Below are 72,089 nucleotides of genomic sequence, written 5' to 3' on the forward strand. Positions count from 1 at the left end.
TAACTTGAGTCCCAATACTGCGTAGTCTCTTCCATCCTTGAGAACCCTAGCCTTCCGCCGCACCTTTCTCAACGCATCTCACCTTCCCTGCATCTCTAAACACTCCACATTCTTTTGACTGTAATTTCAATCACGTTCTCCTCCCAGACCGGGAACTCATCTCTGAAATCTACCCTTCTTTCCAACCATAACCTACCCTACCAAGGCCAATTGAAGGCTCCAAGGCACCCTTTCCTTGCCCAGCTATCGTTCCTCTGACACGGCCACATCTACAGCCTAGATGCAGAAGAGAAAGTTGGTGACTGAAATTTCGTAAATAGATCTCGCCGCGACGAAAAACGTCTTTGCTTTAATTACTTCCATCCCAACTCGCGTATCATATCTGCCATACTCTCTCGCCTATTACGTGATAATACAAAACGAGCTGTCCTTTTTTGCACCCTTTCGATGTCCTCCGTCGATCCCACCTTGTAAGGATCCCACACCGCGCAACAATGTTCTAACAGAGGACGAACGAGTGTAGTGTAAGCTGTCTCTTTAGTGGACTTGTTGCATCTTCTAAGTGTCCTGCCAATGAAACGCAACCTTTGGATCGCCTTCCCCACAATATTATCTATGTGGTCTTTCCAACTGAAGTTGTTCGTAATTTTAACACCCAGGTACTTAGTTGAATTGAGAGCCTTGAGAATTGTACTATTTATCGAGTAATCGAATTCCAACGGATTTCTTCTGGAACTCATGTGGATCACCTCACACTTTTCGTTATTTAGCGTCAACTGCCACCTGCCACACCATACAGCAATCTTTTCTAAATCGCTTTGCAACTGATACTGGTCTTCGGATGACCTTACTAGACGGTAATTACAGCACCATCTGCGAACAACCTAAGAGACCTGCTCAGATTGTCACCCAGGTCATTTATACAGATCAGGAACAGCAGAGGTCCCAGGACGCTTCCCTGGGGAACACCTGATATCACTTCAGTTTTACTTGATGATTTGCCGTCTATTACTGCGAACTGCGACCTTCCTGACAGGAAATCACGAATCCAGTCGCACAACTGAGACGATACCCCATAGGCCCGCAGCTTGATTAGAAGTCGCTTGTGAGGAACGGTGTCAAAAGCTTTCCGGAAATCTAGAAATGCGGAATCAACTTGAGATCCCCTGTCGATAGCAGCCATTACTTCGTGCGAATAAAGAGCAAGCTGCGTTGCACAAGAACGATGTTTTCTGAAACCATGCTGATTACGTATCAATAGATCGTTCCCTTATAGGTGATTCATAATGTTTGAATACAGTATATGCTCCAAAACCCTACTGCAGACCGACGTCAATGATATAGATCTGTAGTTCGATGGATTACTCCTACTACCCTTCTTAAACACTGGTGCGACCTGCGCAATTTTCCAATCTGCAGGTACAGATCTATCGGTGAGCGAGCGGTTGTATATGATTGCTAAGTAGGGAGCTATCGTATCAGCGTAATCTGAAAGGAACCTAATCGGTATACAATCTGGACCTGAAGACTTGCCCGTATCAAGCGATTTGAGTTGTTTCGCAACCCCTAAGGTATCTCTTCTAAGAAACTCATGCTAGCATCTGTTCGTGTTTCAAATTCTGGAATATTCCATCCGTCTTCCCTGGTGAAGGAATTTCGGAAAACTTCGTTCAATAACCCCGCTTTAGCGGCACAGTCGTCGGTAACAGTACCATCGGCACTGCGCAGAGAAGGTATTGACTGCGTCTTGCCGCTTGTGTACTTTACATAAGACCAGAATTTCTTCGGATTTTCTACCAAATTTCAAGACAATGTTTCGTTGTGGAGCCTATTAAAGGCATCTCGGATTGAAGTCCGTGCCAAATTTCGCGCGTCTGTAAATTTTAGCAAATTTTCGGGATTTCGCGTTCTTCTGAACTTCGCATGCTTTTTCCGTTGCCTCTGCAACAGCGTTCGGACCTGTTTTGTGTACTATGGGGGATGAGTTCCAACTCTTACCAATTTATGAGGTATGAATCTCTCAATAGTGACACTTTATCCGCTTTTTTAAATAAAATAATTTTGCTTTTGTTTCTGGTGGATTTGGAAGAAACGGTATTGAGCCTAGCTACAACGATCTTGTGATCACTGTATCAGTCATGATGCTCTCTATTAGCTCTGGATAGTTTGTGGCTAAGAGGTCAAGTGAGTTTTCGGAACCATTTACAATTCGTGTGGGTTCGTGGACTAACTGCTCGAAATAATTTTCGGAGAAAGCATTTAGGACAATCTCGGAAGATGTTTTTTGCCTACCACCGGTTTTGAACAAGTATTTTTTCCAACATGTCGAGGGAAGGTTGAAGTCCCCACCAACTATAACCGTATGAGTGGGGTATTTATTTGTTACGAGACTCAAATTTTCTCTGAACTGTTCAGCAACTATATCATCGAAGTGTGGGGGTCGGTAGAAGGAGCCAATTATTAACTTAGTTCGGCTGTTAAGTTTAACCTCCACCCATACCAATTCGCACGGAGTATCTACTTCGACTTCACTACGAGATAAACCACTACTGACAGACACAAACAGTCCACCACTAATTCTGCCTAATCTACCTTTCCTGAACACCGTCTGAGACTTCGCAAAAATTTCTGCAGAACTTATTTCAGGCTTTCGCCAGCTTTCTGTACCTATAACGATTTCAGCTTCTGTGCTTTCTATTAGCGCTTGAAGCTAAGGGACTTTCCCAGCACAACTACAACAATTCACAACTACAATTCCGACTGTTCCTTGATCCAAGCACGTCCTGTATTTGCCATGCACCCTTTGAGATTGCAGCCCACCCCGTACTTTCCCGAGGCCTTCTAACCTAAACAACCGCCCAGTCCACGCCACACAGCCTCCGCTACCCGTGTAGCCGCCAGCTGAGTGTAGTGAACTCCTGACCTATTCAGCGGAACCCGAAACCCCACCAACCTATGGCGCAAGTCAAGGAATCTGCAGCCAACACGGTCGCAAAACCGTCTGAGCCTCTGATACAGACCCTCCACCCGGCTCTGCACCAAAGGTCCGCAGTCGGTTCTGTCAACGATGCTGCAGATGGTGAGCTCTGGCTTCATCTCGTAAGCAAGACCGGCAGCCTTCCCCAAACAAGATAGCCGCTGGAATCCAGAGAGAATTTCCTCAGATCCAAAGCGACACACGTCATTAGTGCCGACATGTGCCACCACCTGCAGCTGGCTGCACACTGTGCTCTTCATGGCATCCGGAAGGACCCTTTCCACATCAAGAATGACTCCACCCGGAATGCACACGGAGTGCACACTGGATTTCTTCCTCACTGCGCCGGATGAGATACAGACTGGCAAGCTGGGGACGAGTGACTGACCCTAGACTGACTCCAGACTCACCCAGACTGACCGACTGGCGAGCTCATAGCGCCCCTTAAATGCAAGTGAAAAGCAACCTTTCCCCTTTCCCAACAGAGGGAGACACCAAAGCTGCTGTTTGTACCCCGTTCCTGTTTGTGGAATCTCCATGCTCGTCTTCGGCATGGAATCTCACTAACTGGAGCAGAATTGTCCTCCGTGATGAGTCCTGCTTCGAAGTGAGGCTCGATGACCAACGAAGAACCTTTCACCCGCCATACTGCCGGACAACCCGGAGTGATGGTCTGGGGTGCCATTTCATTTCATACTAAGACCACTTTAGTTGTCATCGGAGGCAGCCTTAGAGCACAGCGGTACGTCCACGATATCGTACTCCCCATTCTGTTGCGCTTCATCGCCAGCCGCCATTGCCTTGCATTTCAGCATGATAATATCCGCCTGAACACGGCGAGAGCTCCTACTGCTTGTCTTCGTGTTTCGCAAAACCTACCTTGGCCATCAAGGTAGCAGAAACTCTTTCAAACTGAGAATGTTTTGAGCACAAACGGAAGGGCCATCCAACCGTCTCGGGATTTTCACGATCTAAAGCTCCATTTGGAAAGAATGTGGCACGTTATCCCTGAGAAGGACATCCAAAAACTCGTTCAATCAATGTCAAGCCGGATAACTGGTTGCTTACGGGCTTACGCTGGACTAACGTTCTATTGACTTGCTCAGTTTGTGAAGCTGTTTCTCTAGAATAAATCATACAAATTTTTCTGAAATTGTAATCATTTGTTTTTCTGTACATGTACTTCCCATTTATAAACGTCCGTCCCTTTCGGACAATTCCTTCGTGGCGCGTCGGCTTTTTGGCTTATTTTGTCGTAGAGTATCTTAAGGTGAATTATCAAGACTGCGTACTTCAAGTTTTTATATCATCACTTACTGTAATCTCTTAAATCATTTTACGTTATGTTTATGAAGTATGTAATGAAATGGCATTGAAATTTCTTAATAAAATATTTGCTGAACCTGCTGAGTGAAACTGAATGCAAGTGTCACTTTGCTAGACCTTATCCTTAAAGCACTGACCTACTGAATTTGCCCTGGCTAACAAAACTCAAACTTTTCGTATTCATTAATTACTCTCAATATACTGGGTGATCAAAAAGTCAGTATAAATTTGAAAACTGAATAAATCACGGAATAATGTAGATAGAGAGGTAAAAATTGACACACATGCTTGGAATGACATGGGGCCTTATTAGAACCAAAAAATACAAAAGTTCAAAAAATCTCCGACAGATGGCGCTTCATCTGATCAGAATAGCAATAATTAGCATAACAAAGTAAGACAAAGCAAAGACGATGTTTTTTACAGGAAATGCTCAATATGTCCACCATCATTCCTCAACAATAGCTGTAGTCGAGGAATAATGTTGTGAACAGCACTGTAAAGCATGTCCGTAGTTATGTTGTGGCATTGGCGTCGGATGTTGTCTTTCAGCATCCCTAGAGATGTCGGTGGATCACGATACACTTGTGACTTCAGGTAACCCCAAAGCCAATAATCGCAGGGACTGAGGTCTGGGGACCTGGGAGGCCAAGCATGACGAAAGTGGCGGCTGAGCACACGATCTTCACCAAACGACGCGCAAGGGACCTTTCAAGCGTCTAGCAATATGGGGTGAAGCGCCATCCTAATCAAACCCCATGTCATTCCAATCATGTGTGTCAATTTTTACCTCTCTATCTACACTATTCCGTGGTTTACTAAGTTTTCAAATTTATACTGGCTTTTTGTTCACCCGGTACAACGGTAACGCGATCTGACTGCTACCAAATTAACGCATAAGAATGGCCCTGACGAAAAAGAAATCCTAAAATAACCTATACATTTCATTAAGCACTTACCTCACTAAACTCTTCATTACGCGAACTAGTGCAATACAATGCCAGCTAAATAAAATATTCTAACTACTAAAGCCACTAACTACCGATATGCATGTGGTTAGTAAAGGAAAGATTTTGTTGCAAAGTAAATAATGTATTTTTTACCTTAATAATGTGATATACAATTCAGACACGAATATAAATCGTCATTGACATCTAGTACAAAATAATCATGAATAATATTCAATCTCCAAGTCGAACATCTACAGATCGTCAGCCTACGCTAACACCTCGGATCTCTACCCTCCATCAATGCTAACGTCTCAAATCTAATATCCATCACTGCTGGCCGTTCACCTCGAACTGTCCAACAGTACTTCCATCACTGCTGGCGACTAACTTCCAACTGCGCAACACTACTGGCGATTAACTTCCAACAAAGAGTCCGACCAGCAACAGAGTCTCTTACAAAGAAAATGCAGTCAGAGCAAAGCAAAGCAATGCAAAGCGCTACACAGCGCTGCAAACGCGGAAGCAGCCCACTTACAGCACGAAACACATTTTTCTCCGCTAGCCCCGTAAAGGGAAATATAAATAAATGTTAAATGAAAAATGTACTTGCAGTGAGACATATTTATAAACGTTTGGGAACACATCAAGTGGAGACAAGGCTCCACGCAACTGGATGAAGAAACATATTGCTGCCTTGCGAATTTCTGGAGCAGTGATAATGTAATTAAGCCGAGGAGCTGTGGCTGTTACACAGTGACAGCGATTATTGCAGCTAAGCCGTAAGTGAGGGCAAATACGACAACCGAAAATATTGCCCGGTCGTTAGAGTGACGTGCTGCCACTAACAAACTTCCCCGCGAGAGAAAATTACTCTCGCGTGGCGACCACAGCTGATATTAAATTACGATAAACCGCAATCTCGATAACTTCGTTATAGGAAGGGAGTGATACCCCAAATTGTTCTCAGGGGTAGGGGTATAGGTAGTCCTTGTTAATAGGTCGCACGCCTGTAATTATTTACTGTGGTGACACCTTATGGGACGAGTAAGATAGAGAGACAGGAAAGACAGAGAAAGAGTGACAGGGTTAAACAGAGAGAGAGAGAGACAGAGAGGGAGAGAGAGACAGAAGGACCCGTGGAGAGAGGAACTGGTGAGTACCAGCCAAATTGAGAGAAGGAAAGGCAAAAGTGTACATACATGTCTGTCATAAAGCGATTCATTTTCAAACAACTTTGTGACAATTATTACAGTTTCACTGCAGTTTCGTTATGAACTACTAGGTCAGGAACCTGCACTGAGGTGATGACATTTTCCGAAAGACGGTAGAATAATATCTTTTTTATAGAGATGGAACTCTTGGTTGAGTTCTCTGGATGAAGAGCAGATAGGAAATCGTGTGTGGTGTGAGAGTGAACTAGAAAATACTCTTCTTATCTGGCATATAAACGCGTAACAAATGACCGAAGACTAGGAAGAATGAAGGTATTGAACTCTCAATGAAGAACAAGGAAAACACTTGAAGATTCCATGAAGCATTAACAAAGTTTTCTTTGCAATATTAAACAACACCAACCATTGTTCATCTCACTGTAGAAAAACAACAAAACAAGAGGTTATTTTAATTTGATGGTTCTTTACTTTAAAAAAAAAATCCTGTCTGCAATAAGAGGCTAGGGAAAATAATGGAGGAGAAAAAGAAACCCAAAAAAGTGTAGAAGTTGCTAACACTGGTGCTTTTTAATATAAAAGTTGTAACCTCCCCGCAAAATTCATTTCCTAATTACAAATCATCAGAAATCATTATATTTATGTGGTGCTTTACAGAGAACATTGGTATTCATTTCCTAATTACAAATCATCAGAAGTCATTATATTCATCTGGTGCTTTACAGAGAACATTGGTATTCATTTCCCAATTACAAATCATCAACAGTCATTACATAATAATATTCATATAATGATTTACAGAGAACATAGGCACTCATTTCCTAGTTACAAAGTTTTATTATATTTTTTTTTTTTTTTTTTTTGCTAGCAATGCATTGCGTTGGGTAATTACAGGGGATAGAAAAAAATGCTTTTGGGTTGCTGCTGTAAATGAAAATGTGTAACGTCATGAGTCATGAGTCAGCTGTAGCAAGATTATGAAACAAGTAGAGTATATGTGATCACATTCATAAACGACATAGGTTTAATAAACAACTATTTATATCACATTAATTTAATGAATAATTTCTCCTGCAAAATATACAAAAATGGATTATTAGACTGAAAGAAGAAACGCATTTTATGCTGAAAAGCAGTGAACTTCGAATTAACAGGTAATGAAATGTGTATAAAATTGTTTTCCATAGCTGTCCTTTCCAAAACCTTCAGTCATCATACTATGCAATATAACATATACTGTCAAAACGAACCGCAACAAATACTTAAATAACTACATAGCATAAATACATAAACTTCAACATCATTCTCATCTGTAAAGAAAAAACTTCATTATCCATCACTTCATTATCATAATTCCATTATTATCATCACCTGTAAAGAAAAACTTCATTATCCATAGTAGCATATTCTTCATCATTATTCATCATCATTCATTATCATCTGCAAAAAAATCACTTCATTACTCATTATACAACTATTCCTTATCTCTAGCATAGAATGGCTCTGAGCACTATGGGACTTAACATCTATGGTCATCAGTCCCCTAGAACTTAGAACTACTTAAACCTAACTAACCTAAGGACATCACACAACACCCAGTCATCACGAGGCAGAGAAAATCCCTGACCCCGCCGGGAATCGAACCCGGGAACCCGGGCGCGGGAAGCGAGAACGCTACCGCACGACCACGAGCTGCGGACTATCTCTAGCATATTTCATCACTAAAACTAAGATGTGTAGTTCTGTCTGACAGCCTGCTTCAATCGCCTCGTATTCTGAAAGAAAAAAATTAGTTAAGACTGCTATTCTACGACGTGTATAGTATATTCTTGTTAATGCTTGTTAATTCTGATACATTAACTCTTCCTCACGAGGTTTGCATCTTCTTTCGATCATTCCGAAGGTGAAATTCCCATTTTGTTTAATTTATTTCTTTCACGCATCATTTCTTTCTGAAATTGATGAACAAAGATTAATGTCTTGCATTTACATCACATACTCACTAAATAATGACTGGTTTATGGTAACATAATTAAGCATACAGCATAACATGACAGAAAACGTAATATGTCAAAAACATAGACAGTGTTCAAAAGCAAAATCTACACAGAATCTCACAATGCAGCAGCAAAAAAAAAGCATACAAACAAACAGGAAAACAATCATACATACATAAAAAATGGAAAATGTGCACGGTCTGATGTGTAACGACAAGAAGAGCGACCTGCTAGCCTTACCTTGCCGGGCACTTGCCAAGAAAAAATACGATAATCATCAGTAAGTGTTCATGTGCGTATAATTGCATAAGTGGTCATCAAAATTAGCAAATGGCATTACAGCATGTTAAATCATAAAGTATCTTCATTCAATAAAGGGTTTGATGTTGGAGACATGGTGGTTTCCTTTGGATTTTCTGGTTCTCAAAGTTTCGACGTGCACAACATTGGGGTGATGAATGCTGCGAATCCGATATTGACCTGCATATAGAAGTTCAAATTGACTGCACCTACCTTTTCCTTTTTTGGATAAATAGTGTGTACGTACTAATATTTTCTGTCCAATGTGAAAGTCACGGTGTGTACAAACCTGTTTTTGCTGTCTTCTCCGGAGCTCTGCGGCACGTTTGATGTTGTTCAGCGCAATGTCGATTATTTCGTGGTGTCGTAATCGACGAGATGTAGGAAAGTTTAGTAATTCTGTAATTTTGTTAGGTGGTTCAACATTTTTCAGTATAACAGACGGAGATAGCATAGTGGATTCATTTGGTATGGAATTAATTACGTCCTGGAATGAGTGTATGTGTGTGTCCCAATCAATATGTCTTTTATGGCAGTATATTCTGCACAGTTTACCAATTTCTTTCATCAATCGTTCACAAGGGTTCGAAGAAGCGTGGTACCTGGATATATAGATCGGAGAAACGTTTCTAGCTCGTAACATACGTGTCCATATTGCAGATCGAAACTGTGGTCCATTGTCGGAAATTACTTTCAATACATGCCCTACATGAAATAGAAAATGTTTTACAAATGCTTTCGAAACAGTTTTAGCAGTAGCTTTGCGTAACGGAGTGAAGGTAACAAATTTTGAAGTGAGTTCAACAGCGACAAAGATGTAGCAAAAACCTCTATTAGTTCTGGGAATCGGACCAAAAATGTCTACTGCGGCCATGTGTCTTAATTGAACAGGTACAATGGGATATAATGGAGGAATATGTGAAATTGTGTCTGACTTAGCCCGCATCTCGTGGTCGTGCGGTAGCGTTCTCGCTTCCCACGCCCGGGTTCCCGGGTTCGATTCCCGGCGGGGTCAGGGATTTTCTCTGCCTCGTGATGGCTGGGTGTTGTGCGCTGTCCTTAGGTTAGTTAGGTTTAAGTAGTTCTAAGTTCTAGGGGACTGATGACCATAGATGTTAAGTCCCATAGTGCTCAGAGCCAACCATTTTGTGTCTGACTTAGCTTTCTGGCAGATTTTGCATGACGCTAAAACTCGTCGTATACGTTTCTCCATGTTGGTAAAATAACAATTCTGTCTCAGTATAAGAAAACATTTTCTTGCTCCGTAATGTGCGTAACTTAAATGAGTATACCAGATTAATTTGTTAATAAGCTCGTCAGGAATGCATAATAACCAATTGTTGCTGTCAGGATGAGAGCGGCGAAACAGAATGTCATTGCGTACAGTGTAATGGTTCCTAATCGTAACATTATTCCTATCTTGCCAGAGGTGTTTAATTTCTTTCCACACGTTGTCTTTATTCTGCTCTTGTGCTATGTCCTGTAATGACAACGAAATAAAATTTTCAAATGCAACTTGTTGGATGTACGAGGTCAGTTCAATAAGTAATGCAACACATTTTTATTCGCGGCCAATTTTGATTGAAAAAACCGGAAATTTCTTGTGGAATATTTTCAAACATTCCCGCTTCGTCTCGTATAGTTTCATTGACTTCCGACAGGTGGCAGCGCTGTACGGAGCTGTTAAAATGGCGTCTGTAACGGATGTGCGTTGCAAACAACGGGCAGTGATAAGAGTTTCTTTTGGCGGAAAACCGGGGCATCTCAGATATTCATAGGCGCTTGCAGAATGTCTACGGTGATCTGGCAGTGGACAAAAGCACGGTGAGTCGTTGGGCAAAGCGTGTGTCATCATCGCTGCAAGGTCAAGCAAGACTGTCTGATCTCCCGCGTGCGGGCCGGCCGTGCACAGCTGTGACTCCTGCAATGGCGGAGCGTCCTTCCCCATGGTCAAACGATCAACTCTGAAGTGTATTGTGCTACTCTTAAGTAATTGAAGAAACGACTTCAGCGTGTTCGTAGGCACAAAAATCAGAACGAACTTCTCCTTCTTCATGACAACGCAAGACCTCACACAAGTCTTCACACCCGAGAGGAGCTCACAAAACTTCAGTGGACTGTTCTTCCTCATGCACCCTACAGCCCCGATCTCGCACCGTCGGATTTCCATATGTTTGGCCCAATGAAGGACGCAATCCGTGGGAGGCACTACGCGGATGATGAAGAAGTTATTGATGCAGTACGACGTTGGCTCCGACATCGACCAGTGGAATGGTACCGTGCAGGCATACAGGCCCTCATTTCAAGGTGGCGTAAGGCCGTAGCATTGAATAGAGATTACGTTGAAAAATAGTGTTGTGTAGCTAAAAGATTGGGGAATAACCTGGTGTATTTCAATGCTGAACAAAACAACCCCTGTTTCAGAAAAAAAATGTGTTGCATTAGTTATTGAACTGCCCTCGTACATCACGCTGAAATTTGCTTTGCAGAAGTTGGTTGCGACGTCTTGCTGATTGTTGCTGAGAGAACGAGATAGTGCGTCTGCTACAACATTTTGTGTGCTGGGAATGTGAACAATTGTAAAATTAAATTCCTGTAAATAAAGCTTCCATCTACTTAGTCTGTCGTGTGTGAATTTAGCTGAAAGTAAAAATTGTATCGCTCTATGGTCTGTGTAAACTGTAGTGTGTCTCCCATAAAGAAAATGCCTAACTCTTGTAAAAGCCCAAACAACACATAATGTTTCTAGTTCTGTAACAGAATAATTTCGTTCAGCAGGTGACAGAATGCGACTTGCAAATGCGATGTTTTTAATTACTGTAGAGCCATCTTCTTCAAATTCCTGAAAAATATGTACGCCTAAAGCGGTGTTAGAACTGTCGGTCGCAATGGAAAAATTTCTGGTAAGATCTGGGTGCGATAAAAGTGGTGCATTCAACAAAGCATGTTTCAGGTTGATAAATTCCGAGTGTGCTTGCCTATCCCAAGACCAAATAGTGTTTTTACCTGTCAATTGACATAATCTAGGCGTGTCTAAAGCAGAGTAATGAATAAATTTACGAAAAAAGTTAATTAATCCCAAAAAGCTGCGTAGTTGTTTTTTCGTCGTAGGAACAGTAATGTCACGTAGAGCTAGAAGTTTTTCCGTGTCAGGCGCAATGCCTTCTGCTGAAATTACGTGTCCAAGAAATTTTATAGAAGTTTTACCAAAATGCGATTTACTGAGATTAACTGTGAGTCCTTGAGCATGAAAAGTTTGTAACAGTCGTTCAAGAATCATATTGTGTTCAGACCAGTTAGCTTCTGCAATAAGAATGTCGTCTACGTACGTTGTGATTCTGTCTTTAAGTTCTGTCGGAAGTATTGTGTTCAAACCGCGAATAAAAGCTGCTGAAGAAATTGTTAAGCCGAATGGTAATTTACAAAATTGATAACAGTCACCAAAACAGAGAAATGCTGTGTACTTTCTGCAGTTCGGATGGAGCTGAATTGGCCAAAATCCCGATTTCAAATCTAATGTGGAATAAATAGCAGTACCATGAAATTTCTGTAGAAGTTCCTCTAATGTCTGTGGTCGATCTGTTTCGTTAATAATTATATCATTGATGTGACGTGAATCAAGTAAGAGGCGAAGTGAGCCATCCTTTTTCTTAACAATATGTAGCGGCTTTATGTACGGACTAACTGCTGGTTCAATAATTCCTTGGTCAAGCATATCCTGCAATTCTTTCTTAACCTGTTCTCTATGAATATATGGAATGGGATAATGTTTGGCATTAAATGTATCCTGCTGTTTGACTTGAAATTCATACATAAAACCGGACATAGTACCAGGAATGTTGTCGAAAACTGGAGCTTGCTGTAAAAGAATTTTGTGTACTTGCGTGCGTTCGTCGTCTGTATTTGCACTGCTTTGTTTGACTTTATCAGACATCATCTGTATTACGTCATAGTCGGCTTCGTCTGGAGTATTATAGTTATGTACGTACGTATCTGTGAACAATGTGGAATTACAGTCTATGCTACGTGATGCGGAAATGACCTCTGTACGATTAATTGTTTGTTCTTCCGCAGATAATGAATGCTGAAATTCTAAAGCCAATTGTACATTTTCATCCTTTAACATTAAATAGGAATTTTGAAAGTCAATAATGGCGTCGTGTTGTACCAGAAATTTAGTACCTAAAATAACGTCTGTTGTCAATAAAGGAACAATCCAAAAATTTGTGTGAAATGTGTGACCTGCAGTACAAAATGAGAAATGTGTCTGTAATTTAACGTCTACTCCTTTACTCGATACTGCTCCTTTTACTTTCGTTTTGCCTAGTGGTAATGTAGGATAGGTATTCTCTTTATTACACTCATTGAAAGTTTCTTCATTAATAACTGACATAGGTGAGCCGGAATTGATTACTGCTGAAAATTTCGATGAACCAATTTTAATTTCGATGACAGGATGTGAAATGGTTTTCTGAACAATTAGTCTTTCCTGCAAAAGAGTGTCTCTGATGTCGTCAAAAGTAATTATATTTTCGTGAATAACATTCTGTGTATCTGAAGTTGCTAGAAGATGCAACCTGTACTGTATTTAGTCAAATTCTATCTGACGTGTTATTATTGTCAGGACGATTCTGTGGCATTTCGACTATTTGAACTGTTCTATTATTTCTTCCAGACGTATTACGCTCTGGATGATACCTACTGTCTGGTTCATTCACGAGAATATGTTGTTGCTGATCATTTTGTTGCTGCTAAGACCAACTGTTATTAAACGTATGTTGATAATTGTGCTCGTCGTTTTTACGTCTGTCGTAATAGTCATTCCTATACGGTGCATTGCGATAGGAATTGAAATACTGTGTTTTCTGTACGTAGTTGTTCCTTTGCTGCCGTGCGTTACTATTTGTAGTACCAGGGACTATACGTCCACGAGGCGAGACATAAAAGTTAGATTGACCTTGTGCATTACATTGTTGGTTATGTATGCTAACCGGCTGGTTTTGTTGCTGTTGTTGTGAAAAACATCTATTGTTACTAAAATATGGTTCCTGGCGCTGATAATTTTGACGATACTGATAATTAAAATTTTGTCTGCTATTAAAGTTCTCGTGGTTGTCGTTCCTAAGGCGTCTGTTACTTTTACTATTGAAATTACGTGATTGATGGTAATTACTGTTAAGTTTGCTGGCCTTGTTTCTTATATGAAAAATTTTTGTTTATAAAGGAATAATCCGATTGCTGTACTTCCAGAAGCTGTAACAAATCTCTGAATGCCGAAATGTTTTCCTTTTGCTGACCCGTTAGAAGTGACACTCTTAATGATCGTGGTAATTTAGAGATACATAATTGAATAAGTGCAGATTCACTATATGGTTCACTTTTTAAGTACTGGTTTTGTTGGACCATATGCTCAAAAAATTGCGTGACACTGGGAAAATTTGTATTCTCATAATTTGGTAAACTGATTAGTTGATCTTTAATTCCGCGCTGTGTCGTCTTCGACCAATACGCTGATAGAAAAGCATTCTGAAACTCTTCTACCGAATAGCATTGTCTAGCGATCGGTCTCATACGAGTTGCCGGTTCGCCTTCCAAAAAACTGCAAATAAATTCAAGGTTATGCATTACGGGCCAAGTCGGTGGAAAAGCAAAGCTAAATTGTTGTATCCAATCCAGTGGGTGAATCTGTGTTCTGTCATTTTTAAACACTTTAAATTTTCTCACTGACAGAAAATGTTTGTAATCAAAATTATCGTCTCTGTATGATGGAACCGGTTCAGGATTGTAAGAGAATCTGTTTGACTGTGACTGTTCTGAATCTAACTCACGTACTCTCTGTAGATTACCTAAATTATACGCGCTGCGTGAGTCTGACAAATGTTCGCAAAGTGGCGTCTGCTGTGATGTGTTATTAACTGAAATTTTTTTTTCTCTGTTACCTCTTGCTGTAAACTTGACAATTTTCTACGCAATGTGTTATTAGACGAATCGATCTCATTGATTGTCTGCTGTAAATTTTGGAATTCAGGTATTTGGTTAAACAAAATCGGTGCAGTATAATCTGATTTGCTGTCATTATTGCTTTCAATAATATCAGTACGACTGGCCAATTCATCACATTTTTCAGTCAGTATTTTTACCTGATCATCGTTTTTAGTGTCAGAAGTATTAATCTGTTTTTGTAATTTACGTGTGGTTTCGTTCAACTTTTTAACGTCAGCTTTGACGACATCGGAATCCTGTTTTAGTTCTAATTGTTCGAGTCTGTCGGTCACTGTTTGAAAATCTGTTGTGTATGTGTCTGTTTTCGATTTAAGATCAGAAATTTCATCACGTAATTCTGTGTTCGACTGTTTGATGGTATTAATTTCATCGGACACTGCAGCAATATTGCTGTCCACGTATGTTTTTGCCTTTGCGAACAATTTACGTTTGTCTTCTTGTCTCTGTGCTGTGATTGTTTGCATTACTTGACGTTTTACTTTATTTTGATCCTGTATAAATTTGTGGAAACGCGTATCACTGTTTTGTATGTGGTGATTAAAACGTTCGTCAATTTGACTGTTCTGTTGGTAGAATTTCGCGTCTACTTTTGCATCCAGTGTACGCGATAGTTCTACTGTCATTAGTTTAAACTCGTCGCGTAATTGTGTAGTCTTTTCAGAGCATTGTTTACCGACTGTACTAATTTCGTCTCTGAGTGATTCTGTTGCAGCTGTTTGCATGTCCCTTAATTCTTGAGCAACAGACCTAATTTCTTCGCTACTTTTCCTTGAACAAGCCTCAATTTCCTCGCGTAACTGTTCTTTAGTATCATGACACTGCGCGGCAACGTCTCTAATTTGTTCACTAAGCTGTCTGAAATTGTTGTCTAATTTTTCATTTAACTGTTGTTTGAGATTTTCGTTATTTTCATTAAGCGGTTGTTTGAGATCTTCTTTAAGGTCGTCTTGTTTTTTACCCTGTTGTAGCAATATTGCCATAATTTGTTCCAAGGTAACATTACCTACTCTATTCTCTGTACTGTTTGATGGTGTATCTGCAATTGTCGCGTTTTGTGTGACCATTTGGTCATTCTGTAATTTACAAAAAGGTTTGCCAGTCGGATGTACACTGTCAGTCACTATTTCGGAATTAAATAAGTCTCTCCTACTTTGAGTATCCTGTTCATTTTCATTAGAAAAATTCGCCTGTCCGTTACGTGAATTTTCCAAACCGGGTGTGTTAAGCTGGGCAGCGCTCATTACAATAGAGCACCCCGCGTGATCAATTGTCGTCAAATTAACAGAGGAGACAATTGAGTTCGTTTGTTCATCATTAAGATATAAATCATCATTAGTGGTTGGAACGCACTGATTGTCAGTGAACGCAGGATTGTCATCATTACACTGCGTGTCACAAGTACTATCGGTGAAGTTGTTTAAGTCGGTAATTTCATTCATTACACCTCGCGATGTACTATTAATAGTTTTTCGCGGCATTTTAACACAAATCACAATTATTCACAAATGAAACAAAGACAATGCAAAATTCAACAAATACAAGTACAACAAAGAGCAACGAATTGCCGATGATCTGTGAAAGAAATTGACAAAATTAGTAAAAGCGTTGCGCCAAATCCTAATTATATTTAAGTAAATAAAAGCAGATATCTGACTATTTCTCAGAAGATTCTCAAAGAAATACGATCCTGGTCCGGATGTCGCCAAGTGTAACCTCCCCGCAAAATTTTCAAAAAAACAATATTTAAAAATGTTAATGGGAATAGAGCCAAGTGTAACCTCGCAGCAGAAATAAAAGAAAGGTCTATGATAATGAAAACGAGCCAAAAGTTAGTTCCCCATAGGATTACTGAATAATAATGACCCAAATGTTGTTGAGCTCCCACAAAACATCATTAAATTGAAATAAAAGAAACTCGACACAAAAATTAAGAAATGAACGTGAATCATTAAACCCATAATAATAGGGCAGCTGCGCTGACCTTAGCCCTGTGCAATAATTAATCTGATAAATTGATTCTGGGAGGAAAAGCATAGGAAATATTGTTTCAATTGGAATGATTCTTTTTTAAAAACGATTGCTTTGAAAACAAAATTATTATTGGGGAATTTCTTGAACAAACTAATTACAATTAACATATGTTATTAGATGAGCGCAATGCTGCTTCATTACCTTCTATAACAGAATACCTCGTCCTGAATCGTGACCAGAGATGGATGCAGAGTACGCCGCCGACCCATGTCGACGGCCGCTCAGTAAAACCGTCCACTCGCAACAACTACTCGCGACTGCCTACATGCAACTGAACTCTCGCGCGGTCAAGCGCAGACTAGCAACGATAAATAACTCTCTGGTCAGAGATTCTGTCATGCCTCGCCATCGCTGGTAATGAATACCCTGCATACATACGTGTTTCAAAGTTCATAAACGAAACTTCATCTCACAAATGTAAAGGAATATCGAGCAATGATTGGAGGAGGGTTTCTTGAACCACTATTATTTCCTTCCGTCTCTGTGCCATTCGTCCGTGGTGCTGTCGATAAACCTATGAACTTTAATTTTTCAGATTTTTCCCGTCGTGGCCATTTCACGAGACATGTGAGCTTTTCCGAAATTTCAGCAGGAAAACTCTCTTGTAGCGCTTGCTACTACTATTTGTTGAGCACCTAAGTAACGCTTCTGCACCGAATACACCGTCTAAACGTTCCGTGACGAAATGATCTGCTCTTCGTTGGTTCTTTTCTCTCTCTTCTATTAAGCCAACATCGTGATTGTCCCACAAACATTATTCAAGCTTTGTCGTAAAGTGTCTACAGTGGGACTGCTCAACCCTCGACCTTGTAAATGGAAGAGGGTGTATAGGAGTATCTACAAAGTACTGGGATATGGCTACTTCATGAGCCAGGCTCTGTGTTTGAATCGTGAGTCTGTGAGTCTGTGACAAGGCGATGACACGGTGTGTGCTGGCGAGAAACTCGGAAACGACAGCACTCATTGGGTGGTCATTTTCCGCCAAAACAGTTTCTGTTCACCTTTGATCGTCAGTAGTGGCAAAGGGTTGGACATATACGTAAGAATATGGACTACGATGACTTGACCTCTGTGTAAACAAAAGTAAGCGAGAACGTGCGCAGTAGATCACGGTGGAGTAACGTGTTCTGGAACACACTGTTCATCTCACGTTCTTGAATATGGGACTAAGCAGCAGACATTCTATACTCTGCAACATCACGGTGTGTGAATGAAACAATGAAAGCTGTCAAGTAAATCACTCTTCTGCACAATTCACGGACGTACACCTGTCAGCCCTCGGGAATTTACTGAACGTCATATTAGCATTTAAAATCTGCTATGTCACATGCTTTATTTGTTACCTGTTTCAATCACGTGCCAAAATCACGGCCCAAGTCGTAGTAACTGCCGTAATGTTTAAGTACATTTTTAACTTTCCCGAGCGTATCTGTAACCACATATATGGCTGTACTGCAAACAGTTGTGTACGTATAAAGTCTATCGATCTTATTCGGAGACTGTATCCATTCATGACCAAGCCATGTGTAACAGTGACTTTTGTTACGTACTTACGAGAACGTCGTGTCCTCACACATTGTGCCCTTGGAAATGAGCTAACTCGAAACAGGACAGTGCTGTTTGTAAAACTGCTCCTTTAACCGAACAGCATGTTGGAAATGACGTCTCTCTGTAAATGTATCCTCATGCCTCTCTCGACAGGCGCCTAATTCCTTTCAACACACCGAAGAACTAAAGGCCAAAGCGGTAGGAAGGGTGCACCACCTCCACCATTTCTAAACTCAACGTCAACATTCTTACAGAAATGAAGGCACTCACCACAGCACCCTACTGCGCCGAGTTCTAAGTATAATGCAATGAATACTCTGCAGAAACGTGGACCAAATTGATTAGTAAATCTCCAAGGTCATGCAACGAGTCAGTACATGAAATTACAACAAAAAAGTAATAACAGATGAAATAAAATTTTATGAACCTAAAACCAGACAAGCAATAAGTTTAACTAAACGCAATCAATAATACAACAAGAATCGGTTTACTTTTTCAAGGAACTCCTTGACAGAATAGAAGGAATGACACATGAGGAAACTCTTCAATTTCGATTTGAAAGCGCATGGATTACCGCTAAGGTTATTGAATTGTTGTGGTAGCTTATTGAAAATAGATGCAGCAGTATACTGCACACCTTTCTGCATAAGAGTTAAGGAAGTCCGATCCAAAGACAGGTTCGATTTCTGACGAGTATCAGCTGAGTGAAAGCTGATAATTCTTGGGAATAAGCTGATATTGTTAACAAGAAACGACAGTAAAGAATATACAGAGTGCGTAAAAAAATGTATACACACTTTCAACTGTCATAGACAATTTATTTCCCGTTTTACAAGGTTAAATATCTGTGAGAAAGTAATGTTGTGTTTCTTCAACAGGTGGCAGCAGTGACAAGGAAGTAACTGCAACATGGCGGACGTGCGTTTGAGCTTTGAAGCGCGGAAGCAGATAATTAAGTGGTACTGGAAGTTTGAGAATGTAGCTGCGGTTCGAAGACAGTGGAGAAGTGAGTATGGTACAGAACCACCTTCAAGGTTAACAATTACACGTCTACGAGACAAATTCGAAATTCATGGAACAGTGTGTGATGTGCATAAAGGTCGATCAGGGCGACCTCATACAGCTACAAGTGACGATTCCACAACTGCGTTCTTGGAACCGTTTCAGCGTTCGCCTCAAAAATCTTCAAGGCAAGCGGCACGTGAGAGTAATGTAAGTGCTAGTAGTGTGCTACACATTCTGAATAAAGGCAAGTTTCGTGTGTACATTCCAAGGCTGGTGCAACAGCTAAGTGACGACGATCCAGATCGAAGGTTAGAATTTTGTGAATGGGTTCAGGAGATGGTGAGACGTGAACCGAGATTTATGGGTAGCGTAATTTGGTCGGATGAAGCCCAATTGAAACTCAATGGAACTGTCAATAGGCACAATTGTGTGTACTGGGCTGAAGACAATCCTCACATTACAGTTGAAAAGGCTGTGAATTTGCCTGGTGTAAATGTGTGGTGTGGTTTGTCTGCAAGGGGACTCATTGAGCCTTTCCGCTTTGAAGGTACTGTTACTGGAGAAATGTACCTAACAATACTTGCTGACCCCATATTCCCTGCCATTCGTGCATTATACGGTAATGATGAGTTTTATTTCCAACAAGATGGCGCCCAGCCGCAGTATCATAGGGACGTACGAGCGTACCTGGATCATAATGTGCAAGGCCAGTGGATAGGACGCAGGGGACCAGTCGAGTTTCCTGCACGCTCTCCAGACCTCACGCCGCTGGATTTCTTCTTATGGGGCACAGTAAAAGATGAGGTGTGCAAATGTAACCTGGACACACTTTGGAATGAGATTCAGCGGTGTGCGCAGAAATCTCATTGGACACTTAGGTACGATGTACGGAATCAGTGGTGACTCGTACTCGGAAATGTATTGATTCTGAAGGCCACCAGTTTGAACATTAATATCATTTTCAAAGTACATTTATTTTTCCAATTGGACTTTAAGCTTTCCATTTCCATAAATTTAACATTGTAGAACGGGAAATAAATTTTCTATGACGCTTCAAAGTGTGTATACATTTTTTGACGCACCCTGTATATACATTGAGAGACCAATGTCAAAATACCCAGACCTGTGAACAGGAATCGGCAAGAGGTTCGTGAACTTACACCACTGATTGCCCGAACTGCCCGTTTCTGAACCAAAAAAATCCTTTTAGAATCGGAACTGTTACCCCAAAATGTACTATATGACATAAGCGAATGAAAATAAGCAAAGTAGACTAATTTTCGTGTCGAACTATCACTTCAGATACAGTAAAAATGGCAGCATTTAGTCTTTGAACAAGATACTGGATGTGGGCTTTTCCATGACAGTTTACTATCTATCTGAACACCTAGAAATTTGGACTGTTCCGTTTCACTAATCGTATGCTCATTCGCTGATATTAGAACGTCACGTTTTGTTGAATTGTGTGTTAGAAACAGTGAAAAATGAGTCTTACTGTGATTCAGCATTAGTTTATTTTCTACAAGCCACGAAATTATGTCATGAACTTCACGATTTGAAACCTTTACTACCAAGCTAGTGTCATCAGCAAACAAAAATGTTTTAGAGTTATATGGAATACTAGAGGGCATATCATTAATATAAATAAGGAACTGGAGTGGCCCCAACACTGACCCCTGGGGCACCCCCTTCCCCCTCCCCCCCATTTGACTATACCACACTCAGACCCCACATCGCAGACATTTTCAACTTCGTGAATAATGACCTTTTGCTGCCTATTGCTAAAGTAAGAGGTGAACCAATTGTGAGCTACTCCCCGTATTCTGTAATGGACCTACTTCTGGAGCAATATTTTGTGATCAACACAATCAAACGCCTTAGTTAAATAAAAAACATGCCTACCGTTCGAAACCTTTTGTTTAATCCATCCAGTACCTCACAGAGAAAAGAGAATATAGCATTTTCAGTTTTTAAACGACTTCTAAAGCTGAACTGTAGATTTGATAGCAAATGGTATGATATAAAATGATCAATTATCCTTACATACAGAGCCTTTCTAATAACTTTTGCAAACACTGATGGCATAGAAATAGGTCTAAAATTATCTACGTTATCCCTTTCTCGTTTTTCATAAAGTGGCTTTACTACTGGTTACTTTAATCGCTCAGGAAACTGACCATTCCTAATGGAAAAATTATAAATAGGACTAAATACAGGGCTAACAAATGCAGCACAATTCTTTAATATTCCCCTAGACCCTCTATCATAACCACGAGAGTCCTTAGTCTTCAGTGATTTAATTATTGTTTCAATCTCCCTCTTCTCTGTATCACAGAGGAGTATTTCAGACATCAATCTCGAAAAGGTATTTGCCAAGAGTGTTACATGATTCCCTGTAGAAACTAAATTTTTATTTAATTCACCAGCAATGCTCAGAAAATAATGGTTAAATACTGTACATACACTCCTGGAAATTGAAATAAGAACACCGTGAATTCATTGTCCCAGGAAGGGGAAACTTTATTGACACATTCCTGGGGTCAGATACATCACATGATCACACTGACAGAACCACAGGCACATAGACACAGGCAACAGAGCATGCACAATGTCGGCACTAGTACAGTGTATATCCACCTTTCGCAGCAATGCAGGCTGCTAATCTCCCATGGAGACGATCGTAGAGATGCTGGATGTAGTCCTGTGGAACGGCTTGCCATGCCATTTCCACCTGGCGCCTCAGTTGGACCAGCGTTCGTGCTGGACGTGCAGACCGCGTGAGACGACGCTTCATCCAGTCCCAAACATGCTCAATGGGGGACAGATCCGGAGATCTTGCTGGCCAGGGTAGTTGACTTACACCTTCTAGAGCACGTTGGGTGGCACGGGATACATGCGGACATGCATTGTCCTGTTGGAACAGCAAGTTCCCTCGCCGGTCTAGGAATGGTAGAACGATGGGTTCGATGACGGTTTGGATGTACCGTGCACTATTCAGTGTCCCCTCGACGATCACCAGTGGTGTACGGCCAGTGTAGGAGATCGCTCCCCACACCATGATGCCGGGTGTTGGCCCTGTGTGCCTCGGTCGTATGCAGTCCTGATTGTGGCGCTCACCTGCACGGCGCCAAACACGCATACGACCATCATTGGCACCAAGGCAGAAGCGACTCTCATCGCTGAAGACGACACGTCTCCATTCGTCCCTCCATTCACGCCTGTCGCGACACCACTGGAGGCGGGCTGCACGATGTTGGGGCGTGAGCGGAAGACGGCCTAACGGTGTGCGGGACCGTAGCCCAGCTTCATGGAGACGGTTGCGAATGGTCCTCGCCGATACCCCAGGAGCAACAGTGTCCCTAATTTGCTGGTAAGTGGCGGTGCGGTCCCCTACGGCACTGCGTAGGATCCTACGGTCTTGGCGTGCATCCGTGCGTCGCTGCGGTCCGGTCCCAGGTCAACGGGCACGTGCACCTTCCACTGGCGACAACATCGATGTACTGTGGAGACCTCACGCCCCACGTGTTGAGCAATTCGGCGGTACGTCCACCCGGCCTCCCGCATGCCCACTATACGCCCTCGCTCAAAGTCCGTCAACTGCACATACGGTTCACGTCCACTCTGTCGCGGCATGCTACCAGTGTTAAAGACTGCGATGGAGCTCCGTATGCCACGGCAAACTGGCTGACACTGACGGCGGCGGTGCACAAATGCTGCGCAGCTAGCGCCATTCGACGGCCAACACCGCGGTTCCTGGTGTGTCCGCTGTGCCGTGCGTGTGATCATTGCTTGTACAGCCCTCTCGCAGTGTCCGGAGCAAGTATGGTGGGTCTGACACACCGGTGTCAATGTGTTCTTTTTTCCATTTCCAGGAGTGCATATCTGATTTATCAGTAATAGAAATATTTTTACTACAAACTGACTTTAAATCGACACTTCCTTCACAACTGACCATATGATTTTAATTTTGTCCTGTGAATTAGCTATTCTATTGGTGTACCACATACCCTTTGCCTTCCTAATATAATTTTTAAGCACCTTACAATACCGTTTGTAATGGGCTACTGCACCTTGATTGTGATATTGTGACTACTTCTAACATTTTGATATAAGTCCCTCTTTGGTCTACATGATATCCTTATCTCACTAGTCAGCCACCCAGGCCAAAGAGCATGAGAAATGTATTAAGGAAAGCACTATATTTGTCATCTATGTTATCAGTAAACATATCGCCACTTGTTCCGGTTTACAAGCCCGCATCTCGTGGTCGTGCGGTAGCGTTCTCGCTTCCCACGCCCGGGTTCCCGGGTTCGATTCCCGGCGGGGTCAGGGATTTTCTCTGCCTCGTGATGGCTGGGTGTTGTGTGCTGTCCTTAGGTTAGTTAGGTTTAAGTAGTTCTAAGTTCTAGGGGACTTATGACCACAGCAATTGAGTCCCATAGTGCTCAGAGCCATTTTTTTGAGGTTTACAAAACTCTCTATTGCAGCTGGATTAATTTTCCTACATATTTTGTAATTACATGTGGCATTTGTTTGAGTACAAAAACCTTTTAGTGCGGGGTCAGGGATTTTCTCTGCCTCGTGATGGCTGGGTGTTGTGTGCTGTCCTTAGGTTAGTTAGGTTTAAGTAGTTCTAAGTTCTAGGGGACTTATGACCACAGCAATTGAGTCCCATAGTGCTCAGAGCCATTTTTTTTGAGGTTTACAAAACTCTCTATTGCAGCTGGATTAATTTTCCTACATATTTTGTAATTACATGTGGCATTTGTTTGAGTACAAAAACCTTTTAGTGCTAAAATTCGTGCATCATAGACTGAAAGGCAATTCATCGTTTTACTAACATAATGCCCATCTAGTAATGAAGATTGAATAAAAAGATTGCATATGACTGTGCTACTGTTCCCCTGCACCCTAGCTGGAGAAAAGACAGATCATATGAATTTTTTTCTTGCACCATTATATACAAAATTAATATTGAAGTCACCAAATATAAATAATTTCTGGTACTTCTTATAAAACGAATCAAGAACCCTCTCTAGCTTCAGCAGAAATGCTCTGATGTCTGAGTTAGGGAACCTATAAACAACAACAATTAGAAGTTTAGTTTCACTAAATTCTACTGCCCCTGCACAACATTCAAATATCTGTTCAGTGCAGTGCCAAGATACGTCTATGGACTCAAATGGAATACTGTTTTTACGTACATGACCACTTCCCCACCCCGCAAGGAACTCCCTGAAAAACAGCCAGCTAATCTGTATCCTGGTAAAGGAAGTCTCTGAATTGACAAATTATTTAAGTGGTGCTCCGATATACCAATAATTTCAGTCAACGTCTGTAAGCAGTTCACTAACTTTATCTCTAATACCTCTTATATTTTGATGAAATATGCTAATTCCTTCTCTACTCGGAAACATGACGTCCTCTGAAGGTGAGCCGTTAGTTAGAGGGACTTCCTTTAAGCAGGTAAACCTATCAGCTGACTTCAGTCTAAAAAAGGTGCAGCTCTAACACCAACTACTACAGGAATTTATCCATGAGCGATCCCACCACCACCCACTACAGTGTCACCTGTAAGCTTTGCCAGCCTCCCCTTCCCATACCTATTGACGTGCAGGCCATGCCTAGTAAAACCCGATCTACTGACAGGCCCAACTGGCACCACTGAAATGTGACCCATGCCCTCTGACACCAGTTCCCTCTTCAGCCCCATGTTAACATGCCTAACAGCTGCATTAAGAATGAGGCCTATCACGACGATGAAACAGTTGCACAAACTGGACATTAGTGCCACTGCTCTGAGTAGCTGTCTTTACCACGTCACCAACTACATCATGTTTCCCATCCCTATCAAGACTACTTCCTGCTCCACCCACTATCACTACGTCATCCTCCTTCGTAAAATTCCTTCATAACTCCACTATGCTGTCAGTCACCAGAGCCAATCCTGCACTAGGCTTCACAATGTTGGTGACCTGGTGTTCATTCCCCAACACTTCCTACAACTGCTGGCCCACACCTCTGCCGTGCGAACTACCTAGCAGCAGAACCACCTTCGTTCTGTTAGACTTTGCAACTGACCTAGGCCTCCTAACTGCTGAGGATTGCTGCTTGTTTCCTACAGCTACAGCTATAAGAGGCTCCTCTCCACTCATCTCTGACAGTTGGTCAAATCTGTATCATATACGCAGAGTATAACGGTATGAATAGCTCCTCCTCCTAGCTGCCTTCTTGCCAACTGCCATTTCCCATTCCCCAGAACCTTTCAGCCTCCTCAAACCTGTCTAGCTCCCCCTTTGTGTGTTGTAACTGCACCTGAAGGGCGCAGGTCTTACGCTCCTGCTCGTCTATCAACTTGTTTCTACTAGAAATTCTGCATTCCCAGGAGAGGATCTAGCTCGAATGCCCACGGGCTGCATTCCCCCAATGGAAATACTTCGAACAAGTCCCACATAGTAATCACTACTCACAAAGCTACGACAGAGCCCACACTTCTCACTCTTGGTAAAATTTTACAGTTGCTGAGAAAAACTATACGTATACATTACCTAAGTTCAGTTACACCAGTAGAACTATTTATAGAACTAACAATAGCGGTCTCGAAATTCTCTCTCTACTAAGAAAGCAACTACTTCCATTAACGCTACTAAACCACAACTAATACCTATACCAAAAAAACTTCAAAAAATTATTAGATATACCAAAAATTTAAGCTGCCACTGGAATATTCACCGAGGTTAAAACAGTGAATGAAAATTTTCCTGAAATGTTTCACTAGAAACAATAAGAAACGACAGCTGAGAACTAAAGCACGAAATTTATTAAACGACTTCAACACACAGAAAGCTCTAAAAAACACAGCGAGCGGACGTTTCCCAAAGTTTATTAAATGGTTATTTCGCCACAAACAGCACGAAGCACCGTTGAAAGCTATTAAATTTAATAACTGTATAACAGCGCACAAGTAACTTTGTCAGTACTTAGCTTTATAACCGCTACAGTTGCAACCGCCCCGAAATGTAAAGACACTACTGTGGCGAGAGGCTTGGATGAACGACGTCAGCACACTCTCGAATACAGACAACTCGAGTCAACAACATAGGAAGAAAGACTAAGATGAATGAAAATGCACTAATAAGTTATTTCTACAGCAAATATTAACACAAATAAACTTTAAAATAAATAACTGAAGACTAAAACTTTATAAAATATTGACTAGCAATTTCAACAACAGTCCAGCATACTTGACGTCTGGATTTCCCGACGATGGAACTCCATCAGCTAGCCGAAATACTTTAGCTCCGGAAGAGTTGACATCTAAGAGAAATCTAGAACATCACAGAACCGGCAGGACCACAACCTGGAGAACGAGGTGCGTCACCATAACGCCACTAGATTGCCACACCTGCATTCTAATGTTTCTCTGTTCGTGTGTTTCAGGTCTGTGCTAGAGAAGACAGAAGAGAAGCTATCAGAAATGCCTCACCGAGACTGTTTGAGGAAACGGCCAAGAGGGCTAAGCCTTGAAAGAGAAGCGGTGGTCCAGGACTCCAGCTAAGATCTCGCTTGTGGAAGGCCTACGGTGACAAAATGGTGCTGAGTGGAATACGGAGCTAGGTCTCCGTGGGCCTATAGCAGTGTTACGAATGCTATGAATAGTCCCGTAACTACGAATGCTATGAATAACCCCATGTTACTGCTGAGCACTATTGTGGTTGGTTGGTTGGTTTGGGGAAGGAGACCAGACAGCGTAGTCATCGGTCGCATCGGATTAGGGAAGGATTGGGAAGGAAGTCGGCCGTGCCCTTTCAGAGGAACCATCCCGGCATTTGCCTGCAGTGATTTAGGGAAATCACGGAAAACCTAAATCAGGATGGCCGGACGCGGGATTGAACCGTCGTCCTCCCGAATGCGAGTCCAGTGTCTAACCACTGCGCCACCCCGCTCGGTACTGCATTATTGTGTCTCTACAGCGTGATACGCAAGAAATAGGCAATGAAGCCTAGCCCTGTCTTAATGGCCATGAGCGTAACCTACATATGCTTGAGCCGTCCACTCCTTAACTAGTAATTCGAGTAAGGGACTGAAAACGAAAGCTGGCCAGTGTAAACCCCGCACGGGGTGAAATGACTGGATACTCCTGTGGGATTAGTTATGTAGACGAAACAAAAGAATTACAATTTAAACCAAATAAATTTTTACTGAGTAATATTGAAACATACGTGAATAGTATTCTTACATAAATTGCGGTTTCTAACACAAAAAACAATTAAGTAATAATGTATGTAGTGCGAAAAGAGCATGGAATGCGGGAACACGTGCGACAGAACGTCATTTAACTAAGCATTAATTCACCAAAATCAACAGCAAACAATCAAAGTGCCAAGTGAAATTTTCTACTGTCAATCGCGTCGTAAACTAAAATTGGTTAATCTAACAGTTATGGAAACATTCAATAAGTCCACCACATGCGAATATAAATATCAACTGCCGCAAATAATTACAGTTCACAGGTGCCTCAAATCTGCAGAAGTTAAGTTCACAAAGTCAAGGAAAATAAATCACCGAAACTCAGCGTCAGTGAAAAGTTAAGGTACGTCCGCATAATTACCGGATATGAGCCATGGTGCTACTAATACGATCCAGAGACCTAGGGACAATCAGTGGCATAGTGTTCATCGTTTCCTTCGCGTCCCAAAAGAAGTCAGCTGACAAAATCCAAGATGAAGACGATGTTGATCACTTTTTCGACAGCAAGGGTTTGATCCGTCATGAATTTCTATACAAATACTACATCAATATAGATAGCATAGAGAGGAAAATGTGCAAGAAGGAAATATAATTAGTATATTATTTCAAATAATTCATTTTGTTTGTAGATTCAAACTTAAACTCCTTTTGTCATTTTTTAATAGTTTCTGTATTTAACGCAAATAATTTAACGTGCTGGTAATTGTCAAGCTTCGTATCAAAATTTATAAAGCTATGTAGATACATGTATTTTACTGCAATAAAATACTTTTTGCGCTAAAAAAAGTAGCTCACTCAGTTTTGCGTTACAGCCCTGTTCCAATACACATTTTTAATACGCCAGGAAGTTCCAAATTAGACTTTGCTCTGCAGTGAAAATTAGTTCTCTAAACATCGCACGTAATTTATACAAACATTTGGGTAAAATATTCCGGAGGTAAAATAGTCCCTCATTCGGATCTCCGGGAGGGGACTATTCAGGTGGATGTTGGAATAAGGAAAACAAACCTTGGTAATGCATGGACGGAGTATGGAATTTTATATTCCTAAGTCGGGTTTCGGAGGTCAACTGCAGTAGTGATGGAGACTAAAGTTTAGGATAATAATCATCAGGAAAACGTAACGCGGGGAAAAGTGAAATACTGAAGTACTGTGGAATGATGTGCATTTGAAGTTCTTTAAGACTCCAGATACTACGATAATGAATACCACAATAGGCATTACGGGTGAACAAGGGCAATCACAGAAGTTCAGCAGACAAATTAAGGTAACTATGAAGAAATCTTGTGTAGGAGAATAAGTCAGTTAATCAATTAATCGACTATTTATACACCGACAAAGAAGATCAAAGAGAGTTTCAGATCGGCAAAAGAAAAAAGGAACCCACTTGCAATGTGAGGGAATATACCGCACACGTGTACGTGCGGAGAAGTCTGTATTGGAACAAAAACGGTCAGAAAGCGACGGGAATATAACAATGTAAGTCACTTAGGAAAGGAATAAATAGGAAGCGGAGGGAAATCAACGTGAAAGGCTATAGGAAAAATGCGGATAAATCGAAAAATATATGGTCGTCGGAAGGACTAATTCAACATACAGAGAAGTCAAAAACTACCTTCGATGAAGTAGAAGACCAGTGACTCAAAAACGAAAAAAAGAGAATTCATAAACAAAAAAGCGCAGATTTACAAAAGCGGATATTTACGAAATATTGTATAATATGCTAAAGTGTATGGAGTGTAGCCATGTATGGAAGTGAAACGTGGACGATAAATAGTTTAGACAAGAAGAGAATAGAAGCTTCCGAAATGTGGTGCTACAGAAAAATGCTGATGATTAGATGGGTAGATCACATAACTAATGACAAGGTATTGAATAGAATTGGGGAGAAGAGGATTTTGTGCCACAACTTGACTAGAAGAAGGGATCGGTTGGTAGGACATATTCTGAGGCATCAAGGGATCACCAATTTAGTATTGGAGGGCAGCGTGGAGGGTAAAACTTGTAGAGGGAGAGCAAGAGATGAATGCACTAAGCAGATTCAGAAGGATGTAGGTTGCAGTAGGTACTGGGAGATGAAGAAGCTTGCACAGGATAGAGTAGCATGGAGAGCTGCATCAAACCAGTCTCTGGACTGAAGATCATAACAACAACATGCTAAAGTGTGGTGTGCTTCTTCATTCATTATATGAGGGGTGTTCAATAAGTAATTCAATCCCTTTTTTTATAAGCAGTTTGGTTTTATTCAGGATTCCAATTCGCCATATCATTCCTCCCTTGTTTGGCTACAAAACTATACAGGGTGAGTCACTAGCTATTGACACTTAGAATAACACCGAAAGGTTGTGGGACAAAAGTTTCATGGGTCAATGGGGGCCATACTGGACGTTGGTTTTTTGTTGCTAGGTGAGGTCGCGCCAGAGATGTGAAGGTCAATTTTTTTAGTTTGGTTCCTGTTTCCTCATAGCGGCTATCGAGACGAATCCAGTGATGTGCAACAGTAAGGTCTTTGAAGGTCAACGAAGGTCACAAAGGTGGCATGAATGTTCATTTACAGGAACTTTAAAAGTCCGTATATTAGTTATTGAATTATTGCTAGAGAATTCATTATTGCTGAGCGTTCATTTTGGAGACCACTGTCAGTTTGCTGAAAACAAATTTTTAATTCCGAAATCGTTGCAGTAAAATTTTTCTGTTTTACTTGTAGCTGGTTCTTGCTTTTAATTTACACTTTTACAATTGGTAATAAGCTATTTTACAAAGACTGCAACATGTTCTGCAATTTTATAATTTCAATTGGAAGAGGAGAAGTCATTAGCGTCACATATCTTACATACAAACGGTTGCTGGTACAGTCTTTACAAATTTCCACAAATTCCAGAGTAAACACGCAAGGCCGGTGACTGACGCGTCACGTTTGACTCACCGCTTCTTTTCATCGCCACACAAGTAGGAAAGAAAGCAGTGTAGTACGATTATTGTTTCGTCACCAACGGAGTCGTTAGAAATCGAGAACAATCTCGGATAGACTGGACGGACTGTCTTCGAACCGAAGGCTGGTTTGAACACTGGTGCTTTTTTAGGTATGACGCTATTGAAAGTGGTACGCCCTTCCATTCCCCAGACATTTGAACTGAGTTACACAGTTAGTTAAAGGGGGCCTACAATTAACGTGGAGACCAAATTACGCAGCACATTGGCATTTTTGAGACACTGAAATAATACAAAGGAGAGACGGGAGAAAAAATCCTAGTACCGACTTGGACTGAACCGAAGACGTTTGGATTTCTCATGTGAAATCCCCCAAGCCACCGGAGCAAATGATCATACCGGCGTACACGAAGAACATAGAACAAATTGTTATAAATAATGGAGTATAACGACAGGAAGCCCGTACAGCCCATTCTTTTCATCTTTTGTACAGCGTGTCCCACGAGGAACGTTCAGTATTCAGGGATATGACAGAAACGATCATTCGAAATAAAAATATAGTAAACAAGGGGTCTAAAGAGAGCTGTGACCACTTCTTCAGTAGAAGAGATGTGTTTCACAGTAGCATATATGAACAAGTGCTCATAACTCTTAACGAATGCCTTTCAGAGACCATGTCTACCAGACGTTTTTGCTTCGAATAATCGTTCCTGCCATATCCCTGAATGCTGACCATTCCTCCTGGGATACCCTATATAAACGACATTCGTAACCGAAAGCAATTTAATGGTATATACAGGGCTATTACAAATGATTGAAGCGATTTCATAAATTCACTGTAGCTCCATTCAATGACATATGGTCACGACACACTACAGATACGTAGAAAAACTCATAAAGTTTTGTTCGGCTGAAGCCGCACTTCAGGTTTCTGCCGTCAGAGCGCTCGAGAGCGCAGCGAGACAAAATGGCGACAGGAGCCGAGAAAGCGTATGTCGGGCTTGAAATGTACTCACATCAGTCAGTCATAACAGTGCAACGACACTTCAGGACGAAGTTCAACAAAGATCCACCAACTGCTAACTCCATTCGGCGATGGTATGCGCAGTTTAAAGCTTCTGGATGCCTCTGTAAGGGGAAATCAACGGATCGGCCTGCAGTGAGCGAAGAAACGGTTGAACGCGTGCGGGCAAGTTTCACGCGTAGCCCGCGGAAAATTGGCTCATGCCACAACTGGAGACCAACAGCGCCGACTTCATCTTTCAACAGGATGGTGCTCCACCGCACTTCCATCATGATTTTCGGCATTTCTTAAACAGGAGATTGGAAAACCGATGGATCGGTCGTGGTGGAGATCATGATCAGCAATTCATGTCATGGCCTCCACGCTCTCCCGACTTAACCCCATGCTATTTCTTTCTGTGGGGTTATGTGAAAGATTCAGTGTTTAAACCTCCTCTACCAAGAAACGTGCCAGAACTGCGAGCTCGCATCAACGATGCTTTCAAATTCATTGATGGGGACATGCTGCGCCGAGTGTGGTAGGAACTTGATTATCGGCTTGATGTCTGCCGAATCACTAAAGGGGCACATATCGAACATTTGTGAATGCCTAAAAAAACTTTTTGAGTTTTTGTATGTGTGTGCAAAGCATTTTGAAAATATCTCAAATAATAAAGTTATTGTAGAGCTGTAAAATCGCTTCAATCATTTGTAATAACCCTGTATAATTGATTAACCAGTTCATACAATATACCACGTGTGTTTATATACATGTGTTAAAACTAAAAAGCGAAGGAATGGAATTAGGAATCAGAAACTGAACCTTGAGTCAAAAACAGTCAAGACACGTAAGCGTGTCTGCTTCCGTTAGGTTTCACCTTCAGGGTAGTCTTCTTCCTTTCTACGATTCGTGGCCCCTCATCTTACAAATTTTCTTCAGTATATTTCTATACTTCAATATACTAGTTTTTTTAATTAACTTTTTTATTCTTCAGTCACTCCAGGAGTCAATATTTTCCTGGATAGCGTTTACGAGGGGCATCATGCATTTCTTGCCGAAGGTCCACAGGGGTGTCGCGTTGTCCTGCTGGAATTGCCCAAGTCCGTCGTAATGCACAATGGACATGAATGGATGCAGGCGATCAGACAGGATGCCTACGTACGTATCACATATCAGAGTCGTTCCGGACGTATCATGGGTTTCATATCACTCCAACAGCACATGCTCAACACCATTACAGAGCCTCCACCAGCCCGAACAGTTCCCTGCTGACATGCAGGGTCTATGGATTCATGAGGTTGTCTCCATACCTGTACATGTCCATCCGCTCGATACAATTTGAAACGAGACTCATCTATCCAGACAACATGCTTCCAGTCATCAATAGTCTAATGTCGGTGGTTATGGGCCCATGGCAAGACGTAAAGCTTTGTGTTGCGCAGTTATCTTGGCTACACGAGTGGGCTTTCGGCACCGAAACCCCATATCGATGACGTTTCGTTGAAAGGTTCGCACGCTGACACTTTTCGATGGATCACCATTGAAATCTGCAGCTGCGGAAGGGTTGCACTTCTGTGACACTGAACGATTCTCTTTAGTCATCGTTGGTCCCGTTCCTGCAGGATATTTCTCCTGCCGCAGCGATGTCAGAGATTTACCGGATTCCTGATATTCAAGGTACACTCGTGAAATGGTCGTACGGGAAAATCCCCACTTCATCGCTACCTCGGAGATGCTGTGTCCCATCGCTCGTGCGCCGATTATAACACTGCCATTGCAGCAGACAGATACTTGCTATCACATATAGGCGTTGCCGACCGCAGCGCCGTATTCTGCCTGTTTAGATATATCTGCATTTAAATACGCATGCCTATAACAGTTTCTTAGGCGCTTCAGTGTATATTACGGCAGAACGCATTGGTTAATTCAATGGGCATGCATGGAACGATTTTTCGATTTAAATCTCGCTATTGTTGAATTTATGAAAGAGCGAAAACTAGAACATCCGGATTGGATTGTAGACTTCACTTCTCAAGTTGCCTTGAATGCCCACTTCCCAAAGTAAGACACTGCAAGGTAACTTCTGCCTGATATGATGGAGATGCATTCAAAAAGAAAATCGCGTTGCAGAAGGGACACATTCTGCCAAAGAAAATCCAATTCCCTAACTCATTACCGTTAAGGAAAGCGTGAGGTTTGAAGAAATCATTGTAGTCTTGCAAGAATTACAAGGATAGTTTTATAAATGTTTTAAAGAAACTGTCAATCTTATATTTGTTTCCGAGCTGTTTTCGAGACCATTTGTCGTTTCAGTTGAAAGCGCCCCTGTGTATGTGCTGATTAACTGACTGACCTGCAGGGTAACTCCAGTTTAATTACAAATCTTTCTTTGTTTAACTTCTCCAGGATGTTTACATTGCTTTTTTTCAGGTAGATTTTCGAAGTATACAATATATCTATCAACATATTTGTGTGAAAAAGTTTTTTTCGATCATGAAACTAAGTACGGCACGATTGCATGGCAGCTTGAGGGCGAAACTCTGTGAAACTGTCTGCGTCTGTCTGTATGCCGACAGTCTGTACCAGATTAAAATTATATTACGTCTCAGCGTGCCAAAAATAATTAATTAATGCTGAAAACTTGTTTTGTTTGTGGTCTCCATTGTTGAAAAGTGTGAAGTATCAAACCAAGTCATATGCAATGTGACTGTACTGTGATTTAAATGCGGCGTATTCGTTGTTTTTCCCGCTTCTCTCTCCTCGTGCAGCGTGTCGTGGCGGTGGGGGGAAATGTGAAGCGAGGCTGAGCGCTTTGGCACTGCGTCCCGGGCATGGCCCGTGACTTGAAATCCTGACTACCCCATCTTTTAATGCTAACTTTTAATGGACTTCACTAATATACATGCATATTTTAATCGGAAGTGTACTACTATTAAGTAAATCTTTCCATAATGTGAGATATGATAATCTACATTTTTACTTTGAAAAATAACATTTATGATAATCATTTATAGGCCCTTCTCCTGTAAATCAGTGTCAGCAGGTTGTAACAAGTAAACATTTATTTCATCAAACGTTATTTTAAGCCTCTGAACACATTACAGAATAACAGTAATATTATTCTTAATGATACCTATGATGAGGGAATGCTTAATTACAAAAATAAAACAATGGGAAATAAATTGATTACGAAATACAACTACACAAATAAATGCCGCGCGGGATTAGCCGAGCGGTCTTAGGCGCTGCAGTCATGGACTGTGCGGCTGCTCCCGGCGGAGGTTCGAGTCCTCCCTCGGGCATGGGTGTGTGTGTGTGTCCTTAGGATGATTTAGGTTAAGTAGTGTGTAAGCTTAAGGACTGATCACCTTAGCAGTTAAGTCCCATAATATTTCACATACATTTGAGCATTTTTCACAAATAAAATACCCATGATTTGTCCAGTTCTCAACGTATTGTGATGGACAGTTTGTCTGGTACACTTTCTAGTTGTTGAAGGACTTTTCTTTCTCCTCTTCTTGTTCTTGTTCTTGTTCTTCTTCCTCCTGCTTTGCATGGATGTCTATTGTCTATAGGACGTCTGGTTGCTGGTGACTATCTTCAAACATGTTCTGTAACCACGAACTACTTTCATCATTCATGTACGTAAATAAATCCCTGATATCCTTTTCTTATTCTCGCTTAACTGGATTAAACGCTACTGTTGACAGTGTCAGTTTTTTCCCATATTTTCTATTACTCTATTTGTGTCGGAATGCTGTATGTTGTTGTTGTTGTGGTCTTCAGTCCTGAGACTGGTTTGATGCAGCTCTCCATGCTACTCTATCCTGTGCAAGCTGTTTCATCTCCCAGTACCTACTGCAACCTACATCCTTCTCAATCTGTTTAGAGATGAATATCTCTTGGTCTCCCTCTACGATTTTTACCCTCCACGCTGCCCTACAATACTAAATTGGTGATCCCTTGATGCCTCAGAACATGTCCTACCAACCGATCCCTTCTTCTGGTCAAGTTGTGCCACAAACTCCTCTTCTCCCCAATCCTATTCAATACTTCCTCATTAGTTATGTGATCTACCCATCTAATCTTCAGCATTCTTCTGTAGCACCACATTTCGAAAGCTTCTATTCTCTTCTTGTCCAAACTATTTATCGTCCATGTTTCACATATACTTTCAGAAGCGATTTCGTGCCACTTAAATCTATACTCGATGTTAACAAATTTCTCTTCTTCAGAAACGCTTTCCTTGCCATTGCCAGTCTACATTTTATATCCTCTCTACTTCGACCATCATCAGTTATTTTGCTCCCCAAATAGCAAAACTCCTTTACTACTTTAAGTGTCTCATTTCCTAATCTAATTCCCTCAGCATCACCCGACTTAATTCGACTACATTCCACTATCCTCGTTTTGCTTTTGTTGATGTTCATCTTATATCCTCCTTTCAAGACACTGCCCATTCCATTCAACTGCTCTTCCAAGTCCTTTGCTGTCTCTGACAGAATTACAATGTCATCGGCGAACCTCAAAGTTTTTATTTCTTCTCCATGGATTTTAATACCTACTCCGAATTTTTGTATTGTTTCCTTTACTGCTTGCTCAATATACAGATTGAATAACATCGGGGAGAGGCTACAACCCTGTCTTACTCCCTTCCCAACCACTGATTCCCTTTCATGTCCCTCGACTCTTATAACTGCCATCTGGTTTCTGTACAAATTGTAAATAGCTCCCTGTATTTTACCCCTGCTACCTTCAGAATTTGAAAGAGAGTATTCCAGTCAACATTGTCAAAAGCTTTCTCTAAGTCAACAAACGCTAGAAACGTACATTTGCCTTTCCTTAATCTTTCTTCTAAGATAAGTCGTAAAGTCAGTATTGCCTCACGTGTTCCAGTATTTCTAAGGAATCCAAACTGATCTTCCCCGAGGTCGGCTTCTACTAGTTTTTCCATTCGTCTGTAAAGATTTCGTGTTAGTATTTTGCAGCTGTGGCTTATTAAACTGATTGTTCGGTAATTTTCACATCTGCCAACACCTGCTTTCTTTGGGATTGGAATTATTATATTCTTCTTGAAGTCTGAGGGTATTTCGTCTATTTCATACATCTCGCTCACCAGATGGTAGAGTTTAGTCAGGACTGGCTCTCCCAAGGCCGTCAGTAGTTCCAATGGAATGTTGTCTATTCCGGGGGCCTTGTTTCGACTCAGGTCTTTCAGTGTTCTGTCAAACTCTTCACGCAGTATCGTATCTCCCACTTCATCTTCATCTACATCCTCTTCCACTTCCATAATATTGTCCTCAAGTACATCGCCCTTGTATATACCCTCTATATACTCCTTCCACCTTTCTGCTTTCCCTTCTTTGCTTAGAACTGGGTTTCCATCTGAGCTCTTGATGTTCATACAAGCGGTTCTCTTATCTCCAAAGGTCTCTTTAATTTTCCTGTAGGCAGTATGCTGTATATGGACCCTTTTAAGTGAGCCTAGTACGGAACAGTTTGCTTCGTATTTCAGCTTCGCTGATCTCCAGCACTGAGACAAAGCAAGAAAACCGTGATAGAATATTCTGCATAACCCACTGATTAATTGTGAACACTTTTCTGAAAAAGAGCTCATAGGGTTATGGACCCTTCTTCAGTTAGAAGTGCCGAGTGAGGGAACTGTATTTGACCATTCAGTACTAAACTCGAGCAAGTGGATATGTATTTATTAATTTGCATTATTTGGAGGCAGTTCACCTCCATTCCTTTGTGGAAGTTGCACTTTGAAACTCTGTAAAAGTAGATCCACTGCTTAAAGAGGGCGTAACAGCCGAATACCAACTGGTAAAATAATAAATATTGCAGAATACTGGTTATGTTTGTACGAGGGTAAATCAATTGTTATCCGCAATTTAGTTATATTTTTGTTTATTTTGGTAGTAATGTCTTTTTACGTCGATAACGCATGCTTTGTTTATTTGTTGTTATATCTTTGCAGTTTTCAAGCTGCTAGGTTAGTTTCGTTATGGCTGCCGTGCTGTTAATCATAGCTGCTCCGCTGTCTATTTGCACCTAAGAAGAACAACGTTCAGTGCTCCGTTTTTTGCGGTCGGAAGGCGTATCAGGGGCCGAAATTCATTGAAGACTTTTGGTACAGTATGGGAACAGTGTTTTGCCACAACGAAGAGTCTACGAGTGGATTGAAAAATTCCGAAATGGTCGCACAAGTGTTACGCACGATGAAGGAGCCGCACGACCGTTTACCGCCACAAATGAAGAAACCATTGAGCGTTCACGTGAAATTATTCTCTTCGACAGACGATTAACTATTGACGAAATTATCCACAACAGACTTGGGTTTCATAAAGTTTGTGCAACATGGGTCCCAAAACTACTCACACAGTTGCATAAACAAACGCACTAGGACATCTGCAAAAAACATTCGGACTGCTATGGTAACGAAGGGTACAACTTCTTAGACAGGATCATTATTGGTGACGAAACGTGGTTCCATCATTACAAGCCGGAGATTAAACGGCAGAGTATGGAGTGGAAACATCAAAATTCGCCGTGCAACAAAAAGTTCGAGACCCAACCGTCTGCAGAAAAAGTGATGCTTACGGTTTTTTGGGACGCACAAGCTCCAGTACTGGAACATTATGGGGAAAGGGACACAACAGTAAACAGAGTCCGTTACAGTGAGAAGCTGACTGCCAGGCTAAAGCCTGCAATTAGAAGCAATCGCCGAGGATTGCTGTCAAAAGGTGTTGTGTTATTGCACGACAATGCCCGTCCGCATACTGCTGCCCACACTGCTGAAACGCTCCAGAAACTCAAAGTTGAAGCATTGGATCATGCTCCGTATAGTCCCGATCTTGCCCCTTCTATCACGTTTTTGGTTCACTCAAACAGGCATTAAGGGTCCATTGATTTGCCTCGGACGAAGCAGTGAAAGAAGCGGTGCATTCCTGGCTTAGCACTTACAAATACTAAGAAATAATTTGTCGAATGTAAGTGGAATTAGGGAAAAGACACTATGGAGACATAAGCTATATTTTGAGGCGATGGATGGTCAGACATAGGGCCACTAGTCGCGTGTAGCATGATATCTTGAACGTTTGCCTGTAGAGCGAGTTTTTTAATGGCTGCATGCCTCATTCCATTGTCGGAATAGGATTCATCTTGGAAGTAATACAATGTAAACGGTTTACAACATATGCTTTTATCTGAGTTCTGATGTGTTTAATTTGGCATAAGTAATGAGTTGAGTTTATGGATCCACTTAAACTTATTTCAGTGTTGCTTCAACCTTCTCCAATAAGGAACAGCTAATTATCCTCGTGCTAAGAATAGAAGCTACCTGTATCTTGAACAGACCGGCATGAATCATCCACTTTCTCGGATAGGAAACGAAACACGTACAACCTGTTCCATGTAGCACGGTCATCGACAAATCTAGTAGGCCGAAACAGATTGAGCCTGTTAAATTGTCGAATGCGGCTAGGTTTAGCATGGAATCAGCTTCTAACACATTTCTACTAATATTTCATCACATTTACCGAATAATCAGATACAATGAAAGTGCGCAACTGCATATTTTCGAATAATTTGACAAAATGTGGTACAACTCACGATCTCAAGTGATCAACGGGATATGGGTTATTATAAGTAACAAATAAAACCCTAAAATCATTACCTAATTACAGTGTGTTTGCAGTATTCCAAAAGTCAACTAAAATGCAGCGAAGTGCCAGCTTTCGTCGCTACCTGTCATTGCTTACGACTGGGGCTAGTGTTCAATAGTGCTCTAGTGGGTCGGTATTTTTCACGGATTTTGTAATGAGATTAAATGTTTAATTTGCAGTGCACTGCAGTGCATGAGTTAAAGTATACAATAAATTCTAAAACGTTATTTCTGGATCAATCTAATGCCGATGCCAAGGTTTTTTTGCAAATCAAAAAGATAACTCGCCTACGGTCCTTGAATCCTAAAATCCTTGAGTTCTATGTCTCGCTCGCTTTACACAATGAACTATGAACCCTGTTACAAGGGATGGTCATAGAGTTTGAGTTACCACCTCCAAAAATTATGGATTGCGGTGACGCTGTGGTTAGCACACTAGACTCTTACTCGAGAGGACGACGATTCAAATCCCCGTCGGCCCAGGCTTAGGTTTTCTGCGATTTTTCTCAATCGCTCCAGGACGATGACGGTACCTCTGGAAGGGCTCGGCTGTTGTCCTTCCCTATCTTTGCAACGTACCGGGCTTGTGCTCCGCCTCCAGTGACCTCGATGTCGACGCGACGTTAAACCCTAATCTTCATCCCTTCGAAAAAAATCTGTCATGTAACATGGCGGTGGTGTTATGCTGCTCTACATATTAGCTCTTCAAATCGACACCTTTTCCTCACGATATATGAATTGTTGGAGATGTTGGCTATAGACGTCTTCATTTTGACTGCTTAGAAAACGTTCCGCCCTCGAAAATCGTATCATCAAGCGCCTGCCATACAATGGTTTCTTCATCTTTGGAAAGAGGAGGATTTCAGTGGATTGTATGTCATGAAAAAACGGATGGTGTGCACAAATTTGATAGCTCAAAGAAGAAATATGTATGTCTGTGCCTTTGCAAAACGAGGTGGGGCGTTAAGGTGGGACAAAAACATCCTTTTGGACAGTTTCTCGTTACGCTTTGTCTTCACAGTCTCCCGTAACCTCTTCAGGAGATTTTGATGTATGCTCTTATTATGTTTTGTCCCATAAGACCATAATCTGTCAGCATCAGACAATCGCAGTGCCAAGATTTGTTTATACGCTTTGTTGTGTATAATCAACCTATACAATACGTGTTATAGAACGGTAACGTGCATTTAGGGTATTTTACAATATTTAGAAAGGTATCTTAATTTCTACGTAACTTTCTGTGTAACGACGATCCATATATTGTAAAATTAGATTGTGAAATAACTGCGTATATCAAAAAATATTAATTTTCTTTTACAATGGCTAAAATAAAGGAAATTATTTAAAGAAATATTATCCGACATAGTGAAACAATCCAATATATTTTTAATCAACTTCCAAACTAAAAAACTAGTTCTATACAAGACAAGAAACAATAACAAAGAAAATGTGAAACAGAGGAAAAATGAATTGAACGGATCAGTCAAAAGGTAAGTTCACATACAATTTCCGGTATTGTACGTCAGGTTATTGTTGACACATACCAAACAATACCTTCATTATCCCGGCCGAGGGGGGGGGGGAGGGGTGAAGGTCTTTGTACAACAAAGGATGCACCTATCACACGAGCCACAACCATTTTACCAAGATCAAATTCCCTCATCTCCGACATGACGCACTCACAACTACACAGCAAGCTATTCTGAACACAATTCACGCTTGCAGCTTATTGAGGAGATTACACAGACACTGCACAGTTACACGTATGTTAACTTGAGGTTGGTTTCCTCTTTCGTTTTTAGCAGAGAATGTCATACCCAATGCTGACTGACGTTATGACTAAGACTCTGATACAACGCATTTGAATCATCTACATTGATACTCTACCATGTTGGTAATATTGAAATTAGGGTGAGACGCCATAATTACTTCAAGAACTTTGACAGCAACAAAAACATTCTAGTTCATTTCTTTTGGAATGAAAGGTGTTCCTAAACAACCTTCAGAAATTACATACTTGCATTCACAGCTAATCATGTCATCCATTACTCTTCTTTTTCTCCAGTTAATGAAAAGATGGCTCCAAGGCAGGAATCTATGCTCCAAAATAACAGAATTACGCTCTACTGTTCTGAAACACCACCAGCAATGGAGGGTGAAGCTTTGACAATGCCAGCCACTCGTGCTGGCGAAATGTCAGAAAAATCATTAGATGAACGTCGGCCGAAGAACCCGAGACAGAAGCCAATAGGCAGTTTGTCAACAAGTGACCACGAAAGCCTTAACAATTTTGTAAAAACAAATATGCTTAGACCGAGCATCGAACTCTCAACCTCCTGCATACCAACCAAAACACTACCCACTGTACCAACTGCACTGTACTAACCTATTTGCTGACAGAAATAGTTACTGTACACGTGACTGAAATGTTGCCAGATTGCCAATCTTTAACGTCCATTTACTGCTCGAAATATGCGAAGGACAAAATTTTGTGACAGACTTTTTTGTATTGCTAGTATGTGAGTAGTGTAAGACAAGGATGTGCTCTCTCTCCTCTTATACTCAATGTTTGCATCCAGGAAGCTATAGACCAAGTTCGAGAAACTACTGAGGTGGGGATCAAAATTAATGGGCAGAAGATAGACATGCTACGTTATGCAGACGATGTTGCTACAGTCACGGAGACAAAAGAAGATCTAGAGGAAGTCCTCAGAACAATGGAAAAAATTCTATGCAATCAGTATGGAATGAGAATAAGCAAGAAAAAGACTAAAGTGATGGTATGCAGTACAGGAGCAGAATATGAAGCTCTGAGAATGAGAATTGGAAGAGAGGAGCTGGAAGCGATAGAGGAATTTACTTACCTGGGAAGCAAAATCACAAGAGATGGTAGAAGCCGGAAAGAAATTGCGGGCAGAACACAAAAGGCCAAAATTGCATTTAATCGGAGAAGGAACTTACTCACCAGTAACAACATCAGTCTAAAAATAAGGAAACCTATACGGGTGTGAAACTTGGACAATAGGAAGAGAAGAGAGAAGACGGATAGAGGCCCTGGAGATGTGGAGCTGTAGAAGGATGATGAAGATCCGTTGGAGAGACAAACTAACAAATGAAGAGGTGCTTCGAAGAGTACAGAAACCAGATCTCTGTGGAGGTACATCCAAACAAGATGAGATAAACTTGTAGGGCACGTCCTACGACACAAAAACATCATTGGGACAATAGCAGAAGGAGCTGAGGGAAGGAATCGGCGGGGGCGACCAAGGATGTCACATATGCAACAGATCATGAATGACGTTGGATGTAACACATACGTGGAAATGAAGAGGAAGGCAGACAGAAGAGAGGAATGGCGCTCTGCTGCAAACCAACCTCAGGGTTGAACACTAAAAGAAAAGTATGTGAGGTATCACGCTGCAGAGTCCGAGTGCGCCAATTTTTCTTCAACCTGTGTTTTAATTATATCTGCAACTTTGTTTTCTGGGTGATAATTAAAACTCTGTTGGTACCCCTCGTACATGATTCCTGTTTGTAGTTCACGTTGACTTCACCATTCGCCAACAAGGTCCATGTGCAGATATACCTGGAACATCCTTAGGTGTTGTTAAGGTCCGTAAGAAGCCGATACATATCGAGTATTGGAACTGCTACGACTGGAGAAAGCTGCTGTGTCAAGACGCTGACGCACGCAGGATATGACGAAACAAAATGTAATTGAATTGGAAAGGAATGAGTTATTATTTACGTAGCAGCCGATGTGAATACAAAGCAAATGTCCTACGCCCTTCTCATTGTCTGGGGAACTCGTTGAAACGCCTCACACAATCCGCTCGTTTCTTAAAACTGCGCCTTATTAACACTGCAACGTCACAACTCTTTTTCAAGGATATGTTTGAATAAAATTATACAAGCTTCCGCCCCAGCCCAAAGATTTAATTGTCCATTATTTTAACTGACGAATGTGTGCCTGATAAATAAAAGAACGTTTTGTGGAATATTTTTGCTATTGTGTTCCAGCGTTAGGTCATGCAGTTGTCTTAATCATTTCCTTGGGCTGCCAACACGTCTTTTCCTTTAACTTGAAGGTTTGTTAACTAAAGTCTTTTCGACTCCTTTCTCTGCAAGTGTTTATTCCATTTTCTTCTAACTTTACCTGTACGTTTCTGACATAAAATTTATTGGTAGTATGTACATTATTGACTTGAAAGATATTTTCGAAGTACAAGACGAAAATATTGAAAAGTTACCAAACGATATGAAAAGTGGTACAGATTTGTGTCCCCTGATGTAATCGCATTGGCATAGTACCCGATCCCCGTAGCGTTCGAAGGTCTTATACCCATTGGGTCAAAACACGCGCTGCAAACGAACGTTATTGCCGTAGCAACATGCCGTGTACGAGCCGAAACGTCATGATATGATGAACAAACAACGCTTGACAAAGAATGTCACCCCAACATAAATTACGCGGCAATACTGAGCAATTCGTTGTCCACAAGACATGGTGCCACTTGTTATTCGTCAGGTTTTTTGCGGCGTGTGCTTCTGGGTGTGCAACCGAGTTTTTTTTCATTTTATACACGATATTTCGACGACCGAGCTAGTCATCTTCTCCAGTGCGAGTTGTACTGTTATGTGTACTAGCTGCCTGAACTCTATTTAAAGTCTATCAATCCTAACACAAAATTCACGATGGAATTAGGAAAAGAGGGCCAGCTACCTTTCCCCGAAGTGTTAAGAGAGCATGAAACGGATTCCTCTGTCGCAGTGTACATAAAAAACAAACGCACACTAACCTCTAGCTCCACGTCTCGATATATCACCATCCGTAACACAGATATTCGGTGTTAAAGACTTTTCCCCATACAGTTCCATCACTTTCGGATGAGGAGGGTCTCGCACTAAGATTATTGTTCCGAAGGAATGGGTACTCAGAGTATCAGAATAAGCGGGTATTGCAATGAAAATCAAGAGCGCCCGAGAAAGAGACTGAATGAAGGAAGGAAGCAAGATCGGTGTTTAAGGTCCCATTGACATCGCGGGCATTGTGTGTACTGAAACAAAGCATAGGGATTATACAAGGCTCCTTAACAAATATAATAAATGAATCCTTCACGTCAGGGACATTTCCAGAGCAGTTAAAACAGGTAAGAGCTGTACCTTTGCTTCAGAAAGGTAATTCAGAAGACGTAGAAAATTATCGACCCATTTCCCTGCTGTCAGCATTCTCAAAAATAATAGAAGCAATTATGAAAGACAGATTAATGAACTACCTGAATAAACACAATCTTTTAAGAGAATCACGGTTTGGTTTCCGAAGTGGCAAAAATTCGGAGTCAGCCATAGTAGAATTCACAAAAGTTGTACTTGATACTCTTGATAAAGATGAGTTTGTCACAGGCATATTTTTGGATCTTTCCAAGGCGTTTGATACAGTCGACTACAATATTCTATTAAATAAATTAGAAGCATTAGGAATAAGAGGGGTAGCTAATGACTGGTTACGATCATACCTGACAGATCAGGTACAAAGAGTAGAGATAACACAAACTTCAAATAGATCTAAACATTTAGTAAAACACTTATTACATTGCAACACTTATACATTACTATGAGGGTTCTGCAAGGTAGCATATTAGGACCAATACTGTTCCTGATAAACATCAATGACTTTCCCAGCAGTGTTACTCATGGTGAAAAATTTCTCTTCGTCGATGACAGCAATATTATAGTCACTGAGAAAACAAGTGAACTCCTTGCTGAGAAAGCAAATGAAACTCTCAAGGAAGTTTATGATTGGTCAATAAGCAATAAAGTGACATTGAACATAAAGAAAACTAATGCCATGAATTTCAGTCTGAAGAGGAAAAATGAGAATGTGTAAGTAGGCTGTTTAGGTTTTTATATTGGTAACGCCACGTAGTGCTCTATTTGAAAATCACTGGCTGTGCTGTGAGCAGTCTGTGGGTGGTTGGCATTGTTGTAATATTCGCTATTGTAGTGTTGGGCAGTTGGCTGTTACCAGCGTGTAGCGTTGCACAGTTGGAGGTGAGCCGCCAGCAATGGTGGATGTGGGGAGAGAGATGGCGGAATTTTGAAAGCGGATGATCTGGACATGTGTCCATCAGAGACATCTTGGCCGTCCTGTGTTGCTCCACAGCCGCTCGTACGGCCTAAGACAAGCGGTTTTCGGCCGCTTGATTCCGGTGGTCGAACTGTGAACTGCGTCGAATAGAGTCCCAGGGTGATGTCCATCGTTGTCATGGTCTTCAAAATTTCTGAGTACCCTTCGTTGAAGCTGCTCACTGCCAAGAAAGTCGCAATCTCCACAGTCCTCGCACCAGAATGCAAATGCTTGTGGGCTATTTTCGAAACACACGCGTTCAAACTTACATTTGAATTTTGTGTGTTTCCTCCGAAGTACCGGTACAATAACTCGTCCTCCAAAAGGGCCTCGTAGATCGGATGAGTCACATTCCGAACTTTTTTGGAGAGCGACTGGTCGTGTTGATATTCGTCCAGATGTCCGGTAGCCTCTGCAATGAGCCACTTGCACCAACTAGTTTCCCCAGCCGGATAATTCTGGTTTTGTGAGTGGTCATATGTCGAAAACTTGTGGAAATACACTACTGGCCATTTAAATTGCTACACCAAGAAGAAATGCAGATGATTAACGGGTATTCATTGGACAAATATATTATACTAGAACTGATATGTGTGTACATATTCACGCAATTTGGGTACATAGATCCTGAGAAATCAGTACCCATAACAACCACCTCTGGCTGTAATAACGGCCTTGATACGCCTGGCATTGAGTCAAACAGAGCTAGGATGGCGTGTACAGGTACAGCTGCCAGAGTAGCTTCAACACGATACCACAGTTCATCAAAAGTAGTGACTGGCGTATTGTGGCGAGCCAGGTGCTCGGCCACCATTGACCAGACGTTTTCAGTTGGTGAGAGATCTGGAGAATGTGCTGGCCAGGGCAGCAGTCGAACATTTTATGTATCCAGAAAGGCCCGTACAGCACCTGCAACATGCGGTCGTGCATTATCCTGCTGAAATGTAGGGTTTCGCAGGGATCGAATGAAGGGTAGAGCCACGGGTCATAACAAATCTGAAATGTAACGTCCACTGTTCAAAGTGCCGGCAGTGCGAACAAGAGTTGACCGAGTCGTGTAACCAATGGCACCCCATACCAACACGCCGGGTGATACGCCAGTATGGCGATGACGAATACACGCTTCCAATGTGCGTTCACCGCGATGTCGCCAAACACGGATGCGACCATCATGATGCTGTAAACAGAACCTGGATTCATCCGAAAAAATGACGTTTTGCCATTCGTGCACCCCGGTTCGTCGTTGAGTACACCATCGCTGGCGCTCCTGTCTGTGATGCAGCGTCGAGGGTAAACGCAACCATGGTCTTCGAGCTGATAGTCCATGCTGCTGCATACGTCGTCGAACTTTTCGTGCAGATGGTTGTTGTCTTGCAAACGTCCCCATCTGTTGACTCAGGGATCGAGACGTGACTGCACGATCCGTTACAGCCATGCAGATAAGATGCCTGTCATCTCGACTGCTAGTGATACGAGGCCGTTGGGATCCAGCACGGCGTTCCGTATTACCCTCCTGAACCCACCGATTCTATATTCTGCTAACAGTCGTTGGATCTCGACCAACGCGAGCAGCAATGTCACGATACGATAAACCGCAATCGCGATAGGTTACAATCCGATCGTTATCAAAGTCGGTTACGTGATGGTACGTAGTTCTCCTCCTTACACGAGGCATCACAACAACGTTTCACCAGGCCATGCCGGTCAACTGCAGTTTGTGTATGAGAAATCGATTGGAAACTTTCCTTATGTCAACACGTTATAGGTGTCGCCACAGGCGCCAACCTTGTGTGAATGCTCTGAAAAGCTTATCATTTGCATATCACAGCATCTTCTTCCTGTCTTTAGCACGTCATCTTCGTGGTGTAGCAATTTTAATGGCCAGTAGTGTATGTTGCCCAAATTGCCTTCTTCATCGGTTCCACCGAATTTGAATGCCGTCGGATTGCCAAGCCGTAGTACGTCGTACGCTCTTTGATCACTTGATCACATGATCCCTGGGCAAGCACATAGAATAATTTTTCGCGGCTGCAAAGTCGAAATTCCCGAAAAAAAAACTGGTCCGTGAAAAAGGCCGACTTCAGGCAGGTGCATTTTTCTTTTGTTCAGTCGCGAATAAGAAACATTTCCGTTCCGTACTCGGAAAAACCGTTTCAGAAGTGGATTCTGAAGAGTTTTATGAATCCAAAAATGCAATTTAAAAATATCGATTTTTTGAACGAAAAGATAGCAAACCACCCCTTAAGAAAATTCGTGATACCTGGCAGAGCTTTTGACAGCTTTCAACTGCGAAGCGCAAATGGCTGTAGGGGAAAACAATAGCCGTCTTTAGAGCTATGAAGAGGTTTTGCTATAGAGTCTTTTACCACATCATGTTGTAGGCAAGCTAAGCAGCTGCGCCCAGGCTACAGAAACTCTCACTCCGAGTCTACTGATCGAGGGCATGTAAGATAAGAATAAACCAAATGAAGACTTTTTTCTCGGACACAGGTAAAAGAAATTACTTCACTGTAAACGTGCTGTACTAAACGTGAATAGTTCATGTGTTAGCATACGAATGTAAAGGTGACTTTTTGTGAATTTCGATTGGACAGAAACAGTTTCGCCGAGGGGCATGAATGACTCAGCACTTGAAGCATTGGCTACATGGATGAAAAAGTGGATAAAAAAAGTCACATGTCACAACAGTCCAAGATACTGCCGTATTTCCCTACGTCTCGCAGATTCATTTACCGTTGTATGCAAATTTTGGCTGCAATATAAGTTTAATGGCAGCATCTGTAGGAGCTGCGGTACTCCTGGAAGCAAATAACCGTAAACCTTGCCACACAACGTGGCACTACACAAAACTGGCGCTAATAGCGTAGGCACATAGGGAACACACATCACACAGATCTGTAAGTCTACGGTATTGGTGATAAGTTGAGAAAACCATCCCGAAACACATGTGCTACAAAACGCCACTGTTTCCTGCGCATTTACCCCGACACCAATACGGGGTATGATCACCATGCACACGTACACAGGCCTCACATACTCTGAATCCGGTGGTCGAGCAGCTGCTGAGGTATAGCCTCCCATTCTTGCACCAGTGCCTGTCGGAGCTCCTGAAGTGTCGTAGGGGTTTGAAGACGTGCAGCGATACGTCGACCGAGAGCATCCCACTCGTGCTCGATGGGGTTTAGGTCTGGAGAACAGGTAGTCCACTCCATTCGCCTGATACCTTCTGTTTCCAGGTACTCCTCCACGATGGCAGCTCGGTGGGGCCGTGCGTTATCATCCATCAGGAGGAAGATGAGACCCACTGCACCCCTGAAAAGGCGGATCTATTGGTGCAAAATGACGTCCTGATACACCAGACCTGTTGCAGTTCCTCTGTCAAAGACATGCAGGTGTGTACGTGCACCAATCATAATCCCACCCCACACCATCCTACCACGACCTCCACACAGGTCCCTTTCAAGGACATTAAGGGGTTGGTATCTGGTTCCTGGTTCACGCCAGATGAAAACCCGGCGAGAATCACTGTTCAGACTATACGTGGACTCGTCCGTGAACATAACCTGGGACCACCGTTCCAATGATCATGTACTGTGTTCTTGACACCAGGCTTTACGGGCTCTACTGTGACCAGGGGTCAGTGGGTGCACCTTGCAGCTCTCAGGGCGAATAAACCATGTCTGTTCAGTCGTCTGTAGACTGTGTTTTTGGACACAACTGTTCCAATGGCTGCAGTAAGGTCCCGAACAAGGCTACCTGCAGTACTCTGTGGCCGTCTGCGAGTACTGATGATGAAATATCGGTCTTCTTGTGGTGTTGTACTCTGTGGACATCCCGTACTGTAGCGCCTGGACACGTTTGCTGTCTGCTGGAATCGTTGCCATAATCTTGAGATCACACTTTGTGGTACACGGAGGGCTTGTGCTACGACCTACTGTGTTTAACCAGCCTCCAGTGGCCCTAGTATTCTACCCCTCATAACGTCACCAGTATGTGTTGTTTGAGCCATTTTCAACACACAGTCACCATTAGCACGACTGGAAACGTCTGCGCACTTACTCGCTGCACTGTACTCTGACATGCACCAACACATCACTGCGTATGTGGACTGCTGCCAGCGCCACCGTGCGACGACCACAGGTGAAACGCACCGCATGGTTATACCCCGAGGTGATTTAAACGCGCAAACCACCTACCAGAGCGTTGTTTCACCATGTATCAGTATTATCCTTAATTTATGAGCGTGAGTGTACATCTCGAAACGTTGTAACCTCCCCACAGAAATATTTAAAAAAATATCTATGAAAATAAAAATGAGCCAAATGTTAGCTCCCCACAAAATATCGTTAAGGAACGAAGATTGATCATAAACCCACAATAATATTAATTAAATAATGAATCATGAACTGAATGTAACATCTCAACATAAATAATTAAACCTGATAAATTTTATAAGGGCAGCAGTGCTGACCATCGGCCCTGTATTCAGAATAAAAAAAAGCAAAAGATTCTTACCTCAATAAAAAAAACTGCATCTATATATCTGCTCTTAATTGTAGATTCTACTACACAGCTTCGTACAATGCTGGCTTATATTTAATTTTGATTTTTGGAGGAAATGCATAGGAAATATTCTTTATATTGAAATGAATGTTTTTCTTTAAAAGAGTTACTTTATAAAAAATTATTATTGGGGCATTTTTTGAACAAATTAATTACAATTAACATACATTATTAGATTTGCGCAATGCTGCTTCATTACCTTCTATAACAATATACATCGTCTCGAACCGTGACCAGAGTCGCGAGAAGAGCACGCCCGCGACGCATGCCGACGTCCGCTCAGTACAATCGTCCACTCGCTACAACTGTCGACTGACTACTACCTCTCCCGACTCGCTACATACAACAACTGTTCCTGCCGACTCGCTACGTGCTACTGTTCCTGCCGACTCACTACACGCTACTACTGTTCTTGCCGACTCGCAACACACTACTACTGTCGTCTCGCGTGGTCAAGCGCAGACTAGCAACGATAAATAACTCTCTGGTCAGAGATTCTGTCATGCCTCGCCATCGCTGGTAATGAATACACACGTGTTTCGAGTACAAAACATATTAACAAATGACGTAAGTGCACACGCACTGTAGTTCAGAACATATCAACAAATCACAAAAAATGTATAGGTCATGAATACAAATCATGTTAGCAAAAAATGATTTTCACTGTGTTATAAGAATTAGGATAGGAAAGGGAAGGATTGCATCATGGTTGTAGCACTTTAGGTTGCACGCAGCTGCACTGAAAGTCCATATCTTTCTACAGAAGCACAACACCAAGTGAGACAATCTGAAGTTCTATTCCCAGAAGTATTACTCAGCGTAGCCAAGACACTGAAATGTTATAGTAATATTCCATGTTATCATTTTGACAGTACATTAGGTACACCAAACAGTGAGACCATGATAGCATCTCCATCGTTCACGGTGGTGGACAGCATGTCGTGTCAACACCACGTTCTTGTAAGGTACACCAACGTAGAATTAGTGCACAAAACAAATATCGTGCTCCATGATCAAGAGGATATACAGGACAAACGGATATTGCAGTAATTCCAGGCAATTAGGTCAGAAGGTGAAGGACACTAAGTCACATACTAGCCTTCATTGAGAATTACACTAGTAGTTGGTGGCACTCATCGCCCAGTTATTGAACATTTCTGTACCATGTATGTAGTATTACAGAATAATGTTCATGCGTCGTTTTACAGAGAACATTGACACTCATTGCCTAATTATAAACCATCAGAAGTCATCATTGAAAACAGGAGCTAATAAATGACATAGTATTACAGAATAATATTCATGAACCGTTTTACAGAGAACATTGGCACTCATTGCCTAATTATAAACCATCAAATGTCATCATTGAAAACAGGAGCTAATAAATGACATAGTATTACATAATAATTTTCATGAATTGTTTTTACAGAGAATATTGGCACTCATTGCCTAATTATAAACCATCAAATGTCATCACTGAAAATAGGAGCTAATAAATGACATAGTATTACAGAATAATGTTCAGGAATTGTTTTTACAGAGAATATTGGCACTCAGTGCCTAATTACAAATCATCAGAAGTCATCATTGAAAACAAGAGGTAATAAATGACATAGCATTACAGAATAATGTTCATAATTAATCTAATTATAGCAATCATTGGCATTCATTGACCAGTTACAAAGCATTATTACTATTATTATTATTATTATTATTATTATTATTATTATTTTCTAGCAATGCATTGCGTTAGGTAATTACTGGAGAATGAAAATATTTGCTTTTGAGTTGTTGCTGCAAATGAAGATGTGTAACGTCATTCATCATGAGTCAGCTGTACCAATATTATGAAACAAGTAGAGTATATGTAATCACATTCATAAATGACATAGGTTTCATGAACAACTGCTTATAGCACATCAATTTCATATATAATTTCTCCTGCAAAATATACAAAAATGGATTATAAAACTGAAAGAAGAAACGCATTTTATGCTGAAAAGTAGTGAACTTCGAATTAACAGGTAGTGAAATGTGTATAAAAAGTGTGTTCCCTAGCTGTCCTTTCCAAAACCTTCAGTTATCATACTATGTAATATAACACATACTGTCAAAATGAACTGCAACAGATACTTAAATAACTACATAGCATAAATACATAAACTTCAACATTATCCTCATCTGTAAAGAAAAAACTTCATTATCCATCACTTCATTATCTATATTATCATATTCTTCGCCATTCATCATCACCTGTAAGGAAAAACTCCATTATCCATATCCTCATCTGCAAAGAAAACGTCACTTCATTACTCATTATACAACTATTCCTTATTTCTAGCATATTTCATCACTAAAACTAAGATGTGTAGTTCTGTCTGACAGTCTACATCAATCGCCTTGTATTCTGAAAGAAAAAATTAGTTAACACTCCTATTCTACGATGTGTATAGTATATTCTTGTTAATGCTTGTTAACCCTGATCCATTTATTCTTCCTCACGAGGTTTTTGCATCTTCTTTCGTTCATTCCGAAGGTGAAATTCCCATTTCTGTTTAATTTATTTCTTTTACGCGTCATTTCGTTCTGAAATTGATGAACAAAGATTAATGTCTTGCATTTAAATTATATACTCACTAAATAAAAATTGGTTTGTAGTAACATAATTGAGCATACAGCATAGCATGACAGAAAACGTAATATGTGAAAAACATACATAGCGTTCAAAGGGAAAAAATGTACCCAGTGTATCACAATGTAGCAGCAAAAAAAAAAAAAAAAAAAAAAAAAAAAAGGTAAAGTAGTCGCGATGTTGAGATATCATAAGGCAAAATGTCAAAGTCAACTGGTGTTTGCTATATCTTAACTATTTCATAGTGCATACAAACAAAACAGGAAAAACAATCATACATACACAAAAATGTCACGATGTTGAGATATCATAAGGCAAAATGTCAAAGTCAACTGGTGTTTGCTATATCTTAACTATTTCATAATGCATACAAACAAAACAGGAAAACAATCGTACATACATAAAAAATGATGACAAGAAATATGACTTTCTTTGTGTTCAGCTTGTTTGTTGTGTAGTTAATAGAGGCGAGAATTAAAGACTTTAATGGAGAGAGAATTTAATAAAATTAATATGTCACTAGATAAAATTGCATAATTATTCATAAGATACTTAATTTTATCTGAAAAATGTGCACGGTCTGATGTGCAACGACAAGAAAAGCGACCTGCTAACCTTACCTTGCCGGGCACTTGCCAAGAAAAAATACGACAACCAAATGGTTCAAATGGCTCTGAGCACTATGGGACTCAACTGCTGTGGTCATAAGTCCCCTAGAACTTAGAACTACTTAAACCTAACGAACCTAAGGACATCACACACATCCATGCCCGAGGCACGATTCGAACCTGCGACCGTTGCGGTCGTGCGGTTCCAGACTGTAGCGCCTTTAACCGCTCGGCCACTCTGGCCGGCTAAATACGACAATCATCAGTAAGTATTCATGTGAATATAGTTGCGTACGTGATCATAAAAATTAGCTAATGGCATTACAGCATGTTAAATCATAAAGTATCTTCATTCAATAAAAGGATTGATATTCAATATGTGGTGGTTTCCTTTGGTTTTTCTGGTTCTCAAAGTTTCAACGTGTACAACATTGGGGTGAGGAATGTTACGAATCCGATATGGACCTGCGTATAGAAATTCAAATTTACTGCACCTACCTTTTGCTCTGTTGGATAAATAGTGTGTACGTACTAATATCTTCTGTCCAATGTGAAAGTCACGGCGTGTACAAACCTGTTTTTGCTGTCTTCTCCGGCGCTCTGCGGCACGTTTGATGTTGTTCAGCGCAATGTCAATTATTTCATGGTGTCGTAGTCGACGAGATGTAGGAAAGTTTACTAATTCTTTAATTTTGTTAGGTGGTTCAACATTTTTCAGTATAACAGACGGAGATAGCATAGTGGATTCATTTGGTATGGAATTAATTACATCTTGGAATGAGAGTATGTGTGTGTCCCAATCAATATGTCTTTTATGGCAGTATATTCTACACAGTTTACCAATTTCTTTCATTAATCGTTCACAAGGGTTCGAAGGAGCATGGTACCTGGATATATAGATCGGAGAAATGTTTCTAGCTCGTAACATACGTGTCCATATTGCAGATCGAAACTGTGATCCATTGTCGGAAATTACTTTCAATACATGCCCTACATGAAATAAAAAATGTTTTATAAATGCTTTCGAAACAGTTTTAGCAGTAGCTTTGCGTAACGGAGTGAAGATAACAAATTTTGAAGTGAGTTCAACAGCGACAAAGATGTAGCGAAAACCTCTATTAGTTCTGGGAATCGGACCAAAAATGTCTACTGCGGCCATGTGTCTCAATTTAACAGGTACAATGGGATGTAATGGAGGAATATGTGAAGTTGTGTCTGACTTAGCTTTCTGGCAGATTTTACATGACGCTAAAACTCGTCGTATACGTTTCTCCATGTTGGCAAAATAACAGTTCTGTCTCAGTATAAGAAAACATTTTCTGGCTTCGTAATGTGCGTAACATAAATGAGTATACCAGATTAATTTGTTAACAAGTTCGTCAGGAATGCATAATAACCAATTGTTGCTGTCAGGATGAGAGCGGCGAAACAGAATGTCACTGCGTACAGTGTAATGGTTTCTAATCGTAACATTTTTCCTATCTTGCCAAAGGTGTTTAATCTCTTTCCACACGTTGTCTTTACTTTGTTCTTGTGCTATGTCCTGTAATGGCGACGAAACGAAATTTTCAAATGCAACTTGTTGAATGTACATGACGCTGAAATTTGCTTTGCAGAAGTTGGTTGCGATGTCTTGCTGATTGTTGCTGAGAGAACGAGATAGTGCGTCTGCTAGAATATTTTGTGTTCCGGGAATGTGAACAATTGTGAAATTAAATTCCTGCAAGTAAAGTTTCCATCTGCTTAATCTGTCGTGTGTAAATTTAGCCGAAAGTAAAAACTGTATCGCTCTGTGGTCTGTGTAAACGGTGGTATGTCTTCCATGAAGAAAGTGCCGAAATCTCGTGAAAGCCCAAACAACACATAATGTTTCCAGTTCTGTAACAGAATAATTTCGTTCAGCAGGTGACAGAATGCGACTTGCAAATGCGATGTTTTTAATTACTGTAGAGCCATCTTCTTCAATTTCCTGAAAAATATGTACGCCTAAAGCGGTGTTAGAACTGTCGGTGGCAATGGAAAAATTTCTGGTAAGATCTGGGTGCGATAAAAGTGGTGCATTCTACAAAGTATGTTTCAAGTTCATAAATTCAGAATGTGCTTGCTTATCCCAGGACCAAATAGTGTTTTTACCTGTCAATTGGCATAATCTAGGTGTGTCTAAAGCAGAGTAATGAATAAATTTACGAAAAAAGTTAATTGAACCCAAAAAGCTGCGTAGTTGTTTCTTCGTCGTAGGAACAGAAATGTCACGTAAAGCTTGAAGTTTTTCTGGGTCAGGCGCAATGCCTCCTGCTGAAATTACATGTCCAAGAAATTTTATAGAAGTTTTGCCAAAGTGCGATTTACTGAGATTCACTGTGAGTCCTTGTGCACGAAAAGTTTCCAACAGTTGTTCTAGAATCAGATTGTGTTCAGACCAATTAGCTTCTGCAATAAGAATGTCGTCTACGTACGTTGTGATTCTGTCTTTAAGTTCTGTCGGAAGTATTGTATTCAAACCGCGAATAAAAGCTGCTGAAGAAATAGTTAAACCGAATGGTAATTTACAAAATTGATAACAGTCACCAAAACAGAGAAAAGCTGTGTACTTTCTGCAGTTCGGATGGAGTTGAATTTGCCAAAATCCCGATTTCAGATCTAATGTAGAATAAATAGCAGTACCATGAAATTTCTGCAGTAGTTCTTCTAGTGTCTGTGGGCGATCTGTTTCATTAATAATAATGTCATTGGAAATGGAAATGTCGTGTGGCTAGGGCCTCCCGTCGGGTAGACCGTTCGCCTGGTGCAGGTCTTTCGATTTGACGCCACTTCGGCGACCTGCGCGTCGATGGGGATGAAATGATGATGATTAGGACAATACAACACCCAGTCCCTGAGCGGAGAAAATCTCCGACCCAGCCGGGAATCGAACCCGGGCGCTTAGGATTGACAGTCTGTCACGCTGACCACTCAGCTACCGGGGCGGACATAATGTCATTGATGTGACGCGAATCAAGTACGAGGCGAAGTGAGCCATCCTTTTTCTTAACAATATGGAGCGGGTTTATATAAGGACTAACTGCCGGTTCAATAATTCCTTGGTCAAGCATAGCTTGCAATTCTTTCTTAACTTGTTCTCTATGGATATATGGAATGGGATAATGCTTGGCTTTAAATGTGTCGTGCTGTTTCACTTGAAATTCATACATAAAACCGGACATAGTACCAGGAACGTTGTCAAAAACTGGAGCTTGCTGTAAAAGAATTTTGTGTAGTTGCGAGCGTTCGTCGTCTGTATTTGCACTGCTTTGCTTAACTTTATCTCAGACATCGTCTGTATTACGTCATAGTCGGCTTCGTCTGGAGTATTATAGTTGTGTACGTACGTATCTGTGAACAATGTGGAATTACAGTCTATGCTACGTGATACGGAAATGACCTCTGTGCGATTAATTGTTTGTTCTTCTGCAGATAATGAGTGCTGAAATTCTAAAGCCAATTGTACATTTTCATCCTTCAACATTAAATAGGAATTTTGAAAGTCAATAATGACGTCGTGTTGTACCAGAAAATTCGTACCTAAAATAATGTCTGTCGTCAATAAGGGAACAATCCAAAATTTGAGTGAAATGTGTGACCTGCAATACAAAGTGATAAATGTGTCTGTAATTTAACATCTACTCCTTTACTCGATACTGCTCCTTTTACTTTCGTTTTGCCTAATGGTAACGTAGGATAGGTATTCTCTTTGTTACACTCGTTGAAAGTTTCTTCATTTATAACTGACATAGGTGATCCAGAATCGATTACTGCTGAAAATTTCGTGAACAACATTCTGCGTGTCTAAAGTAGTGCTTGTGTTACTGGAAGATGCGACCTGTACAGTATCTAGTCAAATTCTATCTGACGTATTATTATTATCAGGAGGATTCTGTGGCATTTCGACTATTTGAACTGTTCTGTTATTTCTTCCAGACGTATTACGCTCTGGATGATATCTACTGTCTGGTTCATTCATGAGAATATGTTCTTGCGGATGATTTTGTTGTTGGTAAGACCGACTGTTATTAGATGTACGCTGAAAATTGTGCTCATTGTTTTTACGTCTGTCATGATAGCCATTTCTATATGGCGCATTGCGATAGGAATTGAAATAGTGTGTTTTCTGTACGTACTGGTTCCCTTGTTGCTGTGCGCTACTATTTGTTGAAGCAGAGACTATACGTGCACGCGGCGAAACATTAAAGCTTGGTTGACCTTGTACACTGCATTGTTGGTTAGGTATGCTGACCGGCTGGCTTTCATGCTGTTGTGGTGAAAAATGTCTATTGTTACCAAAATGCGTTTGCGACTGCTGAAAATTTTGTACATACTGATGATTACGATTTTATCTGTTATTAAAATTACGCTAGTAGTTCTGGAGTGCCTAATGAAAATTGTCACTTTCGGTAAAATTTGTCATATCCAGTTTTCTTTAGTCATTCTTAATTATAGATAGAGTGATAGTTAAAGAGCTGCTTTGATACATACAAAGGATAGTAGAAGAGAAGGCAGCAGTGCAGAAAACTAAAGATGAAACATCACTACTATGGCTCGGGGCCCTGTGCACGCTATGGCACATATTCATTAAAGTGTAATGAATCCCCTGAGGTCGATTACGCGCTGCAAATATATTTTAGCTTGGCGGTAAAAATCCAAAAGCAAATTGTTGTATCCATGCTAATTCCAGCTTCTGCGGTACAGGCCAAGCTGGTGAAAGTACAAAAATAAATCGACGTATCCAGTTCAAAACGTGTACCTGTGCTCTGTCATTATTAAATTCCTTAGATTTTCTTACGGATAAAAACTGCTCGTAATCAACGTCGTCGTCTCTAAATTTGTGAACACGTTCAGGTTTGTGTGAGAATCTGTTTGTCTGTGTCATTTCGGATTTCAAGTTGCATAGCTTTACAGATTTTAAGTCGCGTAGCTTTTCGGATTTTAAGTCGCGTAGTCTCTGTAAATTGCTGAAGTTACACTGACTTTGTGAGTGTGACAAAGGCTCGCAACGTGGCGTATTCTGTGACGTGTTATTAACTGAAATATTTTTTATTTCTGTCACTTTATTACGTTCGTCAATTTGGTTGTTCTGCTGTTCACATTTCTTATCGACTTCCGTATCCAGAGTGTGTGAAAGTTCTGGTGACTTTAAATTAAACTCGTCGCGTAACTGTGTTGCGTTTTTAGGACATTGTTCAGTGACTGCACTAATTTCATCTCTAACTGATTCTGTTGTACCTGCATGTCTATTACCTAATTCTTGTGCAACAGATCTAGTTTCTTCACTATTGTTCGTAGCACAAGTCTTAGTATCCTCACGTAATTGTTCTTTAGTATCATGATGTTGCACGGTAACGGCTGTAATCTGTTCACTAAGTTGTTTGGTCTGTTCATTAAGGTTGTCGTATTTTTCGTTCGGCTGTTTAAAACTTTCATTAAATTGTTTGCATGATTCATTAAGTTGTTTGAAATAGTTGTCGAAACTTTCATTAAGTTGTTTGAAATGGTTGTCGAAATTTTCATTCCGCTGTTTGAAACTTTCATTAAGTTGTTTGTAATTATTGTCTAGTTTTTCATTAAATTGTTTGAAATGGCTGTCAATTTTTTTATTAAGTTGTTTAAAAAATGCCATAACTTGATCCAACCCAATATTACCTATTCTATTCTCTGTGCTGTTTGATGGCGTACCTGCAATTCTCACGTTTTGTGTGACCATTTGGTCATTCTGTAATTTCTGAAAGGGTTTGCCAATCGGATGTGCACTATCGGTCACTACACCGGAATTAAATAAATCTGTCGTACTTCGATTACACTGTTCATTTTCATTATAAATATCTGTCCGTTCGTCACGTAAATCCTGCAAACTGGGTGTGTTAAGGGCAGCGCTCTTTGCAACAGAACGCCCCGCATCATTAATTGTCATTAAATTAACAGAGGACACAATTAAATTCGTCTGTTCATCACTAGGATCAAAATCATTATTAGTGGCCGGCACGCACTGATTGTCCATAGATGGGGGATTGTCATCATTACACTGCGTGACACAAGTACTATCGTTCAAGTTAAGTCGACTATTTCACTCATTATACCTCACGATGCACTATTAACAGTTTTTCGCGGCAGTTTTACACAAATCAGAATTATTCACAAAATGAAATAAGCACAATGCAAAATCCAACAAACACAAATACAACAAAGAGCAACGAATTGCGAATGATCTGTGGAAGAAAGTGACAAAATTAGTAAATGCGTTGCGCCAAATCCTAATTATATTAGGTAAATAAGAGCAGATATATGACTACTTCTCAGAAGATTCACAAAGAAATACGATCCTGGCCTGATGTCGCCAAGTGTAACCCCCCTGCAGAAATATTTAAAAAAATGTCTATGAAAATAAAAATGAGCCAAATGTTAGATCCCCACAAAATATCGTTAAGGAAGGAAGATTGATCATAAACCCACAATAATATTAATTAAATAATGAATCATGAACTGAATGTAACATCTCAACAGAAATAATTAAACCTGATAAATTTTATAAGGGCAGCAGCACTGACCTTGGGCCCTGTATTCAGAATAAAAAAAAAAAGCTAAAGCTTCTTACCTCAATAAAAAAAACTGCATCTACATATCTGCTCTTAATTGTAGATTCTACTACACAGCTTCGTGCAATGCTGGCTTATATTTAATTTTGATTCTTGGAGGAAATGCATAGGAAATATTCTTTAAATTGAAATGAATGTTTTTCATTAAAAGAGTTACTTTATAAAAAATTATTATTGGGGCATTTTTTTGACCAAATTAATTACAATTAATATACATTATTAGATTTGCGCAATGCTGCTTCATTACCTTCTATAACAATATACATCGTCCTGAACTGTGACCAGAGTCGCGAGAAGACCACGCCCGCGACGCATGCCGACGTCCGCTCAGTACAATCATCCACTCGCTACAACTGTCACTACACACAGGGTTATTACAAATGATTGAAGCGATTTCACAGCTCTACAATAACTTTATTATTTGAGATATTTTCACAGTGCTTTGCACACACATACAAAAACTCAAAAAGTTTTTTTAGGCATTCACAAATGTTCGATATGTGCCCCTTTAGTGATTTGGCAGACATTAAGCCGATAATCAAGTTCCTCCCACACTCGGCACAGCATGTCCCCATCAATGAGTTCAAAAGCATTGTTGATGCGAGCTCGTAGTTCTGGCACGTTTCTTGGTAGAGGAGGTTTAAACACTGAATCTTTCACATAACCCCACAGAAAGAAATCGCATGGGGATAAGTCGGAAGAGCGTGGAGGCCATGACATGAATTGCTGATCATGATCTCCACCACGACCGATCCATCAGTTTTCCAGTCTCCTGTTTAAGAAATGCCGAACATCATGATGGAAGTGTGGTGGAGCACCATCCTGTTGAAAGATGAAGTCGGCGCTGTCGGTCTCCAGTTGTGGCATGAGCCAATTTTCCAGCATGTCCAGATGCACGTGTCCTGTAAGGTTTTTTTCGCAGAAGAAAAAGGGGCCGTAAACTTTAAACCGTGAGATTGCACAAAACACGTTAACTTTTAGTGAATGCGAATTTGCTGCACAAATGCGTGAGGATTCTTTACCGCCCAGATTCGCACATTGTGTCTGATCACTTCACCATTAAGAAAAAATGTTGCTTCATCACTGAAAACAAGTTTCGCACTGAACGCATCCTCTTCCATGAGCTGTTGCAACCGCGCCGAAAATTCAAAGCGTTTGACTTTGTCATCGGGTGTCAGGGCTTGTAGCAATTGTAAACGGTAAGGCTTCTGCTTTAGCCTTTTCCGTAAGATTTTCCAAACCGTCGGCTGTGGTACGTTTAGCTCCCTGCTTGCTTTATTCGTCGACTTCCGCGGGCTACGCATGAAACTTGCCCGCACGCGTTCAACCGTTTCTTCGCTCACTGCAGGCTGACCCGTTGATTTCCCCTTACAGAGGCATCCAGAAGCTTTAAGCTGCGCATATCATCGCCGAATGGAATTAGCAGTTGGTGGATCTTTGTTGAACTTCGTCCTGAAGTGTCGTTGCACTGTTTGACTGACTGATGTGAGTGCATTTCAAGCACGACATACGCTTTCTCGGCTCCTGTCGCCATTTTGTCTCACTGTGCTCTCGAGCGCTCTGGCGGCAGAAACCTGAAGTGCGGCTTCAGCCGAACAAAACTTTTAGAGTTTTTCTACGTACCTGTAGTGTGTCGTGACCATATGTCAATGAATGGAGCTACAGTGAATTTATGAAATCGCTTCAATCATTTGTAATAGCCCTGTACAACTGTTCCTGCTGACTCGCTACGTGCTACTGTTCCTGCCGACACACTACACGCTACTACTGTTCTTGCCGACTCGCAGCACGCTACTACTGTCGTCTCGCGTGGTCAAGCGCAGACTAGCAACGATAAATAACTCTCTGGTCAGAGATTCTGTCATGCCTCGCCATCGCTGGTAATGAATACACACGTGTTTCAACGTCGAAGGTCCATTCCAATGAAATTTTTTTCGATTTTACACTACAAACATAGTTCATTTTTTATTTTCGTTTCTTATAGGAAGTTTGTAAGTAGGCTGTTTAGGTTTTTATGTTGGTAACGCCACGTAGTGCTCTGTATGAAAATCACTGGCTGTGCTGTGAGCAGTCTGTGGCTGGTTGGCATTGTTGTAATATTCGCTATTGTAGTGTTGGGCAGTTGGATGTTAACAGCGCGTAGCGTTGCGCAGTTGGAGGTGAGCCGCCAGCAATGGTGGATGTGGGGAGAGAGATGGCGGAGTTTTGAGAGCGGATGATCTGGACGTGTGTCCATCAGAGACAGTAAATATGTAAGACTGGATGTCATGAACTGCTATATATATATAATGACTTTTGAACACTGTTAAGGTAAATACATTGTTTGTTCTTTATCAAAATCTTTCATTTGCTCACTATGCCTATCAGTAGTTAGTGCTTTCAGTAGTTAGAATCTTAGAATCTTTTATTTAGCTGGGAGTATTAGCTCTCGCTGTATTGCAGTAGTTCGAGAAACGAAGATTTTTGTGAGGTAAGTGATTCATGAAAGGTATAGGATATTGTTAGTCAGGGCCATTCTTTTGTAGGGATTTTTGAAAGTCAGATTGCGTTGCGCTAAAAATATTGTGTGTCACTTTAAGCACAGTCATTTATAATTTTTCAAAGGGGACGTTTCAAGTTGGCGATATGAATATATGGGCAATGCCGGGATTGTCAGTTATTTTAATAATGAAGTCGATATCTCTTCTGGACATTGGTCACTACAGACATCCAGTCTGTTAATTGCAAAGCTTTTGTTATTGAGATTCTCAGTGCGATGTAGACTGCTGCCAGAGACGTTTTATCGATATTGCTGGAGTTGTGAATTGGCACAATCGAAGACACAATGGGAAGAGGAAGCAACGCGAGATCTAAGTCGGAGCAGATCTGGAGGTCGACGAAACGAACATTACGACAAATCTCGTAGGGAAGGCTTTCAAGACGATACAACACGAGACGGACAGGTCATCTACAAGCAAACAGATCCCAAAGAGTGACCAAGCTAGAAACAAAGACGATGCGATAACATAGTGGAGACATTCTGGATACAGACGGGGCGACAAGTATATGCGACAGAAGCGAATACGGGAGTGATACATGGTCGGCAGTGCGGCTGTACCCCAACCGCTGCGTGAGCTATCCGCCGGCTCATTCACGCGGGGGATTACGTGTAGCGCCATATTGCGATAGCAGCGCTTCGCACGTACTGCAGCCGGCAATTGGCCGTCCAACGCTGCGGTGACAGTGGCACCGATATCGGTGGATTACGCCGACGACCGACATCGGCCGAAGACGGCCCATCTTTTCAAACGAATACTCCACTACAAGCACGGTCACCCTTTAATCGATCTCGTCGTCCGAACGTAGAGCCTTCGAGAACAATCGGTGAAATTGAAATTATTTTGATTTCTTCGGTCAAATCGACCGACATTCTTACACACGAAACATGGACTGCGAGAAACAGCTAAGTTTATTCCAAGAAAGAGTAGTTTGTGGCATCACGAGGATGGAAAACATCGTAATCGGCTTACCACTCGCAATCAGTGGAGTGAAATCGCAGGTTTATTGGAAACGACAAGTGAGCTAAATGTTTATTGCAACTTTAGGCTTAATTATAGCCTCAAAAAATAATTTCTTCAAGTGAGAAGGGTGGCGTTTCTTTGCTTAGTAGTCGGTAGGTAGCAGTTGTTTACAAATTAGTGCTATAGCAGCCTGAGGTTTTTATCTTATTAGGGTGGTGACTGTTCTATGAAGTATTTTGCAGATGTGGTGTTCGTGTTTCCAGCTTTCAGCAGTTAAGGTATTTAGAGTATTTTATTCAAAATTTTACGCTCGTCTGTCACACGTTGCTGAATGGCAGTCATTAAACGTTAATCGACATATGTCTCCGCAGTCTCAAATAAGTACAGCAAAACAACGTGTTTGTAATCAAGGTCATGATGAATCATCCCGAGTAGGTAACAGAACGTTTCTCCCTAAATCTCATATGTTTGAAAAACGTGTCTTTTTAGTAGCAGAACCTGCAACAGCACTCGTCTCCAAGCACAGAGCCGTCGTGCTATCCATCCTACCCTCGATTAAAATCTAACCTAATAAATAAACCGAATAGCTTCTAACCTAACCTAACATTATCCCTTGCCCTGTCAAAAACTAACGAATGGAGTCGGACGTCCTGTGACGGAGCTGTCGGCCGATTATATTGGAAGACCTCTGTTGCGTCTGGCAACTGTTACCGGTGCTACTGTGAACGCAACCTCACAAGTCCTTGTCTTCCAGCTGGCATTCAGATTCCTCGGGCCGGGATACCGCATACATGGCACATGTAGCACATGCCAAAGGCCTCGCGCTATCATGGGCCCTGCAGACCTATTTCCGTAATATCTGGACGGAGATGAAACATATGAGCTGTAGTTAAGAAATTTCGAGAAATTTCTGCATAGGTGATTTTCTTCACATTGCTTTCGGTCTGCATCTATTCACCACGAGAACAGATGACAGTTTGACACTATGGGGCTATGAGGACTGTCAGTTTACGCGCTTTCTGTAAACAGAGACTTGACAGCGTGAGAGCCGGTTGGCTGGCAAGCGATTTCATTGCAAGGGATAATAAGCTAGACTTGCTTGCATTATTTGTCTTACAACTTCCTTTTGCTGTCCAAGATGCAACGAAAACGATTTGCAAATTTATTTTACATGTGGAATTAAATAATTAAAAATTAATTTCAGACAGGGATTCGGGGAACGCCGACAGAGCATGTTGTTGCATAGGGATAGGGCTCAGACTGGAGGGATGCAGAATTGGACTATTACCCTCTATTTTACTTTTGTTGTTATGTAAAGATCCTTCTGTGCCTTTAAACTGGCTAACCAATGGTTAAATTTACACGTGAATGTATGAGAGTAAAAATGTATCTGCTCATTGGCGCTCTAGTGTTAATGAGGTTTTCTTCGTAATAGTTTCGTTTGTTTTAGGCAGAAATGAAGCGGAAATGCCTAGAAGAGTGTGGGTGATGGAATGAAAACTGCAGTGAGACTGATCAGTAAAACTGACTCGGAACGATCCGACTTAGAATCGAAACAGCACCTGCCACCACAGTGGCTTAACAATTGTATTGCTGGGGTGAGACGCAAAACTTGGGCTGACGTTTAACTACGTACTTCCCTAAACAGTGGTTTCCTTTGCTATATGAATTTAACCAACGGAGTCTTAGTTTTAGTGCCTCGAATAATGTTTATTCTGTTGGTCATACGAGGTTTCCAAAATAAGGTGCAAAGCATTTTTTACAACTTAAAGGAAAGATATAAAATTTATTAGATACTACCTTAGCGCCCGCTGCTTCGCTCGTGTAATGTATGGTCTGCAGATTTTTTTTTGTTATTTTCTTTTTCTTTAATCAAATTTAGATGTTTACAAATTGCAACATCTAAACTTTTCATACTAAAGAAGGCTGTGGAAACATGACCTTTTCGGAACGTACGTCTGACCAAAAAGCGATTCTAGTAGCTGGAGTCGAAGGTCTTTTCTCTTTTCTCTAGAATACAAATATCTATTTCCATAGATTTAGCTTTAAATATATTTTAATGTAACGGAATATTTTCATAAAAGTTTTCATCCTCTACTTCACCCGTTTAAGTGCTGAATTTCCAAAAAACACTGTAATATGTAACTTTTAATTTCTAACGTATAAGCCAAATACAAATTTTCAGAGATTTAATCTAAAAAATACTTGCTTAATGAAATATTTCCGTAAAGACTTTCACCTCCTATTTTACACCATGAGGGGTTGAATTTCCAAAAACACTGAAATCCCTTTTCTTTTTTAATTCCTAGCCAAGAAGCAAAATTCAAGTTCTCGTAGATTTAGCTTTAAAATGACTTCACAATGAAATATTTTCATGAAACGTTTCATCCCTTTAGGTGTTGAATTTCCACAAAACACTAAAACACGTAGTATTTGTTTGTAACCGAGAAGTCAAACACCAATTTTCATAGACATAGCTTTAAAAATGGTTTATTAATTCTTTAACGATGATATATTTTCGGAAAAAAAACTTTCACTCGTTATTTCCTCCCTGTAGGAATCAAATTTCCAAAAATCGTAAAGCATGTATTTTTTTGTTTCTGAATGAGAAACAATATACCAGTTTTCGTAGTTCTGTCTTCAAGATTACCTTAATAGCGACATATTTTCAAAAAAATATTTCATCTCATATTTCACCCCTTTAGGTGGTGGAATTCCAAAAAATCCATTCTTGAACGGCGCCTACAGTATAAGATCAACACCCTCTCTTCTTAGTGGTTTGGGCGGGGCGATGATGAGTCACTCACTCATTTAGTAGCACGTTTTCTTTCAGAGAGTATATAGAGATTACCTTCACTTATTAGTGTAATGTAAACGTTGAGTAGTACGGTTTGAAGAAAAACATACGCGTACGCATCGGTTTATCAGTTCTTCGGTCCCCAAGTGACTGCAGACTTTTGTTGACAGTGCTTGGAGCTTAAAGATTATGGCCTTGTCATGTGTTTTGTCTATTGATGCAGCTTTCTCTTCAAGTAAATGTGTACTGTGAACTACAGATTTCGTTAAATGCGAAAGTTACAGTAGTTATAACAAACGCTTCCATAAAAACTTTCATGCCTTAACACCCATTTGTTTAGGAGCCAACCTACAGATTTCGTAAGTGATAAGATGTACTGCGAAAATTACTGTATTTATAACAAATGCTTCTTCTACTTGTTCACCATATGGAGTCTTCAAAGAACCCATTCGCTCCTTGGTCATCTTAAATCTCTCTTTCCTCTAGATTTGGGGTAGATTACTTACTTAACTAATTTGTCTCACCGCATTCTGTGGATGTGTTATTTCCATTTCCAGCACCCTTGCTCCGATGTGATTCTTGCTCTATTTTTTATCAGTATATATTGAGTTCTTCTCTTATGACATCGGTATGATTTCTAAGGGTACATGTTTTAAGTTTCCTTTAAAAATTTAAAACGAGCGAAGTGGCGCAGGAATTAGCACTCTATACCCGCATTCGGGAGGACACCAGTTCAAATCCCCGTCCGACGATCCTGATTTAGACTTTCTGTGATTTCTCTGGATCGCTCCAGGAGAATGCAGGGATGGCTCCTTTGAAAGGGCATGGTCGATTTCCTTCTCCATCCTTTTGTATTCCGAGCATCTGCTTTGTCAACTCACTGTCGGCAAGCAGTTGACCTCTAATCTTACTTCCTTCTTCGTTTAAAACTTTAATCTCAAACGACTGTATTCTTCTTTCGTCTTTCTCAGACAATATCCAAGATTCACTTGTATATATTAAACTGCGGTAGCCATTATCTTACTTCGTAAGATTTTAAATTTGCATGCTTTCTTGTTTTGTCACCATTATTATTTATATTATGTCACATATCATTTAAAAATTAGTTAAATTATAAGTTACGTCGTTTTCATATGCATAGCCGATACTGATGCAGGATCTGTACAAAAAATGGACTGAAAAAAGAACAAGTGTTTCCATTATTGAGCAACTCAATACCTCCACGCTCTTCTCTTTTAGTATGTATGTATGGTATTCTGCCCTACGGCAGGTCTTGCTATGGGTTAAGCCTGTTCCACTTTTGTCTGTCCATAGCCAGTCTTTTCATTTCTGTATATTAGCCTCCTTTGATATTGTCCAGCATTTGATATCTTCTGTTTCCTCTTCCCCTTTTTCCCTCCAGCATTCTTTCTATTCCTTCCTTCAATAAACAGTTGCTCCTCAAACAATGTCCAATCCAGTTCCTTGGCCATACTGTGAGAAGAGGTGAAGTAAACCTAGACAAAATAATCATGGAAGGGAAGATCGAGGGCAGGAGACCGAGGAGAAGAGCAGCGAATTGATGAAATCAAGAAAATCTCTGGTCTACCTATTCAGGAGGCTAAAGGGAAGCTGTTAACCACCCAGGACGGAGATGATTGGTTCATGGGGTCGCGACGCTCAACAATGAGCATAACGACTCATGATGATGACAATAATGTGTGTATGTGTCATAGTTATTAATCTGACACCTTGTTTCACAAGAAGTCAGCACATAAACACCGCGAGAAAAATATGCGCGTGAAGTAGGCCTCGCGTGGCCACCCCTTGCCAGAGCATGTCGGCGGCGCTGCGGACAGCCCTGGGGGCGCGTGCGCAGTATCGGCGGCAGCCGGCGTCGGTGCGCGCCCCGCCGTTGGGTGCGTGCGACGCGTCGGAGGCGGCGGCGGCGGCGGCGGTGGCGGCGGCGGCGGTGTCGACGGGCGTGTCTGCTGCAGCTGCCATGTGCGCCGTGTGCATGTGTGAGTGCGTGAGCGTGTACGTGTGTGGCGCTACACTCTATACACGCGGCTGTCGACGAAAAATGTGACACGGCCGCCCGGAGCCGGACAAGCGGCTGGGCGCCGGTAGCGGTGCTTCGCCCAATACTTGCTCGGGCGCCTCTCTGCCTCCCTGCTGGTGCTTCCAGTGGCTGCAGCTTTCGTGTCTTTTGCCCCGCGAGGAAATTAAGAGGGGCCAAGTGCCTACTGTGCTTCGTCTATGAATTATGCCCACCGCAGCGATATGGCCCAACATGCCGAACTGAAATACTGGGTCAAAAACGGCGATCAATACCGTGCCGAGCGGTCATGGCTCCCCCCCCCCCCCCCTCCACGCGTGACGTTGCCTCCCGCAGGCACTTTTCGCTGCACTCGGCAATACTGCTTGCTACCAGAAAGGTTTTCCGGAAATCAACAAGTTTTTCCTCCAGTGACATTGCAATGCGGCCACGATGCAGTAGAGACCAAACACCTTTATGTGAATGTTCTCTTTCTGTTAATTTATTTGAAACGGTTGTTACCCACACAATTGCCGAAGTATGTTGATCATAATATTAATTTTTTCTATTTCTACTTTGCCACGGTCAGTTCATCTTTATATACTTTTTTATAGTTGGTGCTCTACAGCTCGTAACTATTTGAACAAAGTCATATTTCATAGACACCAGAGCTGCTGGTCGTCTTCGGGTACTACACAATTGTTTACATAAATGTAGGAGAGGTCTTAATGTGCTGTCAAAATTAAACATAAAAAAGAAACATCATGCGTCACTGAAATTTCCCTTATTAGGCAAATGTATGAATACAGTCAACAGTAAAATGCATTAATATAATGAAATAATTTTCGTACACAGGATGCATCCCCCAATCTGCAGTACACTTCGAAGATTGACGCAGTTTACTGTTCACAATAATAACGCATTTTACAATTTACGGTACTTACAGTAACGCAAGATAGCTTATTTTATTTGACACTGCAGTAAGAACAGTACCATACAGCAATGTAAATAATTTTATTGTACCTGATAACGGTAGTAGCGAACAGAAGTTTTCATTTCATCTTCAGATTACTGCTTACATTTATGACAGATATTATTAATCTTCTGTTACATGACATCTGTAGCAGTGTAATCTACAGTAAAAAACTGTTTATCTTGCCAACAGCTTTTAGCTTCAATTCCACTTCCAAATGTAAATGATTTACAGTATTTTTCCTGCAAGGGCACTGTGTAAACGGCAATAACTGATACCGTTCAGTTAGTCGTACTGCAGGCACCTGAAGGTGAACTGGTTGTCCGAGACCATTAATAGGCTAAATTAATAGAATTATTTTAGTATTTGATAAATTTACCGGTAGTAGCTTGAGTTTTACCAGTCATGCGGTTTTCATCCAACAACTTCTCACTTTACGAAGGCGATGTGAATATTTATAAGCTGTAATAGGGTCCGATTTTTACTTAGGGTGGACTTACATAAACAGTCTATTAACTGCCATTGAGTTACAAATTATTCCGCAAATGATTGGGTGATAACATCTAATACTTAAGCAGCACAGAGAATGTTTATGGTATATAGTTTTCGAGAGAAAAATTAATAATCGTATCCCCTGTCAGTCTAATAAATTCACGATATAGGGCAAAAGTCCATGTAAGGGCCGGCGACCAAATTGTTCTGGAAATTATTCTTCCACCTTGATAGCATGCTCTTCTTAATTATTAAATAGAATTCACACATTATGCGTTTATAAAATTTCATTGCCAGTACTGTGATAAAACAGAAACATAAGTACGAAAGAAATTGAAGTTTACCCTGAACTACTGAACATTATAAACGCAAAGACGAAAACACTGCAGGAAGTATCAGAAGCGCCACTAAAATACATACGCTAATTTACGCTCCAGAGTCGAATTAAAGATTACTACAAGTTTTATAATATTTTCTAAAAATGTTCTTAAACTGATCAGTTATTGCAAACAGAGAAATGCGTCTCTGTCCTTGCATGTTTTTGGTGCTATACCGTAATTCTTTCTCACGTCATAGAAAAAGATTAACGCTGAGCGACAAATAAATTAAAATTGTCTCAATCGTCGCTACTACGCTTGGAGGATACAGTGGAGAGCGAAAAGCACTCATGCGCCCTCTTATGTGCACAGCGCACCTAGGGTTCACTGCCGTGACCGGCCGAAACCTGTCTTTTAAATAACAATGCATTTTTTTTAATTATAAGCGCCTCATCTTTGTACAGCTTGGCGAAATAGCTCACCTTACAAAGCTTTCGAATAGGTGTATCGATCTGATTTGAACTCCAACCTATAGGAATATACAACTCTTTTCTTCCTGATTTCGCTGTTCACAGATAATCTGTCGATGAAGAATTGTGCTGTAAAGCTATTTGACCCATATCAGGAAACATGAAGCTACCTTAAGAATATCACTGAGTTACACTGAAGGACGTTTTTAGTCTACTGTTGTCTACATAGGGATGTGCTTACAGTTACTAGCCTAGACCGGAACTGTTGAGTACTAGCAGCATAAATGAACAAACCAGTAATGGAAACTTAATTGTTTTATCTATTTATCCAAAATTTCTTTATTTTTTTTACCAAACAGTTTATCCATCACTTGTTATAATAATAATAATAATAATATATTTACTAATAATTTCGACTAAAGTAAAACGTAACCAATTACATACATTGTTTAACATGTAGATCGGTAAAAGAGAGACATTGCTGTTTGCAAGCAGAATGAAACAAAACGCAGAATCTTCTGTACTGCGAATTTATGCACTGAAGGCCACTTGTATGCCCACATTTCGCTGTGACTTTCTGATTTAAGCGTTCCTAACAGTCGGAACACGGGAAAACTACCTATAGTACGCCAGAATCCGTTTTTTGCAATAAACTCTTTGCAGTTTCTGGTTTGCGTTCCTTTGTAACGAAAACTGGCCATCAGGTGCATGCACGGGTAAAAAATAATAATAGAATTACGGAGACAAAAACCCACGAAACGGGAACTTATGGTCTGCTGTAGCTCTACATGCGAAGTGCGCAGGTAATGTTATTATTGGTCACAGATGGCAGTTACTTTGCAAAAAATGGTTCAAATGGCTCTGAGCACTACGGGACTTAACATCTGAGGTCGTCAGTCCCCTAGACGTAGAACTACTTAAACCTAACTAACCTAAGGACATCAAACACATCCATGCCCGAGGCAGGATTCGATCTTCCGGCCGTAGCAGCAGCGCGGTTCCGGGCTGAAGCGCCTAGAACCGCTCGGCCACAGCGGCCGGCAGTTACTTTTCAAAAGCGATGTTTTACTGGATACGTTTTTGTACTGACTTTACAAAAAAAAAGTTACTGGTGTAGCTTGAGACACGTCGATATGTGATATTAAGTGGTTAGGACATTTCTGTAGTGGACATACTATTTTCCTTTTTTTACGTCAAAATCTCTCAGCATTCTAATCACTTAGGACTCTCATTAGAAAAAAGTTACACAGTTCAGGAAAATAGCTTTGAGAAACTCTTTTGTCCTCAAAAGGTGATGTTAAAAGTTCTGTAAGGACTCTTTATTTTTGTCGTACCCCGATGACCGCGCTGTAGTGGTCCATAAGAGTAAACAGATTGCAGCAACAACTACAACGAAAAACGTAAGTTTTACTACATAATTTCCATGGGGACCAGCAATGTACTACACTGTCACTATAATTGTTTTAAAATTTATAGGTATTACGTTTTTTGTCAATTTTTATACTACTCTACAAGTAGCTTACTGTGAAATCACTATACTGCTTCAGAACAGTACGTCTCCACATGATGCAAATTTCACGATTATTGCGATATAAAACAGCACTGACGCATTCAGTCTGGAAGTTCTGAGACACAAGAGTGTGTCTGCCGTTATGTGAATCTTTTTTTCTGATTTTATCTACACAGTCCATGAACACAACCCTGAACACAGCTAAAGTATTACGAACGAAGTATTTTATTGTTTATTTCGCCAAAAATTTAACTTTCCACTCTGTCCTTGAGAAACTCGTGATAGAATATTTCTTGGGATA

Source organism: Schistocerca cancellata, chromosome 2 (assembly GCF_023864275.1).
Source record: "Schistocerca cancellata isolate TAMUIC-IGC-003103 chromosome 2, iqSchCanc2.1, whole genome shotgun sequence".
In the NCBI taxonomy this organism is placed as follows: Eukaryota; Metazoa; Arthropoda; class Insecta; order Orthoptera; family Acrididae; genus Schistocerca; species Schistocerca cancellata.